This window comes from Lupinus angustifolius, chromosome LG10 (assembly GCF_001865875.1).
Source record: "Lupinus angustifolius cultivar Tanjil chromosome LG10, LupAngTanjil_v1.0, whole genome shotgun sequence".
NCBI lineage: Eukaryota > Viridiplantae > Streptophyta > Magnoliopsida > Fabales > Fabaceae > Lupinus > Lupinus angustifolius.
Genome location: NC_032018.1, coordinates 4,573,746 through 4,645,179, shown reverse-complemented (window position 1 = coordinate 4,645,179; position 71,434 = coordinate 4,573,746). Strand labels below are relative to the sequence as shown.

The window sequence follows — 71,434 nt, the reverse complement described above, 5'->3', positions numbered from 1 at the left end:
TGATGCAACAATTGTGAATCTCGTGATCAGCACAATCTTCATCAGTAGCTAGAACAGAAAAGATACGATCTATATTCAAAATTGAAATACTATCCATTTTCCATGGCAAGGAATAAGGGACAACCTCAATAACATATGATAGTCATCATGTCTTGCGGACAATAAATTATCCAACATAAGTGCCTGACGAAAAGCATCCACTGCTTGGAGTTCCTTAACATCTCGAATGTCCTCGATGGAGACAGAGTTGCTCGCACTCTTTCTCCTGCTGCTTTTCTTAAGAGAATGCCTGAATTTGCTGGATGCATTGATTGCTCTCTTTTTCAGGGTGCCAATACGTGTCTTCCGATCATCCTCTGAATTCTCAAAATCCGATTTCCGCTCTCTTTTCTCTTCATTACCAGATAAGCCTTCCAAGCCTGAGAAAAATAAACAAAGTTCCATTTCAACACACTACCCTTTTCAGATACAAAAACAATTACTCTTAGAGCATTTTGTATCTCAGGAATAGAAGCAAATGCACATTCGATATTAAACTACTATTATTACAACACATCGATACTTCAAAATGATTATCCTTCTGGTATCTAATTTGTATAAGATGCTTCAATACTTTCTAGAAATTTCCACTTATATCTCCTTCAATCATTTTATGATTTTGTTCAGTATCAATGTATCATATCAGAATTGCTTCCATATCCATATCCATGATTCCTAGATTACTACTAATTTGTTGAATCTAAAATACTGTGTATAGTTTTATTCAACTAAATCCAGCTCAATTAGTGATCCAGATTTGGCGCGTAAGACAAATGGATCAATAAAAAGAGAACTTATATATTGAATTATTGAATCAATGTATAAATAAATACAGGTTAAAGAAAATAGTAAAATTGAAGAATTCAAAATTCAAAGCAAAAAGGAAACTAGTAAGTGATACTCACAAGGGCGTTCGAACCGATCAAGCGGTTCAGACATGTGGAAATCGTTAATGGAGGATCAAAATCGAATAATTAGAAAGCATCAAAATCAAAATCAATACCCTAAAATCAGAAGCATAGGAACGGCATTGACGAGTTAAAGCGAGAGAGAAAAGGAAACAATAAAAAAAACGAAAGAATAATTTATAATAAATGTCACTCGTTTCTGTTTTGTTTTGCTTTGAGCCTTTTTTGGCAAAACAATTAAAGGCTTAGTTGGAAAGAAGGTGTCGGCAGAAGAGTGAAGAGAAGATGAAAAGTGAAAGGAATAACGGAACGGAACGGTGAAAGTTGTTACGAAACCGTAACTCTCAAGTTAAAGTGAGGTGGTTGGTTAACTCACCCTCCCACTGCCGCTGCTCTCCGGTGAAAATTATATATTGCTACTTTTCCGTAGTGGTTAACGCTAATCGGAAATCAAATCAAACACTGATTTAATATTTAGATACAATTAATGATATCTTTTTCTAGAAATAGATTGATATATTCCTAAAAGTTGTTGCTCAAGTTTGAAAATTGACCTATATGAGATTTAGCCAGATCTTGTGATATTAAACAAATATTTTTTGTTCTTTTAATATGGCTTAAACTTAACTTAGGATTTATTGGTTATTAATTTTAACCTAATTTCCAAAATTAAGTTTTTATTAGACAAAATATGGTACTAGATGTTTAAAAAACCAATGTGGTAGTAGATATAAGATGTTTACACTTTAGAAGAAAAACAATGTGGTCCTAGCAATTAAATGATTTATTTCCCACTATGTGTGTCATTTTTAGTTATGTGTATTATGGTTTTCTCTTAATTTTATATTTTTTAAGTGGGTGATATTACCATCAAAGAAACCGTTGTATTTTGTAATATATACTATAAAAAAGAATTTAATATTCATATACTACTCTATAGGAATTTTAATAGTCAAAATCTCTTAAATAAAATTACTACATGTGAATAATGAGTGATTTACCTATTGTGTAAGAAAACTTTATTCCAACACTACATGTATTAAAATCTTTAAAATAAAAAACATACAATATAAATATATATATACGACAAAAACTTTTCATGGTGGTTTACTTTTTTTCAAACTCATTACTATTTATTTTGAATGATTCTATTATTATCTGGTCTAATAATAATTTATGAGACTCAATCTCATGGGAGGACACCTCTCACATAGTATGTCTTCTATTAAGAACATGTCTAAAAAAATATATGATTACATGTGTCATTTTATATGACATTTGGAAGAAAAAAAATATTTAAAAAAAATTAATAATTAAATATCTTTTGATTAATCAGAATAATTAATATAAATATTTCGGGTAGTACATGTACCATTGTTGGTCACCTTGTCTTTTTGGGTGGGTCATGGGTCAATTATTATTGTTAGATCATAGGTGGCGGGAATTCGCCGTTTGTGCGGTGGTAGATGTACTACACCCGCACCTTCCTTTTTCTTCTTCATGCAAATTACAATTTTTTAACATATCAATATATAACTTGTCAATAGAAAATTTCTATCTTCAACCTCTTAATTAATGTCTTTATTTATTTCCATATAACTTGAATTTTGAGATGAGTCTAATACTTATGAATAATAGTTTTTATACTTCAACATATTTAAGGATGACAAAAATGTACACATGGCACGCACAAAAAGTATATCTAAAGAAAAAATTGTATGTAAAAATGAATAAATTTTATACATTCTTACTGCAATATGACAATATCAATCATTTATGTTTAATTATTATTCATTCATGGAAAATAAATAGATTAATGATATATACTAAATGTGTTAAACCTTTAAATTAACAATGTCTAATTATTACACTCATACATCTAATGAATACTCATACTTACAATAATAACGTATGATTATATGACCTAGTATTATGATACTCATATTCATAAATTTATATTTTAATTAAATATTAAATATATATATATATATATATATATATTATATTTTAATAATAATATTTTGAGATTATATAATCTATTTTAAATTTTTTATACTAAAATTTTGTGATTGAAGCATGATAATAAATTTATTTATATATAGGTTATTATAAAGTATATAATTTTATAATTAAAACATAAACTTGTTTGATATATGTGAACACTCCTATCTATATGAGTATCCAATAGAAATAAATGTGTATATGGAACGAGTAAACGCTACATGCCCACTCCACCTCATTGCCACCTTTTAATCATCATTTAATATTTGTATACCATTCACCATATATTCTTTAAGTAAAAATAATATGTATGACCGTGAATGTTACATTATCATATAAAAACTTTCCTATTATAATATTAAAATATAAAACTAGTACATTTTAGTTTCTCATATTTTTGCCCTTACCAATTTGAACTTTACAAAATAGTTTTCAAAAATTTCAAATGTGGATCGAAGTAGTCATTTTCAAGATCAAGTTAGTTTTTATCAAATGTTGTAACATATGTTAAAAATAACTAATTTGATTAACATTTAAAAAAATTTGAAACCATTTTAAAATTTTCAATTTCAAATATCCAAATTAGTAAGGTTGAAAAATATGATGAACTTAAATACGTATTTACCCTTTAATATATATGAAGTACGTTTACTATGAATAGCTTGTGGCTTATATGACGTATGTTTCACTTCAACTTATGACGTATGTTTCACTTCAACTTATGACGTATGTTTCATTTCAACAGCTTAGATCATAGGTTGAGTCTTAATCAATGGAATAAAGGAAACACTTGTTAGATAGTTTTAAAAATAAAATAGACCAAAAAACTTGGTTTCTGTAATATGCTATACGTTGTGGGTTAGAAGGGTAAGGTTATGCTCTAGTTGTTAAATATAAGAGAGAGAAACTATTAAAACTTTGGATCAAAAATGATAAAAAAATTGTATCGTTAGATTTTTATTAGTACCACAACTTAAATATAAGAGAGAAATTAACAAAACTTTGGATCTCAAAAATGATAAAAAATTATATCGTTAGATTTTTATTAGTATCACAACTTAAATATAAAAGAGAAACTAACAAAACTTTGGATCTCGAAAACGATAAAAAAAATTGTATCGTTAGATTTTTATTAGTATCACAATTTAAATATAAAAGAGAAAAACTAACAAAACTTTGGATTTAAAACTATTTAAAAAATTGTATTGTTAGATTTTTATTAGTATCACATGTTGAAATTTGAATCCATTTCTCCACTATTCCATATGGAAGAGAATCTTAACTCATTTTAGATATTCAAGTTCAGACGAAGTCAATGATTCTAATTGGTGTTAGGTAATACTGCCTGAAACGGAATGTTTTTTATAATATAAAATAAGAAGCTTTAAATATAAAAAGATATTGCAATTTTCCTTATTGACCATAGGTACATGGTTAAATCTAGACCATCCACTCAGTATCTTTCTATCATGCATTTGAATCTGATGGATTCTAGTTAGCAACTTACCAACATAAAATCCATCATTAATTCTCTGTTCCAAAAAACATTGTTTCTATCCAATGAACTTATATTAAGTAGTATAATTTTGATTTTATGATTTTTCTATTTAATTGAATGATACATTTTAATTAGTACAGGAACACTGAATCTAACATGAGATCTCAATTCTATAAAACCAACCATAAATTTATCAAATTCCAACGATTACAAAATTTTAATGAAAACCTACAAATTCAACTACAAAAATAATAAAAATAACATGTCTAACAAAATAATATTTTATTTAGAATAAATCTATACTATATATAAAGCCAAAATTTGAAATAATTTTTCTCATGGTGTAATTTTCATTTCATATTGCCCTTAACATTATTTAATTTTTACAAAAATACTATATAATCTTAAGAACTACCACCAATACATTAATTAACCACATATTTCACCTTAAATTAAACATTATTGTAAACACAAAAAATATAATATAAAAATTGAATATGTATCACACAACATTCTCCGGCAGACACGAAGTGTCTGTACAGTAGTTATATATAATATCTAAGTTTTAGTAAAATTATACATATTGTTCATTTTTTACACTTACATAAATGTTCATATAATATATATATATATATATATATTATAAAGACAAATCCAAATACTATTTGAATCAATATTTTTTCATTATTTTTCATCATCACAATATAGAACAAATGTGTTTTAAACAATTATCGATGTATTTTTAATGCACCAATAATAAATAGATTTTGACTCTTATATTATTTAAAATTGTCTTCACAACATATTATATTTTATTTAACTTAATCACATTGATCACAATTGTTTGGAAGATCACACTTATTTCTCATAAAACACTAATTAGTATAACTTAATCACATTGATCACATATGAATATAATTTAATCTTTTATTTATTAATAATGGTTTACAAAGCACGTATAAAAGATTTTGATTATAATGTAATATATATACACTCATATTATAAAGATTTATATGCATTCAGTACATATTTATAATTAAATTATATTACTTTTATTTAAGAGTTGATAATAATTGAAAATAAATCATAAATAATACAATAATAATATAAAAAACCTTTAAAATGTAACAAATATATATTTGTTATGTTTTGATTGTATAGGAGGACATACTAAAAGACAAAGTGAAAGAAGAAATTTAATCATGACAGACAAAATCTGCCAACTTTTAATTCACCACATCAAAGCATAGCCTACGTGTAGTGGCGTTGGATGTTTCGTAAGGTTATGATAAAATTGTCAACTGATTCTGGAAAAGGCAAATTCTCATGTTTGGAAACTTCTTTATTATCACTGTTTGTCTTACTTTATCTAATTGTTGACTTTAGTTATGTCAACTCGAGAACTTTCCTATTTACACCACCATATGCTATCTCATATTTTGATGTTTTATAAAATTAAAATAAATCATGTATTTTTTATATTTACCTTTATTTATTTAAACAATTGTTCACAATATTTAACAATAATTCATTTTCCCCCATGTTATTTCTTAGTAATTTTTCAATACATATATGATATATGGAATTGGAATGAAATCACTCTATTTTTATCCACTTATGATTGTAGTATTCTCTCTCCCTAAATAATGTCACTTCAAAAATAATTTCTCTACTTATTGAATTTGGATTGAATTTAGAGTAATTAATCATTTTAATTTCTTATATTTTTTACTTTACCAAATTAGTTCATAATAATTAAGAAACTCATTTCATCTTCACTTATATGTTAAGATTAATAGGTTTGCCTACATGAGATATTAAGTGATGATATGATCAAACGTGGAGATTCTATGTTGAATTTTTTTGCCAACTTATTCAAACAACGTTGTTTTGATTTTTTTAAAAATAAGATACAAATTCCTACCTATTTTAGTCTCTCTAATATAAGTATCATATTAGTTCCTACTAGTAAACACAAAATTTTGAACCCTAAACTAGATTTCTTTGGCCCAAAAATCAAACGCGTTCACAATATATTTAAGAAAAATAAGTTTGAATTTATAATTATTTAGTAATGGCTAATATAGATCATGTGTATACTCATGGAAACAATAGCAAAGAAGAAACCAAACAATTAGAATATATTCCAATTTGTCTTGATATCCAAAGAAAGTAGTTAAATCATTATAAATGAGCAGGTAACATGCTTAACTCATGAATTACTTCCACCATGATTGGTTTTTCATTAGGAAGCATATGAGTGCATATCATAGTTGGTCTTTCATCTGAGTATGAAGCAACAACACTTTCAAAGCTTATAATGATATGCATCCATGTGCTTCCTGATCAAAGACCAATCATGGTGGAAGTAATCCATGAGTTGAACATGTTTTTAGCTCATTTATAATGATTTAACTATTTTCTTTGTGTGTCAAGACACGTTGGAACATCTCCTTATTATTGAGTTTCGTGTCGTTGTTGTTGTTCCATGAGCATACACAATATTTATATTAGCGATTAGTAACAAATTTATAAATTTAAATGCATTTGTTTTCACTTTATTGTGGACAACTTCGATTTTTTGGATGAAGACTTGCTAATAAATTAATGAGTTCATTTGGGTCCCTCTTGTTTTATGTGAGTACAAATTTAATTCCTAATAAATTTAAATTACCAATTCAGTCCCTAGCTTTAAAAAGTGACCCATGTTAGTTTCTCATTTAACCTACAGCTCTTGATGTTAATAGAATCACTGACATTACACGTTAACTGCACATGTGACTACATCACGTTATAAAGTTTTGCCAATTCAACAAAAAGACATAAGTTCAAACTATTTTTTAATTAAGATACAAAACAATGTCATTTTGTGTCATCTTCTTCCCTCCTTATTGGCTCCAAAAAGCAATCCCGTTTTACTCCATTAATATTTTAGTAAATATCATATTAGTCCCTACTTGTAAATGAAATTTTGTTAAGAATCAAGAGCGAAAATAGGTTATGAATTTCATTCATTGAGAAAATATTGAATTTAATGAATGAATGATTACTAACCAAGTAACAAAAGCTTGACTATTTTAAATTTTTTTGAATCATAAACCATCGCCATGACCACTACCAACATCCCTAAATAGACCAAAGATTCCATTATTTTCATCATTTTCCTCGATATCAAATTTGAAAACTTGGGTTGAATAAATTTGATTTAGGGTTCAAAATTTCGTTTACCAATAAAGACTAATATGATACTTCCTAAAGTTTCGAGAAACTAAAATAAGTGTTTTTCGGAACCGGTGAGAAGGGAAGAAGATATCTTAATTTAAAAAATTGAAATGACGTCATTTCATTAAGTTGGTAAACCTTTTCAATGTAGAATTGCAACATGAATAGTTAAGTTAATATGTCACGTCAGTGACTCTGTTAATGTTAGAAATACATATTAATGGAAGAACCAAGGTGAGCCACAATTTTAAAAATTGGAGACCAAAATAATAATTTAAATTTATTAGAGAATACACTATGTTGATGTTCATGGAAAACATGAGAACCAAATGAGTGATGAAAATTTATAAACATATTTTAGTCAATTTATTTTGAAATTTAAATCATTGATTATGTGCATTTATTTGAGTGATGAATCAATTTGTATAAGGGAGTGATCACTCATCAAAACAAAAAGATCAAAGGACTGAAAGGAGTGACTTATGACACTGGATTCTTGCAAACGACAACCTTGTATGTAGCTGATATTATGATTATCTTATTTATTCTGACTCCAGCGTCAATCAACAAACTAAACATTTAAATGTTTTTCCCCTACAAGCTACCAAGGCTACCTTAGGAAGAAAAAAAACTTGCAACTAAGAAACTGAATTGCAGCATTTTATCCAACCATAACAAACCCTTAAATAAAACATATAAACACAACCATCAGCGACAATGCAGAGTCTCATGCATAAACCACATTACATATTAACAGCTACTGAGGATTGAAATTCGAGACCAGTATCAGAAAGGAAGAGTGAAGTTCCACATGATGATGCATTAGTCTTAATGTTTAGAATTATACACAAATATTCACAGATAATTTGAGCACAGTTATATGCTGTACCATATCCCATTGACATTTTAATATTGGATCTTATGTACAAATCGAACCGTTCAGGATCTGCAACAAAATAAAAGTTGTCCACATGGTTCAAAGTTGTGTAGAGAATAAAAAGGATGCTGGAAGAGACAGTTGTATGTTGGAGGAAATTGTCAGAGTATACGGTGTCAAGTGTTCATGTTAAATAAGCTTCATACCTGTTATTCACATTTTTCCACCCCGAAGTCGATTAAGTTTGTCCCTCCACAAAGCTACAGTTGGATCAGAATAAACATGAGATATGAAATTAGTAGCAATAGATAAGGACAATGTACTGTAGCCCATAAGAAAAAACCACTTATCCAGAAAACAGGTTTCCTAGATCATGTTAAGGAAGACACATATATGAAAATAAGAATAAATGGGATCTATAAATCCCCAGTGAGATCATGTTCCGATGACGACACTTTAAGTTACCTCATCTATCACAGATTTCAAACATAATGCCAACAAATTTCGTTTGATTAGAAGTCATGATAATACCAAATGCTTACAGATTAAATAAACTGTGATGAAAGAGGAAAATTAACAAGTTATTTTGACTAACAAGTAATAACAGTAACAGTACCAAACTAGTTCTGTAGTCTGGAGACATATTGACTTGTGATTCACAGCCACTATCATCAATCATATATGATAGTCAAAGCACATTTTCATGCATCATACATTAAACTGCAAAAGCTACAAAACATTACACAATCAACAGATTAAGGAAATACTAAGAAAAAATAACTACCAGCATCTTGATAGCGCTCTTCAACAACAGCTTTCAACATGTTGTGCAAAAGATTGAACTCGACAGTTTCAGTACAGGGCTGATCACTTGGCCTGCAATTATGTCAGTTTTAGTTAATATTGTCTTTTACAGTGAAAAACATACTAACAATGACGCAGATTCAAAGATTTTGTTATTCTATTTTAAATAAAAGAATGCTGAGAACAGAATTAGACATACTAAAGACAAGCCATATTGCCTTATAAGGTATATTCTTCACAAACATACCGGTCCATTTCAGTAAATAATCGTCCATCCAAACTAGGGAGCTGCGTTGAGAGTTTTCCTGTTTCAATTACTCTCATTCCATCACTGTATGCCAAGCACTTGTTGACTTGTATTGGCACCTACAACATTGGTAGCATAGTTGAACTTCAGATAAATAAAATTTACTTTTAACTAATATAACCTTAAGATTTGGCATTTGGCCAAAACATCCCAACAGTGCATCCAAGGATATTAAAACCCAAAAATGAACAACCACCATGCAAAGCAATAGGAGAATGGAGGTGATGATGTAATCATATGCACAACTTCACAAAGGTTACCTTGCATCTTACTGCAATATTGATAGCATCTGATGGTCGAAGGTCAAAGCTCACACATTTTGCTTCATTTCCAACCTAACCAAGTAATTATACGTCAATTGGAAGAAATGCTGTGGTATTGTTGCATATCTTTTAGGGGGAGGGAGGGGACAAGAGAAAGAGTACAAAGTAAATGCCTTAGTCAGATACAACTGAGCAAAATATGCTTCGTGAACTCTTGTAGTAACTCTGACAAGTCTGACCTGCAGGATACATCAGTTGATTATTAATAATAACATCGTAGAAGATCACAATACAACCAGGATTGGGAGTAAGAGCATAAATATAAAAAGAATCATACTTCATAACCCATCTTGTCAACCATATCCTGCACTACTTGATATAATGTAGGTCTAGCCTGATACAACAACCAAATAGTTAGTATTTAGCATATTGCACTAAATCAGAATCTTTTTGGGTCCACTATTTGACTAATTATACATCTTGGAAGAACAATTAAAAGAAGTCTTTAGATACATGTGAGAGTAATATAGTGGAATTCAACCAGCAAAGAAGACATACAATTGGAACATTGTTTAATGCAGCCATTAGCAAGACACTTGGCATCTCCGCTGCAAATAAAGACATTCCATAAATTTACAAAGGTAAGGATATATTATTATCAACATCAATTCTAAAATCCACACATGACACTTATATGATAAACTACATATAAAGAGTGACAGAGACATACAAACAATTATGGGGAGAAGTAGACCAGTCTCATCTTCCATCTTCAATACAATAGCAGGATGTGGTGCATAATCTGGAAGATGCCCTCCCTGAGGATTGTTATGGATGCATCGTAAGTGTCTTCCATCCCTCATATTGATTATGAAACCATCCGCTCCACTTTTCACATCAACTATTCAACAAAATCACAGAACAAGTCTATTTCATAAGAGCCATATGGGGAGGAGACACTGTTTGCCAAAGCTTCTTGCACAAAGCAATATACACAGTCAATTATCCCAAGTCATCCATTTCGTAAACACGTATATATAAGTATCACAAACAGGGTATATAAAAAATGATCTATGTGTGGGTGTGCTATATAAAAACTAGAAACAAAGCACTACATGGTAATATCAATATAGGAAAGTGTTTTAGACAGAATGTTTGTCAGAATGATGTGGTGTGCTTGTTAACTCTTGGATGGGTGAGTGACCCCTACCACTTTATTCCATAAAAAAACACCCTTGTGTTTTATCAAAATTGTAGCTGTTTTTTCGCTAGTTGCGCAGCATTACTCTCTTGGCATATTGATCACACCAACTTATAAACAAGCAGAAAATTCAATAAGCAATTTTTTATAATCAAGTTATAGTAGCAGCCAAACATACCAGCTTCAATCACACTAGAGTTAACATAATCTTCATTATTTTCATTAAAATTCTCTGCCGTGCTTCCATTTCCATTTGAGGGTGAGTTGAAAATGCACTGCACTGTCTTGCACTTTCGCATATTTGCATGGCAAGAAGGCGAACTCGGCTTAGCCTTGCCGCCACAGGGTTCCTTGATTCCCCAAAACTCACTTCTAATAAACCTTACGTTCATTGGTCCAATCATAGAAAGGCTGCAGAAACTTGCCAGTTTAGCATGGACAGAAGGGCACACAGCTAGTCCTTGCAGAGAACCCATACTGAATTCTTAAAACCTATACCAAAACAAAATAAACATTGCCTTCATTTGGATTGAACTGAATAATTTATAATGGAAAATAGCTCTGCAAAATTCATTCATTACAAATAGTAATAGAACTTATTTTTTGTTTTAACTTATGAGCCCTTAGCATACAAAAGCTGCAAGATCGCAGTCGATGCTATCTTACATTTGCATTACCAAATATGACATATACTTTCTCGTTAGTTAACCAGTTTTTTATTTTGTATAACTAATAGTATCCTTCCTCACATAAATTAAATTTTTGATCTTGTACAATACGAGAGACTGAGAGTCTCGGGACTTTATCCAACTAGACCAAAGTATACTTAACCAGTTTTAGTAATGCATAACACGCGATTTTATTTCTTGTATGAAACTCTCAATATCCACTAATCCAAGTTGTATTTAATGGACAAAGGTCTTTTAACACTATTTTTTTCCATTCACATGGCTCTCGAAAGTCGAAATCGAGACCTTACCCCACTTGAATCAACAAATTGTTGGTTTTATAATAAATGATTAAGTGATCCATAAAATTAATCTATTTTTATTATTATAATCTAACTTTTTAAAGTTATACGCATTAGTATGTATATTAAAAATAAATAAAAGATTCAACAAATTAAGATTACCAAAATCCGAAATTGAATTAATTTAAAGATGAAAATCACACCTGGAAGAGATAACACTGAGCTGATCGAGTCACCGATCACCAAAAAAGATATATGAACTCGTTAGTTTCAGGAAGTTGAGTTGTGATTGATATTGAAGGAACTTGGGAATTCAATTCAAAGGAAACAGAATCAGTTGAGAGAATTTAAATTTTCGTGATTTTTGGTAAATAATTAAGACCATGTGAAGAATTGAAAGGAAAGATGAAAAGAGAGGTGGAAGAGAAAAACAGAGAAGAGGATAATAAAGAGAAATGAGAGATGAGAAAGAAGATAAGAGATTGATTGAACATTGAAAAAGAGAGGAAGAGGTATAGTTTATAGTAAACGTGAGTTGCATGACATAGAGTACAAGGTGAATTCACTTTTATGCCCTCAACACTGTTCCTCACTTCGTACGCAATATATGAAAATAAAAGCTGAAAGTTGAATTTCACATCATTATTTAATTGTTTAGTTTTGGTTAGATTGACTTTGTAAATGAATCTTATTAATTTGGAGCACCAAAGAAAATTTCATAAAATTGTGATTAAATAAAAAATACATAAAATATCAATATTCAAGTAGAAGAAATTTGTTCTAGCTTAAAAATGTAGAGTGATTAGTAAATTTTAATTAAAATGAGTTACTACTAAGCTACTCCACCAAAGTTTGGTTCTGTTTGCGTTGTCTTTGGGTGAACCCTGACATTAAACATGCAATCTCACATCTCTTCTGTTATTTATACAGTAATTGTGGTATCTTATATAATAAATGTTAAAATACAATGACCAATTAAGAGTAAGATACTAAGATGTCAACGTCCATATATCATATATGACAAAAACCTTTCCCTTGTAATCACTCTTGAAATCAAAATCATTGGTAATTAACCAATTGGGTTACTTTTTTTTCTATTAACATGATATATTGATGTGTAAAATCTTACTTTGGACATAAGAATAAAAGTTGAGGAGTTTATGAATTACTTATATGTTTCAGTTCAAAATGGGTTGTCTCACTAATGAGTGATTCTTGAATCTTCTCATACCCGCTAACAAGAAATATTAGAGTCGTGGACAAGTTTAACAAGAGATATTAGAGTCGATAGTTTGACTAAGATATAGTGGACTAATGAGGAGTAGACTAGTAAGTGTGTGATACCCACACTTAATGCAAATATTGTTGAGTATATTTCAATTTTCATATTGGATATTAGGAGACGAGTTGAAGAATTTATAAGTGATAAAGCACATGAAACTATTGTCTTAAAATTTTTATTTAAAATATAACATATTGATAATGAGTGGCTCTTCAATCTTTTCATACCTCAATAACAAAAGGATTCTCCAATGACTGGAAGCTCATTCCTCATGAACAATTCTAACATCCGTAAAGTTAAAGGGCTTCTAAAATTTTTATTCCTTCTTTTATCTACGTTTTAAGTCTAGGGGACATTTTGGAATTATTTTAAATTGTGGAATACATCATTTATTATTTGATACATCTGTGGTACTATGATTAACCATTGCAACCACATCATAACTCATTTATATTATCATAACAAATCACAATAATATAGTTACATTAGGCTCATTTAATTTCAAAAAATTCACACTATAACAACTACAATTTGCATTGTAACAATTATAATAACTATAATCATGACCTAGCCACAATTTAAAATACTGATTTCTCATATCCCTTGTCTTCTGTGGTATGCCTTAATAAGGGATATGTTTTGCTTTGAATACATTTTGGACCAGTTGCCAAAGAGGACTTTTACTATAATTAACAATTTAACCATTTATAAAACTAACATAGTAATATCAATATATTATTAATGTAATATATATTTACTATATCATCTATTATTCATTTGAATTATTTTATGAAAGAGTCAATAATTAAATATGAATAATACAATAATAACATATAAAACTTATATTAGTATACATACATTTTTTTTCTTTTAAGCATATCTAAAAACATGAGGACCACGTGGACCCTATTTGATTTTGTTGACACTCGTAGGAAAGTTTGGAAAGACATCATATCCTAAAACCATGTATATATTTATCCTAATTTTTAATGCTCCATGGAAGTCTTCCCTCTTACAACATCAATTTACTCATTTTATTACCATCAATGCGTGCTCCCACATCACATGAATCGAGGGGATTTGTATTCCCCAAACAAACTAGCTCTTAAAACACACAATATAGAAATTTTATAGAAGACGGCAAGCAAACTTCACCCACAAAACTGATTGCAAAGTGCCTATCATCTATTTTGTTGTTCATAGCCTCCCACTGTCACGAAAAGAGTGATATGGTGAATTAATGTATATTACTGAATACTAATAAATAAGTGAAGTCAACAAAAAGAAAAAGTGTTATCATCATGTTAATATTGATAGATTTCATCACTTTAAAGGGAGAATAATGTAACAAGTCTCATATTTGATGGTATAACAAACACAATTCAATATTAAGTCGGGAGCATATCTCATGTCCCATAAATGTGTGTCATTTTGACAAATATATTTAAATTAATTTTATTTTAATAAATATGTTTTTTTTACCACACGAACAGTAACATATTAAGTGATACATTTTTAGGACATAAAATATCTACTCTATTAAATTATGATATTCTCCATCTAATAAATTAGTTTTTTGAGTTTCACTATTATGATATACTTCAAACCTCACATATAATTACACGAATACTTTGCCATGACACTTGGTAATCGTCCCACAACATTATTATTCGTGTTATAAATGAAAATTTTGGTCCCAAAATTCAGTAACTAATTACGACATACACCACCTATTTGCAAACAAAGAATGAAGTAATTTCTCTAGAATTTCGCAACAAAAAATCAATTGCAAAGTCAATCACAGAAAAGAATGCAAATTTAAAAGATAGAGAAACTTAAAGCTGATATAATATAAAAGCAATAAATTAAAGAGAAAAAAATATATGCATTAACTGTGTATGAGTTTTGTGTATGAGTTTTATATATTGTTATTACATTATCTACTATTAATATTTAATTATTGTTGATTTTTTTTTAAAAATAATTTAAATAAATGATCGATAATGAATCGTATGTATATAAATCTTTAACTCAAAAGTAAAAGGAACATGTATTGATAATAACATGAACCTTGCTTCTTATATACGAATGAAAATCTTCTGTACTATTATTCTATATGCACTCCATTCATCACTAATAAAAAATTATAACGTCCCTATAAATTCTGATAGGTATTATTTTTTAGAAATTATATTTTTCTCAACAAATTGACCGTTTTTCATTCGTGGTAATAATAATAATAAATATATAAGATTTTTGTTTCTACTTATGCGCTATAACATGAACAGTGCAATTTCAGCAACTCCAATTCTATTATTCTGGTCTAAGCGGCGAACCTGATATACACCGATAATCCACATCAATGCGGTAACCAACTAATTACATGAGCTTTGAGGTGTTTTCAGAAGTTGGAGATAATTGTGGCATATGTTATTAAACTTTAAAGGGTTTATAATTTGATGTATAAAATTAGAATTGCGATTTAGAAATTAAATTCGCCAAAATTGGAACCTTTTCCGTTTTCTATATATGGATGTGCAAAGAATTGAGAGAGGGGCCTGACGCAAATACTGAAGTAAATATACTTCAAAAAACTGCAGGCAAATAAGAACCTATCACATTGAAAAAAGTTGCACCAAGTTTAGCTACAAGGTTTCATGTATATGGAACAACCCATAACTTATATGTAATGCATTTTACTACTATATAATCTTTTCATTTTGGTTTCAATGTCATCGCTAAACATGTGATGACAAGACACGTCAAAGTTTCTATACACGGCTAAAATGTATAAAAATAACTTGTCTCATGTTATTAAAATTGTATTATATTGACCAATTCGGTCAAAAAAATTGACAAATTAGACGTCATGCATTTGTACCGGTTAAAATCAGTAAAAATTGATCGATTTTGACGGAAATCATGAACTAACCGAAATTGTGCGAAGTGGGTGGGTCATTGAATTTTATTTTTAAATAACTCCACACTGTGATTTCAAGCTCGAGTGGATATCTGATGTCCCACTTGATGTACCATTACTTGTGATTGGTCAGAAAAATAATTAATTATTAAAATTTTAATTTAAATATATTTTTTCAACCAATCACAAGTAGTGGCACATGGAGTGACACTCTTTGTGGGACAGCAGATGTGCTCTCGCTATATTCATGATGGTTAGAACAATGTAGGTGTTGAGAGATCCCATATATTTTGGGACATTATAGATAAGGTTTCCATGGAGGTGCTCTGATCTTCTATTCAAATCAAAGCAACAATGGGATGGTAGCGGGTGACATCGATCTCAGATTGTGGTGATAGCGAATTCAATAATGTTATGAAGGATGGTGGAGAGAGATCAGACTATAATTAGTGGTGACCATACTATTATTGTGAACCTCTTTTGTATTTTCCAGATTTTTCACAATCCTTCTCTATAGATTAAGTGTGGTAACCTACAAACTTCGTTGAAAGAAAAAACTATTCACACTCCATTTCAAGCTACCTCAAAAATTTCTCTCTATGGGAGGTTTATGGATTTTTTTTCCTATATAGAGAAAAATATTGACTAAACTCAATTTAATATAAGAGAGGAAATTCACTTACTATAAGAGTAAATTTTTTAAATTTACTTTTCTTCCTACGCATCAATTTTAGGGAAATGTAATGATTTGAAATAATGAGTAGATTTAAACCATTAGATGTCCCTAGAATTGATGACTAGGATATGAAATAAGTTTAAAAAATTTACTCTTAGAATAAGTGAATCGTCACTCTTAGTGAGAGAGGATTCACTTACTCAAAGAGTAAGTTTTTTAAATTTACTATCAATCCTACCCATCAATTTTAGGGAAATTCAATCATTTGAATTAATGAGTAGATCTAAATCATTAGATGTCCCTAGAATTAATGTCTAAGATGTGGAGTAACTTTAAAAAACTTACTATTGAGTAAGTGGATCCTCATTCTTAATGGGAGGAGATTCACTTACTCCTCATCATACCCATCAATTTTAGAGAAATCCAATCGTTTGAATTAGTGAGCAGATCTAAACTATTAGATGTTTCTAGAATTGATTGTTAGGATGAGAAGTAAGTTTAAATTTTTTACTATTGAAGTAAATGGATACTCACTTTTTATGTGCTTTACTCGATAAGTGAAGATAAAAAATGCATCGAAATTCCCTTTTTCAGAATCCCGAGTGGTTCTTTTTAAATGGATACTCACTTTTTATGTGCTTTACTCGATAAGTGAAGATAAAAAATGCATCGAAATTCCCTTTTTCAGAATCCCGAGTGGTTCTTTTTATCCATGATTCATAATACAAGTTTTGGGTGGAATCCCGTCAGGTTAGAATTACCCAAAACCCGACACGATTAGGATGGTAATATTGTTTTCAACCTTGCCGAGTTTGGGTTCAATTTCTAAATTTTAGGTTTGAATTGGGTAAACACATATTTAGGCCCATATCTCTGTTTTTCATAAATTTTCGGAGTCTTTTTTTAGAGTGACAAAATTGTATGGTATATAACATAAGCTCCATCCTACAGGGATTGTGTTAGCACAGAGGAAAAGACTCGTCCAAACTAACGTGATTTTTTATACGCTGAGTAATTATGCATATGTATTTATCAAACTATAGATGGGGACACCTTAGTAACAATTTTATCTTACAAGAACATTATCCTTGCATTGATGATTGAGCTGAAGTCATGTGGCACATTAACGATCACTTCACCCTATGAAAATACAATAGATTGCCATAACGTATCAAACAACATTAAAAACAGGAGACAAAATAAAATGAAAAGCAAACGTCTTCGTAAAGCAAAAAGATTTTAACAAAGTAAGGAAATTACCACAAGTAGGACCAAAACGTCATATAGATATTACTAGATCAGAGTTATGTCAAATTTATCTAAGGTTGGCAATTTCACTTGCTCAACCCAACCCCCAAAATGAAATGGGCTAAATGGATTGATCCATGAGCCATTATTTTTTGTTTTAAAAAACACCAAATTATGTTTAAATCACACTTACAAATAAGGTGTTGGTTTAAAAATATAGAATTTAATTAGATATCTAAGATAATCAATACGTTTAGAGTTTGATTTGTATGAACAATATTTGTTAAGAGAGATAATTAAATATTCCAAAAGGGATTAGTTCCTTATCCAAAAAGGTAAAAATATACTATTGATAATAGTTTTTACCATTCAAAAATAAAGTAGTTTTAAAGATATCATTATTACCTTGTTAGATAAGGAACTAGAGTTCGTGATTGTTCATCCCAACTAGTTTTATTAGTTTTTACCTTATCCTTAGCCCAAATAAATAGATATAAAAATGCAATTTAAACAATTGAGTAAATTACATTGACACCCCTGAGTTTTAGTGAAGTCACACAAACTACCCTTACTCTTTTACACCTACACAAACCTCCCCTAATTTTTATATGAGTCAATATCTCTTTATTATTTTTGGTTCGTTACACTATATTATAAGAGCGATTTAAAAAATATTTCTTTAGAATTGTTGATGCATTTTGTAATAAAAAATAATAAAGATACATTGATTTGTATACTATTTGAATTTTTCCTCATAATATACAATGTTTTTTTAACTTAATTATATTTATCACATTTTTTATTTAAAAGATTACACTTATTTCTTATGCAGGAGTGGTCAGTGTAATGAAAGTATAAAAACTTACGGAGGTTTGCGTAGGTGTAGAAAAGTGAGGGGTAGTTTGTGTAATTTCACTAAAACTCAGGGGTGTCAGTGTAATTTACTCTAAACAATTTGTTAAAAATGTAAATAAAAAAAAAAGAGCCAGCGTGGCTGTCTGGTAGTATCAATGGGTAGTTTGAGAGAAAAGATAAGAAGGAAGAAGATACTAATAATATTTTAGATTTTAATATGAATTGAAGAAGCAAACAAACTCCAATGATGCGTGTCTTATGATTGTGACCGCATAACCAATCTTAATCGTTCAGAAAACCTATGCAAACACTGACACAAACCCTTCTCTTCTCTTCTTCGCTTTCAAACAGATCCACCACCACCACCATGATACTCTTCACTTCACTTTTCTTCTCTTTCTAAACACAAACACCAATTTCAACAATTTTATGATTCTATTCCATATCAAATCCGGTTCTTTGGATTAAAGGTAGTTTTTTTGGTCACTTTTGGATTTGGATTAAAGTTGCATTTTTTCATAGTTAACAACTAGTCTTGAGTGGTTTTGATTTTAATTCTGTAATTATAATAATGATACATTGTAATTTTTGCAGATTTCTGTACCTTGTAAACTACCCCTTCAAGTAAACAAATGATTTTTGATTCAAGTGTAAAATTGCACCTTCTAATTAAATTTCATTGCTTAATTTTGTGCTTATTCCTTACTTCTGTGTTTGTGTGAAACAACGTGCTACTGTTTTATTTGGGTATGTTAAAATCCTCATGTTCACAATAGGGTACTATTTAATTATTTATGATATGATCAATTTGTTAAATTTGTAAGTGTAGGATATAGCATCAATCATACTAGTCACTGAATTTTAGAAAATACTCTGGAGTCCATGACTGTGCATTTCTTCTTTCGAGTTAGTCCCTGTTGCTCATTTCAGGGGTTAATTGGAACAAGGGAATCCTCATTTAGTGACTTCAAGAGTAATTTTCATTGTTTGGGGACTACAATGATAAGAAGGTCGAGAGTTCGAGTCTCATTCACTACTAACATACTAATGTATGCCCGTCAAAAAGGAAGAAAAAAAACTACTGTGATCAACCCTGTATCTTTGAGGACTAATTTGACTACTTCCTCTTAATGCTGCCATTTTTTTTGCTTTACATATAAGCACCAAAGCATGATGGAGTCATAAAGACTTAGTCTTATTAACAGTGTATGTGTTTCTGATAATTATGCTATATAAGATATGAATGGTTAAATTGTTTCTACTTTGCAGGGAAATGGCAACTCCTATTGAGCCTCCAAATGGAATCCGAAATGAAGGAAAGCATTACTACTCCATGTGGCAAAGCCTGTTTGAGATTGATACAAAGTATGTGCCCATCAAGCCTATAGGTCGAGGGGCATATGGTATTGTTTGTTCTTCTGTGAACAGAGAAACCAATGAAAAGGTTGCAATCAAAAAAATACAAAATGCCTTTCAAAATCGCATTGATGCACTTAGGACTTTGCGTGAACTGAAACTTCTTAGGCACCTTCAGCATGTTAATGTGATTGCTTTAAAAGATATCATGATGCCAGTTCATAGAAAAAGTTTCAAGGATGTATATCTGGTGTATGAACTCATGGACACCGATCTGCATCAGATTATTAAGTCTTCTCAAGCACTATCTAATGACCACTGCCAATATTTCCTCTTTCAGGTATGAATCACTAGTCCATAGTAACTGAACATTCTTATGTTGGCTTCAAATAGGTCTGTTTTTGCAATCAAATGTCAACTTGTGGAACTTATTGGTAAATCATGTGTGATAGTCTATCGAGTTTCTAAGTCCCAACTCGAAATTGCATGATCTTATCCTTACTTAATGGCATACTCTCATCATTTTAAATGAGATTATGTATTGTATTTTGTGAAAATTATAAATAAATTGTAATATTTTTTGTTGATTTGCCGTTCATTGCATTGCATTTACATATTCGAAGTTCTTGGGTGTAGTTACTCCGGGGCTTGAAGTATCTTCACTCAGCTAACATCCTCCATCGTGACCTGAAGCCTGGGAATCTTCTAATTAATGCAAACTGTGACCTAAAAATATGCGATTTTGGGTTGGCACGCACTCATGCCAGCAAGAACCAGTTCATGACTGAGTATGTTGTCACACGGTGGTATAGGGCACCTGAGCTCCTTCTCTGCTGTGATAACTACGGGACATCTATTGATGTATGGTCTGTAGGATGCATCTTTGCGGAACTTCTGGGACGGAAACCTATTTTCCCTGGCTCAGAGTGTCTCAACCAACTAAAACTGATTATCAACATCCTTGGTAGCCAGAGGGAGGAGGATCTCGAATTTATCGATAATCCAAAGGCAAAGAGGTACATCAAATCACTTCCATACTCTCCTGGAATCCCATTTCCCCTACTTTACCCTAATGCACATTCGTTGGCCATTGATCTACTGGTAAAAATGCTAGTATTTGATCCATCAAAGAGGATTAGTGTCACTGAGGCACTTCAACACCCTTACATGGCCCCTCTGTATGATCCTAATTCAGACCCTCCAGCCATCATTCCAATTGATCTTGACATAGACGAGGATCTTGGGGAAGAAACGATACGGGAGATGATGTGGAGGGAAATGCTTCATTACCATCCTGAATCTGCTGTGATCAATGCTGAGCTTTGCTCGTAATATTATTTTCTTTATCTGTGGTTATGTTTTTTTGGCTTTCTCATCAGTGAGCTCAATGTGTGTTCTGTTTACTCTGTTGAGAACAGAGAAAAATAGCAAAATATGATAATCCTGTAAAGTCATTCCATATTAGGAGATTGATTTTGTCTTGAGCTCTTTATCTTGGTAACCTCGTTTTTGTACATAACAGTGTTGTGTGTTTCAGAAACTATTTTGTAAATTAGATATATTGTTTATAAATAATATATTATCTCTTGTAGTGCTAACTTCTTTTGATGTCATGTATGTTGAAGATGTGAATGTTCTGTATCCCTAAATTATATGCTTTTTTAGGTAAGGGGTTATATATCTTCACAGGCATAGTTGTGAGATCCTGAAGCAATGAAGCCATTATTAAAATGGATAACTAAAAAGGAAATTGAATTCATAAAATGAATGAATGAGAAAATAAGATATTTCCTTTCTGTAGATGAGATTAATATTAGTAAAGAAGTTATATTGAATATTTAGCTATTAACTAAATTCATGGATAGAATCCAAGATATATGCTAGTTCGTGGACCAAACAAATCATTCAACTTTTAACTCAAGTTTTGCATGTACATGAAGCTATTAACTAATCAACTCGTACACTGCTAACACAAACTGGTTCAATTCAATGCTAGTTCTACACAATTCCATCAACAAAGATCGTACAATTAACTCAATCAATGTATGACATACCACTTCGAAGATGCCAACAGAGGTGATATGCTTAAGTTTTATATCTAAATTTTCAAGCTAGCTGGTTAGATGTGCAAGTAGTATATATTATTTTCTTATATTTTTGTTTCATGCTTCTATCTTAGAGAAAAGAAACTAATTACCCGTTGGCATAGAGTAAATGTTTTGATTTTATTTCTTCTTAGAAAAAAACTTTAGCTGTTACAGGTGTTGATCACTTTTGAATTATGAGTATAAGAATTATGCTATGGACTAGAGAGGGAGAAGTGTAAACATGTCTTCATTTATGATTATTAAACTCACCTTACATTTTGACCACAAACGTTATATGTATCTCAACTTTCTTAGTCAACTTTGTGTACTTCTCTTCGAAATGTATATTTACCACATGAATACGAGGGAATTAATGAAGACTGCTGACTACATATACGTGTGATATTTACATGATCATATATATATTATTACATAATTGGAGCCCTGAAAATGATGGCAACGTTTTATGCTACTAATCACTAATTAGTCAATAAACAACAAAAGCGGAAGGTGGCTTGACTAGTTGTGTTTCTTTTGTCAGTTTCTTGAATGATCGTTTCTTTTTTAAATAAAAATATATGTATGCTCATGACTTTTTCTATATATCTTTCCCTTTGATTAACATGTTTAGAGGAAGTTATGATTTTGGGAAGCTTGTCCTTGTTTGAGAGTTAGATGAAGGAGATAAGAAGATTTTGGAAAGTTTCTCAAGCTCTCTAAAATCATTATATCTATTTTCATAGTTCTCACATTATCTCACTCTTCTCTTGTATTTTATACGACCAAACAATAGAGATGTTTGTCTTCATTTCTCTCTCCTTCTAGCTATTTGATTCTCTCATTCAATTTTGCTAGTAACTTCCTATAATATCCTAAAACAACTAGATTTGGCAGCCTACCTCTGTTTGATTTAGCTTTATCCAGGGTTCCCAAGGTAATTGATTCGCATATGAAACCTGGAATGAGAAATTGAAATTAAGATGCTATTTCTCCAGTTTTATGGAAGATACATGTGGTTTAAACAATAAAACTAAGAAATTGTGATGCAATCTTTTTAAAATGGTAATGGTTTGCATAGTAAGCAGCATTAAGTCAAGAACATTAGAAAATCTTAGAGTTTGAGGGTTGTATCTTTGAAGGAAAGAAAATAGGAGGCTTGAGACAACTCTTTATATTAAAAAAACTTTAGTAATGGGATTTTTGTTATTAATTTGCCTTCGAGATTAAGGAAACTAAGGGTCTAGACTAGATATAAATAAGTAGGTAAATTAAACAACATGAAATGACAGCACTAGCCATGGTCCGGGTTCCTTGTACGTGTAGTGAGTTTCACACTTTTTCCTACACTCCTCTTTTTCCCTACATATGAGAACGAAGATTTTTATTCACTTTAACTAGTTGGTTGCACTTCAAAGAGGAAAAGAGGAAAAAAGAAAAAAGACTACCATTGCATACAGCAAAGTACACTTCGTTTATTTTCTAGGTTTGAAATATGTGTACATAAAAAAGATGAAAACTAATGAAGGATCACCAATGGAGTGACACAGCAGCACATGGTTATGATGTAAGAAAATAAATTCGGATTTGTGTTTAATATTACACGAAAATAATCGGAAGCATAAAATGAATATTGTGATTTTTTATCATTATTTGATCGAGGCATAACACTTTATTTATAGTACATGAATGTATAACAAACTTATTAATCAAATTAATTAACAAACTAACAAAACACATTTGTTAAATGTGTAAAGTGAGTAAAATACGTAAAATGCGTAAAATGCTTCATGGTAGTAGCTTTGCACTCCCATAAGTATATATATGTATTGTCAGTGTAAAAATTTATACGCATTTACTATATTATTAACCATTCCTTTTAATTATTTTATTTGAAAATATCAATAATGATTAAATATAAATGATTGATAATACAATATACCATAATTAATGATTAAATATAAAGGAGCAGGTCAATTTACCAGAAGAATTAATTGACACATGAACTATATTCATGTTCATTAATTTTTTTAACTAGGTCTTTATTCCTGATAATGTTATTAGTGTTTTAATTCATTTTAGAAAATTTTAATTGGGATGGAAGACTACATATTCTTAGTCCTTTTTATAATAAGATTATTTTCAATTTTCAAACCAAATTGATCGATTGTTTTTTCCTTAAAGTTTACTCAAGAATCGAGCACTTATTTTTAAATATACTAATATAAAAGACTTGAGAACAAAAAATGAAAGCAAAAATGATTTCATCAAACAAGTGTAAGTTAATTAAACTTGGTACCCCTTTTGTGGAAAGTTGATATAAACTTCTTTGGCACACCAAACCGAATACCGAATCCCTTTTTCCATAACATGTCTCCTTTTTCCAAATGTTTTAATTGATTGAAGAGCTTGTAGGTGTTGAAAGAAACATAGAGAATTATAGGCCTGCAAAGGATCTGTTTAGTGATTGAAACCGACATAAAATTGATTTTTAATGAATTCATAGAAAATTCGTCTGACATTTTCTATTGAAATCTCAAGATTGTATGTTTTCGAATATTCATTATAAATTGTTACATTCAAGAAAAACAACTTATTTTTTGAATTCTATTTATACTAGAATGGTTATACACGCGCAGAATTTAATTATTTTACACCCTAATTATGAAAAAAATACTCATTTTATCTTTACTCATTCCCTCCCAATTCCCAAACTTTAAAATGTTGAGGTTGGAGACAAAGAAAGGGCAGAATAAAATTGGAAGTTTGGTACAAAATTTATAAAAATATTGATGGGTTTATAGCCATCTTATGCCTTTTTTTCTTTATTTAATTAAAAATAAAATTGAAAGCAACGTGACCAAAGGTGTTGTAGAGACATGCAATGTATCTATGGACATTTTTTCAAACATAATATCTAGAGCAGTTGAATAGCTAGCAAATGACAAATTAGTCCGCAGTATATAAAATCACAATCAATAAAGGGCCAATAGAAGTAAGAAAATGAATAATGCGGCTAATAAGACCTTCCATTTTCCAGTGATTTGATTAATTTTGTTTACTTAAAATTAAATTGTAATTAGAAGCTTATAGCTTGTAGTTATAGGTATGTAACTCGTAGCATAGCAGTGAATTAACTTATAATAAATGTGACTGAAAACATATAAATTCGTAGGTTTCTGATTAAATATCTTGGTAGAAATAGATGTAAAACTAGTTAAAATTTATTTAATGCCTAGAACATGTTTTATATTGATAATGTGGTTAACAAATTATAATAAATTAATCAATTTATGATTATTATTTATTTTTGAAGATAAAGTTATTATTAATTATTAACTTTTAGTTTACGTGGGAATATATATATAGCATAAGAAAATAATGTTTACTTTTAACTTTAATTAAGTTTAAGGTAATTAATTTGATAAATTTTGCAAGAAAAAGTGGGATATAAATTATTGAAAGCTTTTGTGGTTTTTAAATTTTAAAAACTATAAACTCCTCTACTAAAGCAATAAGCTTCCATCAGATTTTATTTACCTAATATTCTTATTAACTTATTAATTTAACTAAAGTTACCTGTTACCAAATAATATAAACTATATGACACATTAGTGCCTAAGTTGATTGTGAATTTAAGGAGTAACCTCCAATATTCTTTCAGCACCTAACAAGATCCTAGCTAAGCTAGTAACTTTTGCTCATAGCTATATATGGTCAAGGTTTTGTTATCTAGGTCCAAAAACTTCATCACTAAAACTATTTCATCTTCATAGTTATCTGCTATCATCAGTTTTCTTTTGCAGCCATGAAAGCTTTTTTGCCTTTCTCTACATCTCTTCTTCTCTATTCTTCTTTTTAGCTATAAGGGTAGTTTGGGTTTTCTGTTTTGTCTTAATGGCCTTTTTGTCCTTTATTTTCCTTTTGCGGATTCAGGGTAGTTTAATTTGTTTTTTCTGTTTTGACCGTTGGTCATTATTTCTTCTTTTGGAAAGTTTGTATTTAAGTGATTGCCAATAATGCATAATCAATCAATGAGGAAATTAATGGATACAATTTCTCTTCTTTCTTCTCGCTGTATTGCTCTTGTCAATACTAAGATGGTATCAGAGCTTAATTAAGCTCTGATTCATCGTCTTCCATTCTCCTATTTTTCTTCCAAATACACTTCATCTTGATCCTTTCTTGCTTGCTCCTTGCTTTCTCCTCAATCATGGCAGATCAACAATATGTAGATTATAACACAAATCCATCTAATCCTTACTTCCTGCACTCAAGCGAAAGCTCAACTCTAGTGCTCGTTACCCCCTTATTAAACATCAAAAATTATCATTCTTAGGCCAGGGCCATAAGGATAGCTCTAGATTTCAAGAAAAAACTAGGATTTCTTAATGAGAGTTTGCCTCAACCAGATCCAGATGACATTCTTAGCAGACCATGGAAGAGGTGCAACACCATGATCCTCTCATGGATTCAACATGCCATAGAAGAATTCATTGCCAAGTCCATTCTCTGGATTGACAATGCTGCAGAAACTTGGAAGGATTTAAGAGATAGATTCACCCAAGGAGACATCTTCCGCATTGCAGATCTCCAAGAAGAATTCTACCATTTCAGCCATGGTAATCTCACCATCTCAGATTACTTTACACAGTTAAAAACCATATGGGATGAGATTGACAATTTTCGTCCCACTAGAACATGCACAACTCCCTGTAGCTGTGGTGTTCTTAAGGATACAAGAATGTATAAAGACCATGATTACGTAATAAGATTTTTAAAGGGGTTAAACAAGCAATATACCCATGTGCATTCCCAAATTATGTTGATGGAACCCCTCCCTAACATTACTAAAGCCTTTTCCCTGTTGATTCAACAAGAAAGAGACCACATCACTCCTATCTCCACTATAATGGATCTTGAACCCAAGGCCTTATCAGTAAACTCACAAATACCACAAAAGAATACCTCAGCTGTTAGTTACCCTTATTCCAGAGGAAGAGGGATCCAGTCTTATAAGGGCAGAGGTGGTAGATTAACCAATCCAAGTAGACAACAACAACCAAAATTTTGCACTCACTGTGACAGGACTAACCATACAATAGAGACTTGTTTCCTAAAACATGGATACCCTCCTGGATATCAAAACAATAGGTCTACTAGGATGACTAACCATGCTTCAGGCTTTCCCCTAGACAATGACTTCATTGATCCCTCCACTCAATCTATACATACCCTAACTCAGCAAAAAGGTTCTGCAAGATCCTTCACTGAAGAACAATTTCAAGGAATTCTACACCTCTTAAATCACAACACTCAGGACGCTAATCACACAGTCAATTCTACTGTGCATACTACTGTTCCATCCAATGATACATGTATCTTTCAAACACATTGGCTTCTTGACACTAGTGCAACTGATCACATCAATTTCAACCTCAATTTTTTTCTCTAATCATAAGAGTATTTCTCCTATTTTCATCACTTTGCCAAATGGACAAAAAGTTTCTACCTCTATATCCGACACAGTTATTTTATCTTCCACTCTTATACTATATGATGTTCTCTATGTTCCTCAATTTCATGTAAATCTTATCTCTATCAACAAACTCTCAAATGCCACTTAATTTTTTTACAATAAACTTGTGTTATTGTGCAGAATGCTTCAAGGAAGATGATTGGTTTAGCTAAGCTTCACCAAGGCTTATTTCTGATCAATCTTCCACCAAGCAAAACTCATTCTGCTGCCAATATATCTGCACAAACACAAAATTCTACTATGCTATGGCATTTAAGATTTGGACATATCTCTCACAATGTAATGACTTTAATTGCAAAACAATTTCCTACTATTCCTCCTTATAATAACTCTATGTCTGTTTGTGATATTTGTCACTACTCTAAGCAAAAGAAATTACCCTTCAAAAACAGTGACACACATGGCTCTCAACCCTTTGAATTATTGCATGTTGATATTTGGGGACCTTACTCTATTCCCACTACTTTTGGACATAGATTTTTTCTCACCTTAGTTGGTGATTTTAGTAGGTTCACTTGGATAATCATGATGAAGCATAAGAGTGAAACCATACAATATTTAATTAACTTCATATCTTTCATTGAAACTCAATTTGAAACCAAACTCAAAATCCTTCAAAGTGATAATGGTGCAGAATTTAACATGCTCACTTTCCTAGCTTCTACAGGCATTATTCATCAGACAAGTTGTATAAAAACACCACAACAGAATGGTGTGGTTGAAAGGAAACATCAACACCTCCTAATGTAGCCCGTGCCTTATTCTTTCAATCTCACCTACCCCAAAACCTATGGAACTTTTCCATCCAACATGCCACCCATTTGATAAATAGGCTTCCCAACACCCATCCTTCAAAACAAATCCCCCTACCAACTCCTCTATAACCAAAAACCATCCTATGATCACCTAAAAGTTTTTGGATGTCTCACCTTTGCCACTACAATCCTTTCTCATAGAACAAAATTCTGTCCAAGAGCAAGAAAATGTGTCTTTATTGACTATAAGGAAGGCACAAAATGGTATATTCTATATGACATTAACTCCAATAACATATTCATCTCTAGAAATGTTCATTTTTATGAACATATTTTCCCCTTCCTACACCAAACCCAATCCCATTCCTCATCTCAGATACCTTGCAGACCTGCTACTACTCATCACCCTCTCCTAGACCACTCTGCCCAAATTGAAAACCCATCACCACATACCCCTACCCCTCAAATATATACTACTCAACCCATCCCACCTACAAGCATTCCTAGACAGTCCTCTAGAATTAGAGGATCACCATCCCACCTAAAAGATTATCATTGTCACTTAGCTCAAGCATTACCTACACCAACCTCTACCCAATCCAAAACCTTATACCCCCTCTCTTTTGTCTTAAACTATGACCAATGCTCCCCTTCTTATAAGCATTTTTGCCTTGCCATTACCACCACCAAAGACCCATCTATGTATAAACAAGCATCCACTCACTCCCATTGGCAGGCTGCTATGCAAGCAGAATTACAGGCCCTTAAGGCCAATCATACATGGACATTAATGCCTCTCCCTGTTGACAAGATCCCTATTGGGTGTAAATGGGTCTATAAAACAAAGTATAAAGCTGATGGTTCTCTAGAACGTCACAAAGCCCAATTAGTAGCCAAAGGCTATACTCAACTTGAAGGAGTTGACTTCTTCGATACTTTTTTCCCCGGTGGTAAGGATCACTACGGTTCGTCTTGTTCTTGCCTTGGCAGCCACCAAATCGTGGTTTCTCGAGCAACTCGATATTAATAACGCTTTCCTTCACGATGACCTCCATGAAGAGGTATATATGACACCTCCCCCTGGCCTTTTACACCATGACAGTAGCCTCGTTTTCAAATTACACAAGTCCTTATATGGCCTTAAACAGGCCAGCCGTGAATGGCATACTACTCTTTCTTCCAAACTCATCTCCCTAGGCTATGCTCATTCTAATGCTGATCAAGCACTCTTTACCAAGAAAACTACTAACTCCTTTACAGTTATTTTAGTATATGTGGATGATATGGTTCTAGCTGGAAATAGTATGCTTGAAATTAATAATGTCAAAACTGTTTTAGACAAAGTTTTCAAAATCAAAGACTTATGATCATTAAGATACTTTCTTGGCCTAGAAATAGCCAGATCTAAATCTGGCATTCATATGAATCAACAAAAATATGCTTTGTCTCTCTTAGAAGATGCAGGTACGTTGGCTTCCAAACCTGCCTCCACCCCCTTTGATCCAGCTGTGAAATTACAACTACAGAAAGGCCCTCCTATTTCTGATATCTCCTCATATAGAAGATTAGTCGGCACACTATTATACTTAACTATATCAAGACCTGATCTCTCATATGCATTGCAACAATTGAGCCTTTTAATGTGCAATCCGCTTGACTCTCACTACAAAGCTGCACAACGGGTTCTACGTTACCTTGAAGCCTCTCCTGCTCAAGGCCTTTTTTTCTCTTCAACATCACCAATTCATTTTTCTGCTTTTGCATATTCTGATTGGGCTTGCTGCCTTGACTCTAGAAAATCAATCACCATATTTTGCATCTTCATGGGCCCAACTCTGATCTCTTGGAAGACGAAGAAACAGAACACTGTGAGTAGATCCTCTCCGAAGCAGAATATCGAGCTCTTGGCAGTCTGGTTTGTGAGCTTCAATGGCTCAAATACCTCCTTACTGATCTTCATATTTCCCAATCATATCCTATTTCTGTTTATTGTGACAACAAATCCACAATCATCTTCATAGTTATCTAGGTCCAAAAACTCCATCACTAAAACTATTTCATCTTCGTAATTATCTGCTATCATCTATGTGCCAATTGGAATGATTTATAATTTCACTGATTTCATAAAGAAACATGGACAAATGGGAAATCTGAAGGGAAAAAATAGTGATCTGATCTGTGCATACAAATGTATAACGATATCTCTTTTAAGGAACCAATATTCTTATTTCAAAAGTTAGGTCAAGGAGTACTTAATAGAATAATTCATGACTTAACTATTACTCAATTAAAGTTAGTTCATTAGACGAGCCTAGCATGAGCGGGACCAATTAAAAGAGTATTAATTGAAATCTTAGTTTAAGACTTAGTCTTAACTGTATTTGATTATAAAAAAATTGAATATCAACTTGAGTTGTTCGTTTTTAAGACTCTTTCATTGCTGTATTGAGACCTAACAAAATCAATTATTTACCTCCCCGAGACACTTTATTAGTTTATATTTCTCATTTTCTAACTACATAAAATATTTTGTTAATTGTACAAAAGTTTAGATAATGAGATGAAATGTTTTAAAAGCCTTAGTCAAATCTCAATGGATAAATGCATAATTATTAAAAAAATTAGAGGTTTGAGTTTTAGCCACGTAGATATCCTAATAATACACATAAAACAAATTATTTTCAATGGTAGAATAAGTTAGGCATGCATATTGGCCATATATAAAAGCCATCAGTACACCAACAATTGCGCTTTCGTATTTATAGCTAAGCAAATATGGCATTTACCGATAAAGCAGATATGTGACGATGCTTCTTCTTTTGAAGGTCGATTATGTGTATTAAAGTTTGAAGAGTAAAGCAGATTGGAAAAGGGTAGATAGAGTAATGTGTACCTCAAATCTGTCCATTTCGCAAAATTAGAAGAAAAGTAAGGAAAAACAAGGTTAAATTAGATATAATTAAGATTTTATTTTATACTCCTAAAATATTCTAACTTAAAAGTTAAAACAAACTTCCAATATTAAATAAAGCAAATTAATTTTAAGGGAAAAATAAATGAATCAAATGAATGAAAATGAAAGGGTTCAGAATTACCTAACAAATACATTTCATGAGTATAGATATTCTCAAGTACTAGATAGACAAGTAATAGAAAAAACAATAGAAAAACATGGTATAATACTTTTATTGTTTTATATCAATTAAATAATATTTTTATAATTGAAAACAAAATGAAATTTATAGCTTTCAAACTTTCATTTTTCCTTTATTTTTTTCAAAACTTAACTCACAAATAAAACACAAATAAAATATTAATAGAAAATGTTAGGAGAATTTAGAATTATTTTGTTATGTTATATGTATTTGTTTTAACTTTAGATTATATACTGTTGAAGAAAACAAGTAACAATTTATATTTACTGGAATAGCAAGCTATAGCCATAGCATGCATGGGTACTGCTTGACAACGTGATCCACAGTGTAAAACATAGACACTATCTGATTCTACACCACAAGCCTCTCCACTTTGTGCATGTGCTCACTCTTTTCTTTCTTATCTACCACTCAAACCGACAAGGATCCCATGACCCAAAAAGATTATATCCTCATGTCTCTAACCAATAGTATTTTTAAAAATAATATAAATATTAATTATATTTTTTATAAAAAAATTCTTAATTCAGTGATATACTTTGATTAGATTTGTATACCTTTGGGGCACCAATAGATACGGGACATCTGCATCCCAGTAAAACCACCTCTACTTGTCATCAACTTGATTACAACTGGAAACTAGACTTTCAACACCCAATAAAATCTTAGCACTTCTTAGGTGAGGCTCCTATCTTTGGTGGGACCACTACACCTCTCTCTCTACACACTTTATCAACAACAATAATTGAGTTCAACCTTCTTCTTAATATGTATTAGGGCTGAGCTGGACCTGATGCTACTCGCTCATCCAGCACGATCCGATTAAGATTAGGTCTAAATAGAGTCGGGTCTGATTGTGTTTAAGGTTGAGTTCGGGTTCAAAAAATAGATTCAATCAATATTTAGGATCGGGTAGGGACCAAACATGACTCGGTCCATCCCGTCCTAGGGTCGACACTCGCTCATTATGTTTGTATGTGTTTCTACTCAAATGTGTATAGAATAATGATACCTTTTTGCACGAAAGTATCATTTATTCTTTAATTTTTCCTTAATATATACATGATTAATAATATATATACATATATAATTTTATATATCAAACTGCATATTCATAATAATAAATAATATTGATAAGTCTTTATCTAAAATGAATATGCGTTATATTTAATCGGGTCTAGAGTCAGGTTTAAAGGCTGACTTTGTCGCTATTTAGAGTCAGGTTAACTTCGGGTTTAGGGTCGAGTCCGGGTTCAAAAAAGCGACCCAACCAATATTTAGGGTCGGGAAGGACAAGTTTTAACCTGTCCCAACCCAGCCCATGTTCACCCCTAATATGTATAGCTTCCGACCTTGGCTAGGCCCGAGAATATCGGTGCAAGTTATATTGAGTGATCGAAAATGTATTAGCATATGATAAATGAGTAATATGAGTGCAATATCATATAACTAAGGGTGCAAAAAATATTATTTATAAGAATAATATAAACATACTTTTATTTTCAGTATATCAACACCCCCTGGTAAGTATGGCTCCAATACTAGCTTCCCCATCTGTGAAATTAATACGAGTGGCTTTTTTGCCTTTTTGTCATATATATATATATGTATGTCATTAATGCATAAAAATAACAATAACCATAAGCAGAAGAAGATAGGGTTCGAATTAAAAGGTTCTGACTTACGCACAGCCGTAGAAGGGAATTATCTTAATATTTGAAAGGGCATGTGCTGTTTCAGTTTATTTTTAAAGAAAACAATTCTTTTAAAAGATATTTTTATTCATGGCATTATTTGCATAATTAGTGACATTCATTGCAGAGGTATCTACTTTTAATATATATATATTGTATTTTGGATATTATTAATTATTAATACATACTACCCAATAACTAATTAATTATTTAGAAATAGTTAATAATGCACAATAGTAGTGCATGTCTACTACAACTTTCTTCAACTTTTTTATCTTCACTAATCACATCTCCTTGTATTCTTTTTTTTTGTTCTAGTTCTCAGCATGATTTTTCTAATAATTTGTACATCTGGATACATGTTTAATAGAATTGTCTTTTTCCTATAATACACAAGCTCTATTTAATTTTGTGTTTAGAACTAATTATTTATTGGGGTTTCTACCCTTAATTTTGACACAATATATTTATTTTACTAAATTAGTTTGCATCAGTGGTGAATATCACTTGATAAATCATTCTCCCATTTCAAGTTTGGTGTATAAACAGTAAAGAACTCCTCCCAGAACGCAAATTGTAAACTGTGCAAAAGTTATTTAAAAATTAACTTGAAATGAACATGATACTTTTCAATGCATCATCCGAGTAAAATCAGATATTTGCTCAATTATATATAGTTAATTAGTTGCATTCCATTTACTATGATGCAATTGTTAGAAAAAGTTAACAAAAATTTATATACTCATTGATATATTTTTCACCGTTCTTGTTAAGAAATTAAAAAGTTGTTGTCAGAAGTGGGATTTGAACCCACGCTCTCTCACGAGAACCAGAACTTGAGTCTGGCGCCTTAGACCACTCGGCCATCCTGACCCTTTTGATTTTACGTTTTCGTAACAACGATTATGATAGTTCTATATATTCTCTTAAAATACATGACAAAAATATTTATCACCCATTTGTTTATACCAAACTACAAAAAAGGAACATAGGTAAAGCTACCCCAACCTTCCTCATGCAAATCCTTCACTAAAGAGAGAATGAGGGGAATCAAAATAAAAACAATGTAAATGATTTGATCAATGTCAAGACTAAAGATTAAAACCATCAACAACTTCTAAAGTAATCTAACTATCCATCTCCATCAGAAGCTTCTAAATCTTTCCTTCACCGGCTATGAATAACCCCTAGAACTCACCCGTGATTAAGCCTTAACACTTGAGCAAGACTAAATATTACAATGAAAAGCTCACACATAATGTTGGAAAGCAAGTCTCATATTGTTTGTCTTATTCTTCTAAACATGATTTAAATAGTTGTTGAGCTAACTATTCCCTTCATTACTAATTGGTTTTGATAATGAATTTAAACAAATAGAAAAACGTCATCTTTGGGAATAAGCAACTCCTTGCACCAATATTCAACAACAAATTGGGATCATCACCTTAACATTTTCCTATTAAAAGGTTTTGAATAGACAAAATCAGATGTCTCATTTATTTCATGTATATGTCAAAGACTTGGGATCTTTAGAAACTTATTTTTTTTATTACCAATTAACTTTATTAAGTGTTGTCCAACCACAAAACTTTATCACTTGAGTGCAACATGAAATGGACATCAAAATTGACGGGGTTGTGAAAGTTTTCTCATCCCACATGCCACCTTACTATTACTTACTCAACTGAAGATAAGTTATCTTTATTTCTGTTCCGATCTAATAAAAAAATAACACTTAATTTAAAAAATCCAAAAACATAAAAGAATATATTTATATTATTTAGAGAAAATTTATTGGTTAGGAACATAAAAATACACTCATTTTAAAATAGGTGATCCCATTCTACTTACTCTCTCACTAATTTGGACGTTCTCCATCACTGCAGAGTCTATTTTTGCAATTATGACATATGCAAAAATAAAAATTGAATAATCTAATTTTAACTTATATTTTAATAAAATAAATTGTAATTCTTATTGCTTGTAGTACTCTCACACACCAAACATTGAAGCAGATTCCTATGCATTTTATTCTTCCCCAATTTTCTATTGATGTTTTCTTTTCTTTCCCATTTTTTTTAATTCTTTCACTATCCATCTACCTTTATGTTCTATAAATTGGCTCTTCAATTGCCTTAATTTCTTCCCCCTTCTCTTCCTCTCCCACTCTATTACATACACCTCCTTTATTCTTCTATTCCCATCTTAGCCTTTGTTTTTCTGTTTCAACGTAGTCCATTTCTTGCCTTCAAATATTTGGTGGTTTTGCTTTAAAACCTCTCTTAATTTTTTCTTCATTTCAGAAATATCCAAGGCACATATTAATATTGCATGCTGAAAAATCTAAATATTCATGTCTGAATTTCATGTCTCCAGTTCTTAGTGAAATCCTTCGTTCCGGGTTTATGATAAATTCCTCCCTAAGACGCAGGACCCACTTAGTTCAATCTTTCTCTGTTGTGTTCCTCTATTGGTTCTATGTTTTTTCATAAATATCTTTCAATCACTGCCCTTATATATTATATGATCATATAACCTAGAAATAGTTATATCTAAAGTGTATTAGCTTATTCTACACAAAATAAAATAAAATCATTAGTGATCATGGGTCTTGCGTCTTAGCTATAGTTTCCAAGCCATTTTTATCTTTTTTTGGAAGTTAGATAATTTCTAGAATCTATTATATTTACACTTGTATCTTTGGTGTAAATATTTCATATTTTCATGGGTACATCTAGTGGAAACTCTTCTATGACCACAAAATTTCAGAGCTATGGCTCTGAGGAGGATTTGCAGCTTCTGATGGATCAAAGAAAAAGGAAAAGAAAGCAATCAAACTGTGAATCAGCAAAGAGATGTAGGTTGAAAAAGCAGAAGCACTTAGATGATCTTATTGCACAAGTGGACAAGCTAAGAAAAGAAAACACTGAAATCCTCACACGTGTGAACATCATCACACATCACTATCATAAAGTTGAGGCAGAAAATTTCATTTTGAGTGCCCAAATTGGTGAACTTAGCCAAAGGCTACAATCATTGAATGATATACTTGAACTCATGAGCACAACCAATGGGGTCTATGAAATGGATAATTGCTATGTCACAGGTGCAACAGATTATAATTTCATGAACCCCATGAACATGTTCTATCTTAATCAACCAATTATGGCCTCTGCAGACATGTTTCATTCGTGAAACATTAAAAAGTTCATGTCCATGGCTGGTTGTATAATAAATTCTAGAATGGTGTTGGAGTATAATAAATACATATTTTAAAAACATCTCTATCGTTAATTTTTTTAATGGGTTAAATAAAATTTATAAGAATTTAACTAAACTTGATGATAGAGATTTTTTTAGAATATGGGTTTATAGTGCTTATATAAGCATGCAATAATTTATTGTTTGTACTAGTGTTATGTTGGAGTTGCTTCATGGTGGAATTATTGAGTGGGAGAAAGAGAAAGTTTTAGTAGCTAATAGGGTGAGGCAATATCTATTAAGAAATTAAATTAAAAGCACTCACAAGGTGCTGAAATGGAAATGGTACATGTTGGCATGGTTCTTTTTTAGGTCACCACCACTCACCATTGTTGAATGTTCTTGGATAAACGGATTTAGGTGTAACCCATTCTCTGTTGTTATATTGTATGAATAGATATATGTTATGGTGTGCTTTTTGCAAATGTAAAAATTGTACTTGATTATTGATTTTGCTTAAACGGGGTACTTTATATATTTTGTGAACTCTTCATAATTCTTAATAGCCTTTTAATAATAAATAAATTATTATCCTATAAATTCAGTTTATAAATTATCCTATAATTTATTATCCTAACAACGCCCAAGAAATTAATCTTTCGCTCTGATAATAAGATAGTTGATAAAATCCAAAAAAAAGAAGATTAATAGCAAATGAAATGTTTAATTCATTAGTGGAACGATTCGTATATCCTTTGAGGATATGATAAACTTAAGCATTAGAATAGTGCTCCTTTTCATCCAACTATATCTTCTAAGTGTTGTTGGGAATTTCGACTACTAAGAAGAAGAATGAAAGTTGGGAGAAGAAGGAAAATGAAAGAGTGAAAGAATGCAGTGTTCTTATTCATCAATGACTTAAAGCATACACAACCTATTTATAGTAAGGTTGGTTCAACTAACTAACTGAAATTCAAACTAATTTCTATAAATGGCAAGTTACATTTTCTTCTCTAACTGCACAATACTATATACTAAGACTTGGATTACAATATACATTCAACACCCCCTTAAGACAAGTCCTTAAGAGATACACCACTCATCTTCTTCAATAAATTTTCAAACCGATCCACCCTTAATCCTTTTGTGAATAAGTCGGCCAATTGCAACTCAGTTTTGTAATATTCAACTTGTAACCTCTCTTGGTTAACCAAGTTTCTAATGAAGTGGAACCTCACTTCTATGTGCTTGCTTCTACCCTGACTCACTGGATTCTTTGACAAATTGATAGTTGAAATGTTGTCAATTCTTAGTTGCAATGGTGTCTTCAAACTCATCCTCATCTCTTTTAACAATTCTTCTAGCCAAACAGCTTGACAAGCTGCATAACATGCTAAAATATACTCTGCTTCACAGCTTGAGAGAGCAATGACTTGTTGCTTTGTTGAAGACCAAGAGATGTGAGCATTGTTGAGTAGGAATAAGTATCCCGATGTGCTCTTCCTCTCAACTAAATCTACACCATAATCAGAATCTGCATAAACCACCAATACCATTTCTGATTTCTTTCTTCCTGTTGGAAACAATATGCCTCTGTCTATTGTACCCTTTATATACCTTAATACTCTTTTGTTTCTAGGAGACGAGTCTTCTTTGGCTTATACATAAATCTACTCACCAGGCCAACACAATATGCGAGACCAGGTCTGTTGTTGCATAAGAATCTTTATGATCCAACAATTTGCTTGAACATTGTTTCATCAACTGATTCTCCTTCCTCATCCTTGGTTAGCTTCAAGTTTATTTCAACTAGACTTCCTACTGAATTACAGGAATCCATATTGAACTTCTTAAATACTTCACTTGCATATTTCTTCTGATGTAGCATGATTCTTGCTTTAGTATAAGCAAATTCCAATCCTATGAAGTACTTCAATCTTCCTAAGCCAGTCATTTCGAATTATGCATTCATGAATCTTTTGAATTCATCCATGCTTTCTTGGCTTGATCCTGTTAGAAACAAGTCATCAACATATAAACAAATAATGAGCAATTCTCCTTCTACACCTTTGATGTAGACTCCATGCTCAACCTGACATTTTTGGAAATCAAGCTTAAACATAAAAGTATATATCCTTTTATTCCAGGCCCTTGGAGCTTGTTTCAAACCATACAAAGCTTTCTTTAACTTGTACGCATGTTGTTCTTTGCCTTTTGTCACAAAGCCTAGTGGTTGTTGCACATAGACTTCTTCTGCTAGTGGTCCATGGAAAAATGTTGATTTCACATCAAGTTGAAACAGTCCCCAATTCCTAGCACTTGCTATTGCAACTACTACTCTTATGGTCTCAATTCTGGCTACAAGTGCAAATACCTATTTGTAGTCTAGGCCTTGTCTTTGTAGGAATCCTTTAGCAACAAGTCTTGCTTTGCACTTTGAGATTGATCCATCAGGATTTAGTTTCTGTTTGAAGATCCACTTAACTCCTATTTGATGTTTGCCAATTGGAAGTTCAACCAAATCCCAAGTTTCATTCCTTTCGATAGACTTTATTTCTTCATACATTGTTATCTTCCATTCTATCTGATTCAGAGCCTCTGTTTCATTTATTGGAGTTGCTTCAGCCATTAATGCTAAGTGAATCAAATCACCTTCTTCATTGATCTGATCATCAACATTTAACTCATAGTCTTTGAATCTATTTGGAAATGTTCTTGTTCTTTGTGATCTCTGAACTCTAGGTGTCTCATTAGTTCTTTCAGGTTGCCTCTCTGGTTCAGGTTCATCATCTATGCTTACAGGAATCACCCTTCTGAGGGAGGTTTGCATTTGCTTCCAATCCCATTTTTCTTGTTCTATAATCAACACATCCCTGCTGATATGAACCCTTTCCTTAATTGGATCATAGTCTATAAGCTCCAGTAGAGTGATATCCTATGAGCACCATTGCTTCACTCTTATCCTGAAGCCTGGTTCTTTTCTAGTCAGGTACATGGCTGAAAGCTAGTGATACAGAGATCTTCAAGTGACTGACCCCTGGTTTCTGACCTAACCATTCTTCAAGAGGTACTTTCCCTTCAAGCTTCTTGGTTGGACATCTATTCAAAATGTAGACTGATGTTGATAATGCTTCAGCCCACGATTTTTTAGGCAACTCCTTCTCCTTTATTAAGCTTCTTGTCATATTCATGATGGTTCTATTTCTCCTTTCAGCTAGACCATTGTGTTAGGGAGTGTATCGTGCAATCACCTCATGTTTTATTCCATTATTTCTGCAAAATGATTCAAACTCACTCTCCTCATCCATCTGTTTTGAGTAACTTGATATGTTTTCCATTCTCCTTTTCTACAGCAACCTTAAAATTCAAGAAGGCTTCATAGGCATCACTTTTAGCTTTTATCACATCTAACTATATCATTCTACTATACTCATCCACAAATATTATGAAGTATTTGTTACCTACCAATGATGGTGTTTCAAACGGGCCACAAACATCAGAATGAACAACTTCTAAAAGTGACTTGGATCTCATTTCTGATTTAAAAGAGTTTCTTGTTTGTTTCCCTATCAAGCAAAGTTCACATACTTTCTCACGCAATGATATGGTAGGAATTCCACTTACCAACTGTCTTGACCCTAGTTGATGCAAGTTCTTGAAGTTTAGGTGACCATATCTAGAATGCCATAACTAGCTTTCATCACTAGTTCTCATGGTAGCCAGGCATTATACTTCAACTGCCTTGATGTTTACTTGGAATGTTCTGTTTTTAGTTAGTTTGCTCCTGAGTATGAGTTTGTGCTTAGCATCAAATAGTTCAAGTTGTCCATTCCTCATTACCACACTGAAGCCCTTTTCCAGCAACTGACATATGCTTAATATATTGCACTTCATTTTTGGCACTAGCAACACATCTGTGATTATTGCTTTTGAGCCATTTTGCCTTGTAATCACCACATTCCCAACTCACTCTACTTCTAATGAGCTGTCATCTGCAAACTCTACTTTGTTTTTCTTTGATGGATCAAATTTTGTTAGCCACTCTTTGTGTCTTTTCATATGATTGGAGCATCCTGAGTCCAAGTACCATAACTCAGTTTGTGAGCTTCCTGCAGATGTGGTTACCATTAGGTTCAATGGTTCTGAATCTGAATCTCCTTGGACAACATAGGCTTCTTCTTGATTCGTTGTTTGTTTTTCCTTTTCATTAGGACATTCATAGGAGTAATGGCCTAATTTGTGGCAATTGAAACACTCAACCTTCATTTTGTCAATTCTTTTTTTATTTTGATGAGTTGTTCTTGATCTTCCTCTTCTATAAGATGATTCTGCCCAACCTTGACTCATTTTTCCTCTTTCAGCATTTTGAACCCATATCTTGTTATGGTCATTTATGCCTCTCCACTTCTTGTCTTTCCTTTTGTCCTCATCTTTGAAGTAAGTTGCTTTTAAGGCTTGTTCTATCTTTTTGCTTGCACTTATGTCAAAAAGCCTCATCTCATGAGCTTCAAGTGAGCTTTGAAGCTCTTCTATCTTCATCATTGTGATGTCTTTTGATTCCTCTATTGCAACCACTATGAAATCAAACTTTTGAGGCAGGGACCTCATGATCTTCTCAATCACCATGAGGTTTGTGATAGATTCTCCATATCCCTTCATCTAATTAGTTATGGTTAGTATCCTGGTGAAGTATTCACTAATTTTATCACACTCTTCTATAGTAGTAGCTCATATTGCCTCCTAAGAGTTTGTAGTTTCACTTTTTTTTTAATCTTGTCTCCACCCTCATGGATTTTCTCAAAGTGGACATCATCCACATATTGATGGATTAGAAATAGAGCCTTGTTATCCTTCCTTTTGGCTTCTTTGTGCAATGGTCTTTGGCTTTCTGTTGCATCAAGGCCCAGTGCAGGATATCCATCTTCAACAACCTCACTGACTTCAAAGCAGAACAAGACTCTCATTTGAGTCCTCCATCGATCCTAGTTCTTCTCTGTGAGAATTGGGTGTCCATTGATTGGAGGTTTGTGTTGTTTCCCACCATTTCTTGATCTTCTTAACGCAATCTGTAACCCCTTCTTGTTCTTGATTCACTCTCAGTGAATCTGAATGTCCCTTTGCTCAACTTTTGCTTCAACAAACTCACTTTGTTGATCCTTCACACACGTACCTGCAGGTCCTTGGATTTCAAGCTCTGATACCAGATTTGTTGGGAATTTTGACTAAGAAGAAGAAGAATGAAAGTTCTGAGAAGAAGGAAAATGAAAGAGTGAAAGAATGTAGTGTTCTTATTCATCAATGGCTTAAAACATACACAACCTATTTATAGTAAGGTTGGTTCAACTAACTAACTGAAATTGAAACTAATTTCTATAAATGACAAGTCACATTTTCTTCTCTAATTACACAATACTTCACACTAAGACTTGGATTACAATTGGTTATTTCTATTTCATATAAGTTTTATTCACTAAATTATTAGCTAACATATCATGGAATGATAATGTATTTTTTTCATATAGAAAATGCTTTAGGGTGTAAAAAAATCTATTGGAAAGTGGTGTCTTTACTATATTCAACGAGTGACGTATTTAAAGGTATTCAATTATTAACAATTAAGTATTGTTTTTGGTTGAACTCTTGGACCATAGCTGATAGGTATCTTCTTACTTTCCGACCAAACATGGCTGCATTCTCAGACTTTGTATTCGAGACATTTGATTAAGTTATATAGTGTTAACTCTCAATTAGTTGACATATACTCTAGTAAGTAACTATAGCCACTAAGTAAAACCTTGTTGGTAAAAAAATGTATAATTCTTTTCTTATCAGTTTATATAAGTTTTTCACGTACATTTTTTAATAAATTTTAACCAGAAATTAATTTCTCACATTTTCGTCTAAACTTGATCAGGGAAGTGTAGTATAAACCTAAGGAAAACATTGAGGCCCAATTTTACAGTAGTAATTTAGTCTCAGACCAATACAAACTTGTAAAAGAGTTTGGTTAGAACTACCGGGCTTAGCCCATTGTATCTATTGCTTTTCAAGTTTTTTTTAATATTATCAAAAATATACATTACCTTTTTTTTGTTAAAGAATTAATTACTTTTGGGATTCATGATTGTCCCCTCCCAACAAGTATAGCTCACAGGAATCGAATTATCGATCTTGAAGATCTAATGAAACCTTACACCACTAAACCAACGTTTTGTTGGTTATTGCCTTTTGTGTTTGGGATAATAACATTTACTATCACACCTAAAATTATTATTTTTAAGAACAAAAAACTAAAACCTTGATGAAACTAAGTTTCAATGATAGTAAATCTTCTTACCCACTTTTGTTTCCAATAAATGTCTTTCTCAAAGAAATTAAGGAAAATGAGTTAGTTCAATTCCAAGAGATTAAGACTAGTGTAACATTCCCAGCAATATTCACCATCCAAAATCATTTACTCAATGTAATTCTGATTACCAATCTTATGCCTCCTTCAACTCATGAAATAAATGTGGGAGTATGAAAAACAGTTTTTTAATGTTAACCAATATTTTTAGCACACGGTTTAAGGATGTAAAATAAATAATATTTTTGAATTAAAATTATGTGTTAAATATATTAAAAAGTATCAGACTTGATGATTTAATGTTAGTGAGAACTTACACTTTTTATAATTCATTAAACAATAATCTAAGAGTACCCATTAACAATATGTATGTTGCAACTTGCAAGTAACACTAGGATAATATTCCCACCAATAAAACATCACTATCCAAAATTATTTACTCAATGAAATTCCATTTACCAACTTTATTGACTTCATTTACTCATGAAGTAAATGTGACAGTAACCCAAGTCAGACTTTTAAAACTTATTAAAGGTCAAGTCACTTACTAAGACAAATCATTTAACGTGTGGTCCTTAATGAATTTGTATGTTTTTAAAATTGAAAATTTTGCAATTGCATTAATAGTCAAACAAACAATATTTTTTTAGTCATATACTTATTTTTTAGTCACAATCTTTTATCTACTTAATTTCAAAATTTCCTATAAAAATATATATTTGGAGGTTTCTTCAACCTCAACCATAAAGATCGAAAATAACAAAAATATAATATTCAAATTCTTGGTGAGAGCATAGTACCTGGCCAAAAAAATATAGACCGTAAATTGATCACTGTTGTTATCTTATAAGCATTTGAGAGTCAATGGTTTCCCACCGTCAATGAGGACGAATTCTTTAGTAATTTATATGTAGTTTTTGATTATGAGAGAGGAGAATTGTGTATATATTTTAGCTTTTGAAATTAGATAATAACAGTTTATATATCACATTTCTACTATCTCAGCTATGTTTTGGGATGGTGAATGAGGATAAATGAATTTGATAAAAAATATTTACCAATAACCTTTTTTAGTATTTAAAAGTTTATTTTTACTTACACATTGAAAAAATCAATTTAAGGAAAAACTCCATCAACACTTACTTGTTTTTCCCATAACAATCTGTACGTTATTATTAAGGTAGAACTAGTTATTCGAACATAGTTAAACTCCGAGTCTGGCACCACTATTTACGAATGGAATATAAAACTATAATATACATCTCGCATTCACCAAAAACCTTAAGTATATAAAATATTTGTCTATAATTTATTATATAAAGGGTGACAAAATATTTAAATTCATCTGGATCTAAGAAAAATAAATCTATCCATTAAATCTAATGACTAAATTTAATATTTGATAAATTCAAACCCTATAATATCCAATAAATATTTATATATATATCTACTAGAATGTATATTCAATTCATCTAAAAAAAATAAAGACTCACAAATTGTATCTCTTGCTTTCAATTTTTTTCATTACCTCAACTTTTACTTTCTTTGACATGCTTCTCATTCTAACTATCACATCATAATGATTTTTATTAAATTAATGTGAACATGATTAATAACAACATATATAAATATCTATTAAAAATATATAATATATCTGTTAAAAAAGTACACGTAGAATTTTAAATGTTGTATACTCATACAATTCTGCAGAAAATATTTTTTTAACAGTTCAAAAATCACATTTGTAAGGTTTTTCTTGAAAAAATAAAAAGCACTTTTCAAAAGAGTGATTTTAAAGATGCTTTATTAAAATAATAATTTTTAAAAAAATAATTATTTTAAATGTGTTTTTAGTTCCAAACATTTGAAATAGATTAGATGCATTAAAATTTATCCATTAAATTTAGATATAAACAAATTAAAATATAATTTAATGGACTTATATGAATTGATAAATGATTTTTTTATCTAATCCATTTATTTTCAACCTTATTCAATATAATCAAAACAATTGAAAAATGTTTCTTAAAGAATGTCATACAACATAAATTCAGAAAATATTTAAAAAATTGCAAATGAATTATACATTTGTGCATGTATTTCCTATAATCACATGTATTATTTTAGAGAATTAAAAGGAAAAATGATAATAACAATTATAAAACATAATTAAAATACAAGTAAAAAAATTTAAATTGTAACTCAATGTAAGTTTTTTACTAAAAAATATTATTTAATATAAGAGAATAAAACATATTAAACATCTAAGATTAGGTCAACATAATATTTTACCCTAATTATTATGAAGTAAATAACATAATAACACTGCATAGCAACATTACATCACAACTATGATGAAAAATATATTTAGTTACATTATTCTATATATATATATAGATTTAGGAATTGCAGGTCTAGATATATCATTATTTAGACCCAAACCCGTTCAACAATAAATTTAAAAATCTTTGATCTTAATTACTCATAGGTTCAAAAATATATACCCAAATCAAAGTATTAATGACGAGTGCGCACATATATCATATTCATTACCATTCTTATATGGAGATCATCTAAATTCTAAACCAACCTTTTGCAAGCATTTAAAAAATGTGTTTTATATATAATATATTTGGAACTCATATATCATATTTAAAAAATTCCTTTGTTTAAATTTGTTGATATCAATTTATTACTTTTTATTTGTTTATTTACTAGGACATACTATTAAAGCTCTTGCCTGAGCGAGAGTTTCTTCATGTGAGCTTATAATGCAGTCCACGTGGTGGAAAATAAAGCAACAAGGTCTAATTTGTCTCCTGTTGCACTTTCTTGATTTCTTTCCTTAAAACTAAAAAGTAAATAAAAAAGAAAAAGAAAAAGAAAAAAGAAAAAGAAAAAGAAAAAAGAAAAAAGAAAAAAAGAAAACGTTTATTAAAGAGCAAGTAACTCAGACAAGAAAAGAAAAAACCAACAGACACAGAAGAAAGGAAAAGGATAGAGAGAAAAGGGTATAAACGACGTCGTTTCATAAAGCGTCTTTCTCTTTCGTAAGCTTTCGAAGAGTATGAACACTTTCAAATTACTTTCCCTTTTTTCTCTCAATTATAATATGTAAGTAAGATTCTCACATGCTTCGTTTATTACATTTTTCATCTGTTAAATCAATTAATTATTTATAACTTCAGAATGTTTTGAAACCCTAAAAACTCTTTTACACTTTCTTATTTTGAGTTTCGTGTCAGAGGAGAGAAAAAAGAGAACTCTGCAATCCTTTCGGTTTTGTTTTAATTTTAATGTATTGATTTTCATTTTTGATGCAGTTTAATAGATTTTGTATGGGTAATTAAAATGGTAATATAATTAGCATTTCACAGTAGTGGTTTTCGATTTATGATGCTTTGAAGCTGGTGATTATGAACATTTATGGTGTTTTTAATTTAAAGCTAGTTAGTGCTAAATCATGTTGTATTCAGTGGAGAAAATACCATAAATGGTTCATAATTAATGCATCATGTCATCTATATGGAAATTTCTATTCAAACTAGTTTTAATTAAAATTATGAGAAGACTGAATATTTTGTTAGACTTTTATTGATAAATGGAGGTTATGGAAAATTAGAGTTTTCTTCATATTTTCCTTATATTTTTATAAGCCTTGTGTTGACTGTTCAATTTGAGTAGACTCTTTTAGGAAGTTCTCCATATTTCATTTATAATTGCGGTTGCTTGTTAGGACATTCAAAATGTTGTTTTGATAAACTAATATTGTCAAGCCATGCTCATTGAATAAATTTTGTTTGACCATCGAAGTCAGAAGATTAGAGTGTGGTTCTTGATTTAGCACTTTTGCGTCTTGATGGTTTTCAATGCATGTCAGCATGAAATCTCAGCATAATCTTATTTCCCTTTTGTTTTTTTTTCAGGAGGAATTAGGATTACAGTAGCTCACCTAAAATTTCCGTGGCTTTTGAATTCTCTGTATTTTTCTGGTACACTTGTTGGATATATAACCTATACAGCACTGTGTAATTAGTCTTTGTGATTACAAGTTAGTGTCTGCAGTTATCATGGGAGCAGCTTGTTGTGTTCCTGCAAAGGACACTAGTCTCCCTCACAGACCTGGAGGTGAAAGCTTATGTAGAGATGTTGTGTGTTCACCATCATGGAGCTTTCGATGGGATAATCATGGGCGTGTTGCTGGTGAAATGGAGAATACTCCCTTTCAAGTATCCCGTGTAGTCAGCAGAAATATCAGCATGGAGTTAAAAGGTTCCATAAGTTCTGAAAGAGGTAATTTATCCGATGAAGGAAGCACCCTGGAGAATTCTGTAACTCCTATTTCTCTCAAGTCCCCGGCTGATGAGGCAGTGGTTGCATATCTGATGACTCCATCTTCAGGTAAATGTTAAAACCTAAACACCGATATTCCTGTGCCCTTTACCATAAACATAATGTTTGATGGCTCTTCATTGCAAAACATCAACAACAAACAACAACAAACCAAGCTTTTATCCCAAGAAATACTGTGTTGGTTCCCATCATTCTCTTAGTCATTGAAACCCTTTGAGTATACCTATCTAAATATAAAAGTCTGGCAACATTTACTTGAAAGAGATAGAGCTGAATATTAATAGGTGAACAACACCACACACACACACATACACACTGAATTATACAAATAAGTCTTCTTTATACCATGTATTGCCTAGTTCTTTGCCTTCTTTTTTGCTGTTTCCCATCTAGTGTTATAAGATTTTCAAAATTGGCATATTATGTTGAATGGGCCCAGATATTGTTTGTTGACATTCATTTCCTTATCCTCTTTCTGTCATGCACTTTGGTTCGTTTGGTTCCTGTTTTTGTATTTGGGCATTGATTTTTCTTTCTTCTCCCTCTATGTGCTTGCTGCAGATCTGTCCATATCAAGCAATTTTTCTACAGTGGTTAGTTTTAAACAACTGAATTGGAACCATGAGCTTTATTTGTGTATAATCTGATTTATAGGCATTTTATTGTAGTACTGAGCTGACTTGATCTATAATTTTTCTTTAGGTGAAGAATCCATCAGAATCTTCAATACCAAATATTTCATTTTCAATACCTTCAGTTCTCTCAACACCGGCATCAGATTCTTTGCCTAATCGTAGTTATCATCATCTTCCCAACTCTATGCCATCAAGATGGGCACATCGTTCTCCAGGGCACCCACTTTTGAGACAGGTTTCTGATAGTCGGATATTGGGCCTCAAATCACCAGAGAACTCAATCTCTGAAGGAAGGCCATCGTCTGTACTCTCCGTTTGCAGCAATGAAATGGCAGCTGGATCCCAATGTGGATCATCTGATGGCTGGTCCATGCTCACCTTTTCTGAGCTGGTGGCCTCATCTCAAAGGGAAAGGTGGTCTTTCGACAGTGAGCATTTCGACTCAGGACGTCGTAAGATTAGTGGATCCAGTAGCAGGTTCTCATATTCTCCTTCAATGGATCTACAATCTTGTGGTACTTGCTTGAAGCTTTTGACAGAGAGGTCAACATGGAACACCCAGAAGCTTATTGCCAACAATGACCTTTCGGTTGTTGCTGTGCTGATATGTGGTCATGCATATCATGCAGAATGCTTAGAGACTATGACACTAGAGGCAGATAAGTATGATCCACCTTGTCCACTTTGTTTGGTTGGAGATAAGCACTTGTCAAAGTTATCCAGAAAAGCTCTTCGGGCTGAGTCAGAGATAAAGGCCAAGAACCACCGGATATCCAGAAACCGTGTAGTTGATAGTTACATCGATGGTGACTTTGATGTTTTTGATCACCGAAAAGAAATTGAAAGGGGAGGAAAAGTTTCAAAGATGGAACCTAGCTCAAGTACTAGGAGTTCTTCCAGAAAGCCCTTCCTGAAGAGGCACTTTTCACTTGGGTCTAAATGGAACCGATCTCTGTCTGATAATGCTTCTGCTAGGAAGAAAGGCTTTTGGGCAAGATATCAAAAATATTGAGTTCGCTTTGCTGCAAGCGTCAGCCACTCCCTAATTATAATAGCAAAAACACCAGCAAGTTAGAATTCAATATTTTCTATGTAGTTTTTACTGACAACTTCATATTGTTTTTAAATTAATTAATTTTGACCTTTAAGTCGAAATTCCAGCTTTGTTGGCATGACTCTGATTCACATGAATTCTCTTAATAGTTACATAATGTATGGAAAATATGCTGGCCGAAGCAATGACTAACACGACACAAGCAGGTAGAGGAAACAAATACACGTTTTTTAAGATGTTACATTTGTTTTAGGGAATAGAGGCACGCTACAGATTTCTACAATTGGAAAAGTCTGAAAAACAGATCACGTGCTAACATTTGTTTATTAGAAAAAGATCATATGTTTTTCACATATTCTCCTTCCTGAGATAATTTTTGCGGTCGATGTAAATGGATCAAGGTATTACAATTCATTCTGATTTTCATTAATTATTCAGAATCAGGGATATACATACACTTATACAACCAATAGAATAGATTGCTTAATAGCAAGCAAAAACATGTTAGTTAATTAACTAACTTAACTCCTTATCTAATTGCTATATTTGCTATATTGTAACTATATTATGAGGAAAAAAAACCTAAAAAACCTCTCGAAAGAAACCAAAGAAAACTAAAGAAATCAAAGAAATACAGTAAAACTGAAAGGAATGATATCTGGGTAACCCACAGAGCCTGTGTCAGGAGGCACACCCTAGTCGTGGGCAGCTGGACTAAGACACACGGCCTATGCCACGAGGCATGGCCTAGCCCTGAGTAGTTGGAGTGATACACACAGCCCGTGCCTTGGGGTATGGCCTAGCCGTGGAAGCTTCTGTTGTAGGACGCAAAAGATGAATTAAAATGACACGGCCATGTGTCCTGAGATATGACCGTGTGGCCTGGAATTCTTCCAATACAAGGTTTAAGTGACTGAGTGACCTTCCATGTGAAGGTAGTCCCAAATTTATAAGTTAAACTCCTGATGATTCTTATCTCATATGGGACTTATTGAATGATATATGATCTGAATGTCTGGCTTCATTTAATTTTCATGGCATACAGCTCTTGAACAAAAAAAATTAGGCTTTGACCAATCCCACAAAGAAACAGATAATAGAAACTTTACTTGGATAGATAAATGACAATATAAAGGTGAGTTACCTTCTACCAGGGCCATAGATACCTCCTAGTTGAAATAATAGTGGTGCTTTCCCAAGATATAGAGCCAAATTTGACCAGCCTTCTTCAGAAGCTAACCTTAATTTAGGTAACTCACTTTCTGGGTTTGTTGGATAACTGGCATAGCATGATGCATACCCTCAGCCAACTAAGAGAGAAGTTTCAGAAATTTAGAAGACAAGAGTGATTTATTTAGTTATACTGTCATAGGAAAGAGATCACCTGTCCTAATTCTTGTCCTACTTTCCTGTCCCATGGACGCCTTATCCACTAATTCACCACCACAGTTTCCATAGACGCCGGCTATACAGAAGGTACATGAAATGTAGTTGGGAAAAAATTACTTCTAGAAAGTCTGAAGTATATCAGCTGACAACCAAAGTGGCAACTCAATGTCTGAATTTAATCCTATCTTAGTCAATACCTTCATGCACATGCTAAACCATGCTACTTTACATTGTTTTTTAATGAAATACCTCTTGCTAGCTTAAAGGGAATTAACAAATCCGAGCTCATTCCTAGATTTGTAGAACTTAACAGTCAAATTATTTACCAATTTTGGAACTAAAAGTTAAGCTTATTGTGTTAGAGGGTGAGTTTGGCGCAATAGTAAGCTTGCTTAATGACAATAAAGTCATTGGTTCAGAATCTAGAAAAGTCTCTCCGCTTGTGGGGGTAAAGTTGTGTAAATCTACCCTCCCCAGACCTCACTATGTAGGAGTCTCGTGTATTGTGTCGCGCTTCTTTCGTTAAGCTTATGACCTTATGATAGATGAAACTGAGGCTTCTTAACCAAGTGAGCAAACCATGCAAATTTCTTGTAAGATCAGCTTAACAGAAAATACGTACATGATATTTATATATTTATATCTTGTTCTTTATCAAGATCAGCTTAACAGAAAATATGTACATGATATTTATTTATTTATCTGCAAATGTCTGATGTATCTTCTAAGTGTATGTCCTTTAGAAATGTTATATGAATGTAAAGTTTTCAATCATCAACCAACGGTAGGTGGAACTGCAATTTAATGCCTGTGGGAAGGGTCGTTCAAATAATCAAGGAGAAAAGGGCATCTTCTGATTATCATATAAACAACCAAAGTATTGTATGAAGATTTATAAAATATACTTAAGTCTACCATGTACCAGCCGAACCATCGGCTCTGATACCACTTGTTGGACCAGACTGCGACCAGGGAGCCTCCAATCATGGGAATTCCATTGTTATTGTTATATGGGTATGGGAAGAGTGAAGAGTCACAAGTGAGACACCACGTCTTGAACCAAAACCTTAAGGCATTAGTTCCATGAGCCTTTCCTTCCTATAAACTCTTTCACTCTTCCTTACCTATCCAATGTGAAACTTCACACTTGAATAAACCCAACAATGTTGAAAGAGATTAACCCAGAGTACAAATGTTTTTACTATAGTGATATAAAATACATGAAACAACAAAATCATACCGGGTTACCACAACCAGGTAAGTGTAATTTTTCATTAGACCTAGGATACTCAGCTTGCAAAAGCAACTCTGTGTTTTAGTCTAACATGTAAAAATAAAAACAAAAAAGAAAGAAAGATGAAAAACAATAAAGTAGAGTACATGAGGGAGGTATTATATACACAAAAAATCAGGACTATCCATACATTACTAATCATTCACAAGTGTTTTCGTAACATTAATCATGTATGAGCCATCTGCTATCCATACATTACTAATCAGCAACACTCAATAACATCCATGGATCGACAAACAAATGTAATATCCCAGTCTTGACATACCGACTCAAACCCATAATGACTTATAGTCATCTATTCCATTCAGCCTTGAGGTAACTATACTAGTGCGAGTTGTCAAACATTCACTGAACATTAATTTTACAATGAATGTTTAAAAGTAACCGACAGCGAATTAAATATTTGACACCTAATCGTGTGCAAAATCACAGACACAGTTATAGTGACTATACATTCACACCTGCATTGTTAATACTAAGGTTACTAATTAATGGACTCACTCAGGGTGGTTTGCATCAAAAAGGTTCACATGAAATCCCTTGTTCGAAGCTGCTGCTTCTTCAGATGCCTGGTTATTTCTTAGTTATATTTTTGAAACTAACGAACTTTTAATTATACCATTATGTATGAACTATTCCTTCATTCAAAAGAAAGTTAAAGCTGCTAAATTCACTAGAGAGAGGATCAGAGGAAAGACCATCCAATTCACATGACATTGGCATTCAAAGCTGCTAAATTGACGTGTTTAGTATAAGTGGTTGATAAAAAGACCAGAAATGATAAAATCATATAAAAGGGCTTTTATAAGTTAGAGGATTATGAGATATAAGTCACTTTAACCCTCTTATTAAATTGGAATTTATTTAATCTCAAGCTTTTTTGAAATCCACTCTAACTAGATAGTTACATGTTTATTTTTTTGGTAATAACTTAAAATCACTTTGAAAGCATTGCCAAACATGCTCAAGTCACTTATAGCTTATCAAATTAGGGCTTTTCTAAAACTAACCTCTAACCAAACAGAGCTACAAGCTTATTTTTATCAAATGGATTCATTGACCAACTTATAATCCCTTCAAAGTCTTGCCAAACATCATAAATGCAATTGTAACTTAATATGAAAATTCAAATAGAAAACTTCTTCAATTGTAATAAATGTGGCAGTTGCAGTATAATTTTGTGACCAGCCTATGCCAATCTGTGCAATAATTCATGATATTAACTTGGTCCTTTCCAGTTTTATGGTGCCAAGTGTTCTATTAAGTGATTGTTATTTACTATTGAGCTTGAGTTTTGGAAAGTTCATTTGATTGACAAAAGTTGTTCCTTTCTGCATAAAGTATAGTATATGCACTTTCTTTTTTCTTTTTCAACCAAGACATTATATTCATTTGTTAGTGTATGCCAGTGCATTTACTGAAACTTCATTTGAAACACAGATTTTGCAGCACCTATGGAAGACTACGTTACAAAGACAATTATTGTTGGAATTATTTCATGGACTACTGCTTTTCTGTTAGCTAGGAGAATATTTTCAAAGTGCTCTTTTGATTTCTGCAACCGTATTGTGTCTACAATCCATGCAACTTTAGCAGTAACATTGGCTTCACTCTCTGTTGAAGATTGGCGGTGTCCAATTTGTCCCATGACTTCAAAGTCTTCCCATAAACAGGTGTAGGATTACTTCAAATTCATGCACTTTTTATAACGTGTTCTCACTTTGCCTACTTCCCTATCTCCTATCTTCGTTAATGGTTTAAATACTCGTTGGGCTACTCTTATTACCAATTGGTTTTGAGCGGAAAACTTTACACGCCGCAACATATATTGCTGTGAAATAGGGTGTTTTAATTGTTCATATTTGGCATTAAAAGTGGAATCTTTGAATAATTTATGCAGATGCAAGTTATGGCAGTGTCTCTTTCTTATCTCATATATGATTTAGTGTGTTGTCTCTTTGGTGAAAGAATAAATATGGATAACACCATCCACCATTTGGTAAGCATTATTGGACTTGGAGCAGGTCTTTTCTATCAAAAGGTAACTATTCACTCAAATTAAATTATTTTTCACTAGTCTATTAATGTGAGATATGCTATAAAAAGAAAATTTGGAACAAGTAGAAGTACAAATTAATAATACACATAAAAAATCCATTCAACTACTATCAAATCAAGGAAATATTATATTTACTCAAATAACTTTGCTGACAAATTAACTATCAGTTTAATATGTATGTAGAGGGTAAATCTGTTCAATCATATATAACTTTCTGGTGACATTTTTCCTCCAAATGATACAACTGTAGTTTGTTGAGGAAACTTGGTTGTTTTGAAGGAGAATTTTTTTAAATGTTTTGTAATTTGCATGGGTTATTGAGAAAATAAACATAGATAAAAAAATTGTTATCTCTTTGTTACACACGACTATGGTAATGAGTAGTTCATGTTTATGAATAAACTAACGCACCACTTACATTTGAAAATATAGTGAGTAGTTTATGCTTATCTCCGTATCAATAGATTTGGCTCCAACTTGATTTGTCATTATAGACCAACATTAATAGTTTAATACCCTTAATTTTTTTCCTTCATAAATGTATAAAAGTATATATTAAGAGAGACACTAACACAAGATTTGTGGGAGTGAGTATTTCACGTTTGTTGTCAGCATGAATAGACGTTATAATTGATCATGATAGTGAGTAGTTCACATTTATCTAGGTGTGAATAAATTAATGCACTAGCTACGATGTAATGTTTATTTCATGGTTGTCTTAAAATGAAAGACTTACATTTGATCATGATAGTGAGTAGTTCACATTTCCCTTGATATGTTTAGAGGTTACATTTCATCACTATACAAAGTATTTTATATTTACTATCGCTTGACTTGTTGAGAAAGTAGTAAGTAAAATTTCTGGTTTTGAATTGGATAACAATTTTAGAATTTATCACCTAGTTTATACAAACTTTTGTGCAGTGTATCACTGAGCTGGTGGCGGCCTTATGGGTCTCAGAGATGTCAAGCCCATTCTTGCATTTAAGGGAGCATCTAAAGGAACTTGGCTATAGAGATTCCCCCCTTAATTTAGTTGTTGATGTAAGTACAACTCGAGACCCTACTGATTTAAACAAATGTTTCATTTCTACTATAGTTGATTGTGGGAACTTTATAATGAAAATGAAGCAATTAGAAGACTATTTCTAGTAATTAGTAATGTAATTGATTGATATCTTAACCCAAGATGTCATGCAAAAAAAGGTCATTTGTATATAACAATTCGATCGAATATTCATTGATTATGGACTAATAACTAAAATGAAATGTGTTACGGTTTTCTAATTACACATGCATCATATAAATGAACCAACTACTTACTGTTTAATTTGGTGCAGTTTCTGTTTGCTGCCATATTTACAATTGCAAGGATGCTGGCTGGACCGTATGTCACTTATGTAACTTTATCAGCTAGCAACCCACTTCTCATTAAGGTATAATTAAGACAAAGCATTTTTTTTCTTAAACATAATTTTCATTAATCTTTGCTCTCACAAAAGTTTAATTTCTTTCACTATTAACAGGCTATGGCATTAGGTTTGCAACTGGTAAGCGCATTCTGGTTTTTCAAAATAGTAAGAATGGTGAAATATAAAGTAACCAAGATATCAACATATGAAAAGGACATCAAGCACAACATTCGGAGGAAGACAACTTAACTCAAAATTTTAACATTGCTGGTGATCTATTTTTAAGTAATTGGCATTCTGTCCCATATGAACAAGTGTGTTATTTTGCAGTTGTTTTTGGCTTGTGCACCTAGGAAACATCAATTTCATACATTAATTTTACACTAGATATTAATTTCTAGTGTAAAAGATTGATCCAGAGGAATTATTTGGAATTTGGTAATTCTCACATCCATGAGTTAAGGCAAGTTAAAGGAAATATAAAGTTGTCATGACTCCAAATGTCATCACATTGGAGACAGACAAACAAATAAGGTAAAATACCAATAATGAAATATATCACATATCCCAACTTGATGTTCTCATTCCTGTCTCACTCCACTTATATTTATACATGTGAATTTAATATATTATTTTAATAAAATAAAGTTAAGATAAACTATTATTTTTGACTTGTTGACAAATACTAATTGATTTGGGACGGGGACATGAGAAAGAAACTATATAGAGACACAGGATCCCGTTCCACTGTAAACACATTCACCTCCAAAGCATTAATTGAACCCACTTCCAAATTTCCAATAAATGATATGGACACACCTTTTCCTATATCATCCGTACCTTGAATTTACATTTACTTTGGCTAGGCTGAAGTTCCCTTTATCAAAGCTCTGATTCAAATTCTGAAGGTATAGCAGTGGTTTGATGGTGTAAGACTATACTGCCTTCTTAAAAAGATCAAAATATCATACTATTGGTAGTACCAAAAAACTCTAACAATATATGTAGATTGAACATGTAACATATATAAGTTCATGTTAATTCATGAGAGCAACTCTTTTTTGGGAAGATACTTGGTATGTTGAACAATCTTTTAAACATTTATTCCCTAGACTATATAATCTGGCTAATAATAAACAAGTTTTGGTAGCTGATTCTGATTTTTGGAGCAACCGTAAGAAAGCCTTGCTGACAGATTTATATAGCCTAATCCATAATCATTCTTGCAGGCTAAATAGGGTTGATTCGTGGAGATGGAGCCTGGATAAGATTATTTGGTTAAATCAACCTATCTTTACCTGATCTCTTCAATTTGCGTGGATGAGGGGAACATGCTTAGAAGATGTTGGATTTCTAGTGTTCCTTTATCTGAACACTTTTTAGGGTAGATTGGCAACAAAGAATACCTTAGTTAAAAGAATGTGAGCATTAGGCTAGATAATTTGAATTGTCTTCTGATTGAATCATTGAGTCTCTAGAATATCTATTTTTTTCTTGAAATTTTGCCAGAGGTGTGGCTGGGGTTTTATGACTGGCTTAGTATCCCCATTCATTTACCTCAAAACAGTGGCACTTTCTTATCTCTGAATGATACCCAATAGAAAGGAATATGCTGAGGATGTTGTGCTTCTCAGTGATTTAGTCTATATGGCTTAGGCATAATGAAGCCATTATCTGATCTTGATTTTTTTCTTTTATTGGGTTATCACCACTTGTGTTTCTTTAATATATTTTCATTTATGGAAAAAAAAATCTATGAGCAACACTTATTGTGAGGTATAATCATATTTTCCAAAAGTAATTAGTTCCTTACCTATAAGGTGACGAGGTACCATTGGTTATACCAAATAAAAAACCTTGAAACAAACTTGTCATTGCTTGGATTGAATATCCAATCAATTTATCAATAAATATGCAGATGATTCAAACACAGACGTACACACAAGTTAAGAACCAATTTAAAGATCGGTAATACAAATGTAATTTGGAAGGCAATCCAAATTCCAAAAGAAAATAAGAACCAATGCAATTGAGTTTATGAAAACAACTCAACTGAATATACCTTCTCCTTCCCGAAGTTTGGTTGTTACATTCTCTATCCAACTTCAGAATTCACATAATACAAGACATCCCAAAAGACCAGTTCATAATTCGTTCTCAGTTCATGAAGTATTTGTTTGGACCAAACGATGATCTGCCTAGAAACCCATGGCTCTGAAAGAGTTTTAACTAGCTTTTATTCTTTCCCAAAATCAGCACTGTAGTGGGCACTGGATTCGAGTTTCTTTGCCTCGTTCAGTTTTCGAACAGCCTAGAACCAAAAGAAGTGAAATCATCATCACTGTAAGGTCTCAAATACAGTTTATCCACTGAGCATACCATAGAAATAACTCACCTTCATAAAATCTTCTTGGATCACGTAATCACGTTCTGCACGAATTGCTGCCATTCCAGCTTCCGTGCAGATATTTCGAAGATCAGCTCCATTAAAGCCCTGGAAATTTGCAACAGAAAACACATCGAACATGCACCAATCAGCCAATAAAACCACACAAACTGTTTTAACTTACCTCTGCAAGCTTAATGACAGCTTCATAGTCTATTTCACCATGCTTAGCAATCCCAGCAGCATGAATCTTAAGAATTTCTGTCCTTGATTGTTCATTTGGCAATGGAATTTCAATTTTTCTATCCAATCTTCCTGGACGCAAGAGAGCTGGGTCCAGCACGTCAGGTCTGTTTGTTGCCATTATCATTTTAACCTACATCAATACCGAAAGCAATATTTTTATCAACCCACCATCAAAATATTCCATACCAGTCATTTCTAGAGAGAATTAATCATTGTATCCACAAGAAAGCTGGATAAGAAAATGTTGATATGACATGCCCATTTGAATTATTTGCATGTTTGGTTTTGATTACTTAGGGGTATAATCAACTTTTTTGTTCAAGGGGGATACCCATATGAGGCCTCATAGGGGAGGCAGAGAAGAGGGAAAGGAACCCGAAAAGGGGTTGAGCACATTGTGGGATTAGAAGTTGATTTTAACACAAAAAAAGCTAATCCAAACACACACATAAGCCTCACATAAATGCTTTCACTAATGTATGCAAAAAGTTGATAAGAAGAAATTCAAACAAAGTTCATCTCAACTTTAAGACTTCATTATTGTCCATGGAAAATGCAGCAGAATAGCAGCTCATTCTTTTGTTTGATAAATGGTCAGCACTCAGAAATATTTGTTTGTTAACATTAACATTCATGTTTATAATAGCATCTTGGATGTTTAATACACCATTAAAAATTATAAAGACAAAATCTTCTACAGGCCAAGGGTGAAGCAATATGTACCTTCCCAAGTTGATCAAACCCATCAAGTTGATTAAGCAACTCCATGAGTGTTCTCTGAATCTCACGATCGGCACTTGTTCCCTCGCTGAAACGGCGACCACCAATGGCATCAATCTCATCCATAAAAATGATGCAGGGCTAAACAAACAAAGAGGAAATTCAAAACTGTTTTCCATTTGTATACATAAACCTTATAGGAAGAAATTTCACCCAAGAACCTCACCTGGTGATCACGTGCATACCCAAACATTTCTCGTATCAACCTGGCACTTTCTCCAATATACTTATCAATTATGGCACTCGAAACAATCTACATCAAATGCAGGGTTGGGTAATTTTTTTTAATACGTGATAAGTAGAATATATTTTATGTTAAAGGAAACTTCAAAACAAAATGAAATTCAGAAACGAAACGAATCTGACCTTCAAGAAGTTAGCATCTATATTACTTGCAATTGCTCTAGCCAACAATGTCTTACCAGTACCAGGAGGCCCATAAAGGAGAACACCCTGAAAGAAGAGGATTGAGAAGATGCCTATCAAATGCAGAATTGGAAAAGCATGGGTGCTTGAAATACACGTCCACCAAAAGATAATGTAGATGGATGACAATTTTTCCAAACAGATATTAACTAGAGGTACTAAACAGTGCAGTGAAAAGGTAAAATGACCTTAGGAGGTTTAATCCCAACTCTAAGAAAGAGTTCAGGATTCATCAAAGGTAATTCAATCGATTCCCTCAATTCCCTGATCTGATCAGATAAACCACCAACAGCAGAGTAACTGACATTACCGGGATCCTCATGAAGCATATTGTAAACCACTGGATCAACCTGTCAACTCAGGATAGATAATAGTGATCATGAGCATGACAAACCAGCAGATAACTTTCAGAAAGAAAGAAATCAGATAGCCCAGCGCGAACATGAAAACATTCATCAAATAAATAATCTGACAAAATGAACTGAGATAGCGTACTTCACGTGGAAGAGCTCGCATTATGGTGAGCGTTGTCATATCAAGAACCACCCTTGTACCGGATGTCAGTTTTTCCTTATCCACTTTACTGCGGCAGCCAACTACATACCTGGGTCCGCTGCTTGCTTTAACAATCACTGAGATAAAAGATAAACATAATATAATCATTGATCTAATCTTAAGTTCACATCAACAAAGAAAACAGAGCCGATAGTTTATTACATTATTGGATAGCTAGCATAAACAATTAAGGGGCAAATGTAAGAGTTTATTTTATCATATAAGCATGGAGTGCTTCAGGTTCACATGTGACAAATGGTACCACTCAAGCTTAAGGGGAAGTTTTACTGCATGACTATTAGACCTGCAATGTTATATAGGACTAAGTGTTGGATAGTAAAATATCAATAATAGAATAAACTTCATATATCAGAGATGAGAATGTTATGTTAGATGAGTGGACATACTAGACAAGATAGGATTAGAAATGAATGCATTAGGGAGAAAGTTGGAGTAGCTACAATTGTAGAAAATTTGGTAATATCACGCCTTAGGTGCTTAGAAAAATTATGAATGATTTACAAATCAATATTTTGTCAATGAAAATAATTGATGATAAAACATAATAGTGTTCTTCAATCCATGTACCTCACTTAATGGGACTAAGGCTTGGCTATTGTTGTTTATCATATAAGCACTTGGGAAAATGTGAGAGCTTATCAAAATTGCTTATGACCTTCCCACAAGCTCTTTTTAGGTTATTAAAATAAACTAAATAGAAGTAGATTGAATTTAAGCGATTATGAGCAAGTTGGTAACACAAGCTTATAGGTTATTCGGGAAATTATAGCTTATCAACTCAATAGAGCTGTTTGGCAAACTGCCAATGAAGAGAGAATGTAGCTTTTGTCCACAGGATGGGAGGTGTCAAAAATTCTTGGGCAATACAACTCTTAAACTCTTAGTCAAATGACAAGTTATGTCATCAGTATAATATTAGGACTTTTGAAGTCAATTAACAAATTTAAGCTAGTTGCAAAGTTACTTTGCCAAACACTTCTGATTTAATCAGCTAGACACACAACTATAAACTTTCAACTACAATCTCACAGCTTTCAACTATTCACAACTATAAGCTACAATCCCATATGTTACAGGTATAAGCTAGTTATGCTAAACAAAGCTTATGACATAAGTCATCATATGTTATAAGTGCTTACTGAATAAGCATGTATTTAATCTATTTTTCTAAACGCACCTTATGTCATAATAATAAAGTATTCAAGAATCAGCTAGGCACAACCATTTCACATTAAAAAAACAAATACAATTTTTTCTGTGACAAAGTCAGCCAAAGTAAATGTAAATAAAAAAAGAGATATCATCCAAAATTAGCCGAGAAGAGGATAGAATCATTACAGCGTTCATTGTCAAGAGGCCTGAGAACTTCGCCAATGATCTGGCCAACACTTTGAAGCGATTTCAAGTCATCTTCAGTCTTATTGAACTCTTTCTTTGAAGCTCGCAAATTCTCTCTCACTGCAATTCATGTTCTAAATCCAAAGTCACTATTTTCATCCCATAAGGGTTCAATTACAGAATTGAAAAATATAAATAAATAAAACAATTCAATGAAACTTATCACAATCATAGAAACCCTAAGCTAAAGGATGTAATTTTTTTTTTATCAAAACTGTTATCAATATGGAAAATCAAAGATGAATGATTAAGAGACGAACCGGATCGAACTCTGGATTCGAATTCTTTGTGCTGAAGAAGTTTCTTGCGATACTCCGTCACTGCACTGCGGCGTCGTGTGGCATCTTCAGCGTCTGTCATAGTTTTTTGTTGCACTTTCACTCAAATCAGAATACAAAATGGTGAATCTGTGTGGACTTATGTTTTTATCAAAACCTTAACTTTATGAATACGAAATCTCTTATTTTCTCGGCTACAATATTTACCGAACTATCCTTTTATGAAATTTAAAATGGAAAGTAAATAAAAAGATTTTGTTATCTGGATTGAGTTTAAGGAGTCTTATGTTGTATGTGAAAATATTGTGTTTAGTACTATGATAAACAATAGTTTTACTCATTTTTAACTTTTTATCCCCATCCCTAAGTTTATAAAACAATTGTTTTTCATGAAATTGGACTTAAAATTTATGATTGAATTGTGGCATGTCTTAGGATTAATTTAAAATAAAAATATTGGAAAAGTGTTTTTAGAAAGAAAAAACTAAAATATCATCAGCAAAAGTCATCCCTCGATTTTTTTTATTGTTTTGGTAATCAATATATTAAAATAAGATATTCATTTTAGTTACTCTCTCAAGATCTTTATCCAAAAATTATTACAGTGGTTATGCTAGCTATTAGCTATGTCGGCTATTAGTTATGTTGGCATAATGGCACCAAAATCACTTAAAAGCAATATTGTGATATCGAGTTGGACCTCAAACTATAAGAGTTCTCGTATTAGGTTTAATCGATTTAAAATGTTAAATCATCCGGCCTGACAACGTGATTTTGTATCTAATTAATATTTTTATCTATAAATATATAATTATATGTAAATATAAAGTTTTATATAATTAATAATTATGTATAATTATATTGAAGTAAAACAAAATACAATGGTGTTTCATTTTCTTTAATTTTTTAATTGAACTGTCTGGTTTACTTCTAGAGTTAATGCTGTTGAATTGTGTTTAATATAGTCGAACCATAATTTTCCTGGTTTAAAACAGTTCAACCCTAACTCGGTTAAGATTGGAAACCAAAGCCGTTTTCAAGTATAGGAAAAATTAAACCGTTTGGATAGTCTCTTTTGCTTCTCATAACACTGCTTAAAAGTCCAACCTGGTTGAGTATACATTTGAAGACGCAGACGAAAGTTTTATATCCAACCACATTACTCATTATGCTATTTTGTTTATTTTTTTAATTTAATAACCCTAAATTTTTTAAATTATATATTAGCCAAATCATATATCAATCATATTCTAATTAAAATAATATAAAAAGAAATTGTTATTCTCAACAAAAACAAATATGTATAATTTAATTATTTAACTTACTATAGTGTAAATTATTTAACTATTATATTCGGCGGATAGTTGCAATCCCTGAGCTTCACCCTGTCTTTGCAGAGAATTTGGGTTTGGAATTTCCCCCACAAAGGATATGATGTATTTGGTTACAACCCTATAGGACAAAAATGCTTGAAATGAATTGCATGAGTGTAATATGAAGAATGCATGAGAATATGTTAATGAATATATGATTGCTTTTCTAATTCCGTCATTTCATTCATACTTAATTGTTGAAAAGGTGGAAAGTGTCCTTTTTGGTTTAAAATAAAAGGGTGAACAATTGAAGAGTTGCATTTCTATTTCAATCCTAAGAATTCCTTTAAAGAGTGTAGTATAATTGTTATTTTGTTTCTTCCTTTGATTAAACATGAGGCGCACTTATCTGACTGGGTAGAGGAAAATGTGAAAAGAGGAGGATTGAACCATCAAAACATCAGTGCTAATTGAAGTATTGAACTACAAGCTTTATAGACCATATCAAATCATAAGGCCGGGTATGGAACAAACCTAAACCTATCACAACTTGTCATATGAGAACTCATGCAAACTCCCACAATATACATGATAGTGGGTACAAAAAGGGCATGAGAGGCATACAATTCATTCTCCAAAACCATTCTCTTTCTTCCCTGTAGAATAATTTACAGTTTAACAGTGAAGTACCTAACCTGGTTAATTTAATTGTGGCTACCCTTCTGTAACACTTCCTTCAGGACCAATGCAATTCTATGTGCCATATGGTGCTCCAGAAACATCTCCTTTACTCTCTCATATCCTTTCTTTCCCATACTCAGCCTCCTCTCAACATGAGTTGCTAAATTCACAATGTTATTTGCAAGAGGTGTCACGCCTTCTTTTCCGACCAGATGCAGTAAACCAGTTGTCTTATTTACCACAATCTCCATGGTGCCCCCAGCTGCAGTTCCCTGGGGTTATTTTTAATCGTTAAAAATATTACGACGTGATAATGGTAATAGACATGTATAAATAGTTCAGACTAAAAGATAAAATGGTCTTCTACAGTTATTGAAATTACCAGGACTTGATTAAATAGACAGGAAGTGCTGAATTATTAAATTAATTTAGCAACCAACATAAGAATGGAAGCTGTATCATTTAAATACATTCTGTGTTTCATTTTGGTTAACAAAGCATTAGTTTAATATTTCATGTTCTGGTGACAAAATGATATTCTTGAGAACAAATGAAGCTGCAAAAGAAAAAGCAAAAAAGTACTTCTCTGCTCAAATCTCAATAATCTTGGAACTCTACAGAATATCTCCATGAAAGAAAAATGACTAGAGATGAGAAAGTTTGAAGCAATAATTGGTATTAACCAAAAAGCCAACTTGTTGCTAGAATAAGACCATATACAGAGGCCATGAAAATTGAAGAAGCTCCTTTTTTATTTTGTTGGGGAGGGAGGAGGGGGTGGTTGCACGTTTTTTCAGATGAATACAAAATAAAAAAACAACAATGCAGATATTTAAAGGAATTTTTTTAAAGTGTCACACAGAAAATTTGACCTAAAATGATGTGCAAATTGGACAATACAAGAAGAAATTAAACCCCGCCAAAAAATATAAAATAAAAGGCTTAATGACAACAGAATTTATACTAAGCAATAAAGAAGATACCAGTACAGGCAAGCGAAATGCCATTGCTTCAATGGTTATCCTCCCAAAACATTCTCCCCGTGCCTGATATGAGAGAAGCACGTTTAGAAATAGCTTGATATAAGATTTCACGAAGTTCGTGAAGAGAAAAAAATCCAAATGCCACAATTACAATGTAAAACATATTATCAGCTTATAGAAGGCTATGAGGACTTTATGCAATCTATCTTCAGGTCCTCGCTGAACTTTACATTAATACCGTAATGGAAGTTAGAAAACAATCAATTACAACTAAGACTTGCTGTGAGCAGAGAGCTCGAAAATTCAGGCAGCAACTCCCATTTTGCAAATCATTAGAATATAAAACATTTTTCATGCTTGGCAGGGTACATTATCAGAAGTTACCTGAGAATTCTGAACAAGAACATCAATAGAAGCCAGGTAAGGAGCCACTGCCAGGGTTTTGTTAACAAAGTGAACACGATCCTGGATTTTTTTCTCCATGACGAATTTACGCAATTCCATTTCAAACTTTGTCTGAGCATTGATATCACTCCCAACAACTACAGCATGCAAAGAAGGCATCTGCAGTTTCTTCTCCTGGATGAGTTGCAGACTTTCATGAAAGGAACGAAGAAATAGATCCTGTCCTTTACCACGCGAAACACCTGCAATTATATCATGATTATCATTCCAAATATAGACTGGTATAAGGACTATCAAAATGAATATGAATATATCTAGAGTGGAGGGTAAAATTGGCTACAACCAGTTATATTTTTGTTTTGTAATGTTACTACTTAAAAAAAACGGTTTCCTTTATCAAAGAATTTGTGGCTTTATAGACTTACTCCAAACACCCACCCTGCTTTCTCATGAGTCTTTCCTCAGGGGCTTAACTCAATCTCTAATACCACTTTGACGAAGAAAGAGGAAATCTATAGAAGAAGATGGTTTCATTTCTTGGCACATGAAATATGATACAAGGCTAGAGTCTCTTATTTATAATAGAGCTAGGGAGGCCCTTAAGCCATAATTCACAATTGCTCTATTATAGTACCAAATGCACTGTCACGTTTTTAGGAATTGGATGCATAGTGCCTAGATAAATGCGTGACTTTTTCATGAAGCAGTGAAGTGAAATAATTTTACGATTATGATAAGATGTCTTCAATTCTTAATCCATATACCTAATTTGACATATGGAATAATGAATCAAGTTATTCACAACAAGCACTGCTGAAGGTAAATCATAAATGTTAGAACCTTAATTCTAGAACTGATGCGAATTACTAATTTTTGAGCTCTTCCTTTTTTGACAATCAGTTATTGAGCTTGTGAGCAGATCATTCATTAAATGGGATAAAACGAGTCCAATGAACTACATTGGCATATTAAATGAGCATGAGTAGTAAGCATCAAGGAGTAGATCATACTATTTATAATGGCAAAAAGGATATCATCATTTCTCACTCCAAGAGATTGTCGAACATGCTCACGATGAGCCCTCCTTACCACACTATTTTCTGCAATTTGCATAAGTTCTTTGCTATTTCCAAGATGCACAACATAAGTTTCCGGCATTTTAATCCTGCAAGGTTGGATAAAAACATACATTTAATAATTAATAACATAAGAGAAAGTTGCATGACACAGTGTAGTCATAGATAGCAAAGAGAAAGCAGTGGCACATTAAATGATAACTAAAACATACCCTAAACGCTCCCTAGTCCTATTCTTCCAGTATTCTGCAGTTACATGTGAATCAATCATGGCACCAGCAACAAAAGGGAGGTGCTTAACATACTCCACTTTGAAATAATGCCCTCGCATTTCATGAATCCACCACAAAATCTTTGGAAGAACCACCGTAACTTTTTCCTTGAGAACAGCATCAAGCCACTTCCCAGCCACAGCAGTATTTAATATGACCAAATCAGCCTTCAGAGCCGTATCTACAGCCTTTTCACCTTTGGCAGGTAGCACCTATCATCAGTCAAGCACAGACACGGCCCAAATAAGATATAAAATGCATACAAGTAGTTGAGAAACATAGCAACATTCAGAGGGGGAGAGAGTTAAGAGAAAATGAAAAATGGAATATGAACAACTTGTATGCATTTTATATCAACTCTCACTTATACAAGTTTGCAGAGTCAACAAGTTGATTATTACATAGTTCCTTCTCCGTGTGCAGGACAAGCCAATCATGTGGTTTATGATAGGCAAGAAAGGTAACTAAACAATAACCAACTTGATGACTAATCAAATTAATCTGACATAAATAATATAACCAATCTAATTGGACCACAATTAAACAAGTAGTGGATGCCCGGTGAGCAAAGAGGGAAGTGAGAGCGCTGACAGCTAGTGGGAAAGCATTTACAGGCCATAGAGTGGAAGTGGAGAACCAACAAGGCATTGGTCTAGTGGTGTAAGGCTCCACTGAATCCTCAGGTAGACTAAAAGATCAAAGGTTAGATTCCTGGGAACAACGACACTTGCTAGGAGGGATAGCCACACACTCCAAAAGGAATTAGTTTCTTACCTATAGGGTGAGAGGATATCTTTGGTTAAACAAAAAAAAGAGTGGAAGTGGAGAGAAGAAGGCAACAATTTGCACTTACCTAATGTAGTTATGGAAAACGAACAGGCAAGTAGTGGACAGCATAAAAAGGGAAGCAGGTGGGGTGATTCATATTATTCGGCAGACAGCACATAGTTTCTCTGGTAGCTTCTACCATTATTACTTTAGTATCTACATTTTCTGTTTCCTTCCATTGTAACTAGAGCTTGGCTCCTTTCCCCCCACTGTTTTCTACAGTTCCTATCACAATCTTTAACTATATTCTAGCTATGGCAACACAGAAAAATAGCAACTTAGTCAGTTTACTTATTCTCCATTTGCAGTTTCCCTGAGATGAATTATTCATACAAGTTATCACCAAATTTACTAAACTCAAATCAACTGATTCCTTCCTAGGGACTATAATGATAAACAAAAAGGGATGAGTTGACACGAAATTTATAAACTCAAGGACTAATTCATATGCACGGTTAGTTTAGGGGCTAAACTAGGAGATAAGAATAAGGATCTGAGTTTCTAATTTCCTCAAAAATCATAAGAGAAATGCTAGCAGAACACTCTTTTCAACTAAGCCATTATTATCATATGATTTACACACTGGACCACTAAATCACAAGGGTCCACTCCCTATTTAGGGCACATATGGTTAAAGCGTCTAATCAAGTACTTATTCAATAAGCTTATTTAAAATAAACTGAAAAGAGCTTAGTTTCATAAGCTTTTGTGATAAGCTCATTAATATCAGCTGAAAACAGCTTGCAAAGAGATCATAAGCTATTTTCATAAGCTGAAACAAGTTGTTCTCACAAGTACAAATTAGTTTTCCATAAACTCATCCAAATGCCCTTTAGTGGGTCCCACATGAACCCATCAATAACTAAATAGAGTATATTGTTAGAGTTGCTCAAATCATAATACAAGATTTAATGTGCAATCTAAAATGCATACAATAACAAAAGTATAATATTTATACACCATCAATATAAATATTTATACAAATCTTTATACACAATCCGTACATCAACTAGCATTCATCTGTATTACTGTTTTGAAGAGTCAACAATGATTAAATATGAATGGTCGATTATGCGGTGATAGAAAGTGTATGATACTCATACACCTCATATATATTTTTCTCATAAATCAAACTTCACAGATGAATGTGGAATGTGAAATGAATCTGAAACTTTTTGAGATTAAACAAGAATTGTAACTAACTACCTGAACTCCCTTGTCCAACATCTTCTTCTCCAAAGCCAAAACGACGTCGTCGTGTTGAACGGGTTTCTGATTAGTGATCCAAACGACGTCGCTTCCAACAGCTCTTAACAGAAACGCTAACTCCATCAACAACAGAGGACCTCCCGAAAGAGATAACTCGTGCGACACCATAAGAACCAGCTTCGACTTCATGAACTCTAAAGGGTTCGATCCAGACGACGTCGTTTTAATCTGAGGGTCTAGTATGACACTTTTGTTGTTGGAAGAGTACGTAGTGGTTTGGATGAAGAGAAGCGCGATCACTGAGAGCGATAAGAGTGCGAGTATTAACATTTTAAGACCTCGATGCTTATTCGGTGGCATTGATGAAATCCAATGTTTCACCATTGTCGTAACTTTTCTTCCAAGTGATGTTTCTTCAGTGTCTGGAGTTAATAATCACGTTCAGATCTGCATTGTGATGAGGTTTTGGTTCTGCATTCTGATGAGGTTTTGATTCTGCATCTTCCGGAGGTAATAATATTATTTGTGTTTTAATTTGTTGATTTAATAAGCAATTTAGTCATTAATATTGCTGACAGTTGTTTTTATTGCGCAACAATGGTGTATCTAAGTTCATAATATTGAAGAAAATGATATAAATAAATATCACTGAAACAATGGTTTTACATTTAACTTGGTAAGGTTATCCCATAAGTTATGGATATAGTTGAAATTCAAGTTTTAATAGTCACAATGTCACTTTTTGTTGAAGTTATAAAACAAAGTTTAACATCTATACACTGTTTCAGCTTTCAAATTAAGCATATGTGCTAAAAAAACAAAATATATTCTATAGCATGCAAGCACATATAACTTTTATATCCTTTCCCTACTTTTTTTTACCTCATTTATGTATAGATTTGTGGTTTGGTTATTAAGTTTTATTAATAGGTAAACTCATGGTTAATGGTTAATTCATTAACTATCCAGTATGATCAATCATTAATCATGTATATGTATTATTTTGTGAAACAAATAGTGTGAAATGATAATTAAAGTATAAATTACCTTTTTCAATCCACAATTTGTATAATTCCATGGACTATCAATTGTGATTGATTGAAAAATATATTTAAACTATAAATTTAATTGTTAAATATTTTTCTGACCAACCACGTTTGATAATACATGAAATGACATAAATTATGGGAAGAAGATGCACTTCAATTAGATATGGCACGTACTTGGCATCGTACCTGTGCATGACAATCATATTTAAGTAGATGATTGCAGAGATTGATCCAAAATTAACATACTATAATATGTTTTCATTTTTTTATACAATAATATTATAATATGTTTTGATTGTCAAATGCCAAGGCTCCGTTATAGCAAAAACTATTTAACGATATAAATTACTGGTAAGTTATTTAATTGAAATTTATTTTGTACTATCAACTGATCATATCTGATTGTATATATAACTTCTAAATTCTAATAGAATTATTATTGTAACGAGAGAAAAAATCTAATAGAAGTATTATAACAAGAAAAAAAATGTATATATTAATAGTATATGAGTTTTATATACTATTACTGAATTATCCATTATTCATATTTAATCATTATAAATCCGATAGTACATAAATATTGCATTCTTCTAATAATAATTAATTCGAATGATAGATGTTTCATTCCACTCCAGAAGTGATTCAACTTTCATTGCATGACTTTTCGAGGACCTGGACCAGTATAAAGCTAAAATGAAATTCATTATTTGCGGAAATAAATTGGAAGTGGAATCAGTTGAGGTAGTTGGTTCAATTAATTATTCGCATGTAGTTATTCTTACCTATACAGAGAATATTACTTTTGTTAGATTAATTTAATAATCAATGTGGTCTATGTGCATGAAAGTCACTAATCTGAATGAAAGTGTCTAATGTGATGATGGTTGACAATTAAATAATCAGATTAGTGGGGGTTTTGTCAACTCCCTCTCTCTCACTTCATGAGAAGTTTCCTATATGTTAACTTCCCCAAACTGATGCATTAAATTGGACACTGTGTGGCAATTCCATGAAACACATAAGGAATACATCTCTATTCTGAAAGAGAGAAACAAAAGGCAAGAATAAGAGAAAGGTTTTGGTTTTGCATAAAAGAAAATCCAGTGCATTGTTATAGCGAGGAAGGAAGAAAACTGAGTTTCTAATCATCAAGAAACTCATAAAGGGAAGGAGGAGAGGTGAAAACAAAAGGCAATCAGAGAAAGCATTAGGGAAGAACAGTAGAAAGAAATAGCAATGGAACCAGGTATTCTCTAACCTTATATTGTAACATGTAAATGTCATAAATGTCAAGATCCTAAATAAAGGGTTCTTATGAACCATTAAAGGCTCAATGTAAAGTTTCTCTAAAAGTTTTAAAAGCACTAACAATTGGTATCAGAGCGCAAGGTTAGGGACATTATGACATTTCATGTATTTCTGGAATTAATTGATGAATGCATGTCTGTATATGTAAACAAAAATTTTGATGAATGATTTTGTGCGAAGAATCATATGTCTATTGTTTATTGAATTTTCCGGCTTTCAATCTACCAGTGCAATAATTCCAAACTACGTTACTGTTGATTTTGGTTAAAAGAGTTGCACTGAACAGAGACTCTAATTTTGTGCTAAAACCATAACCGCATGATTTTCTAAACTCTATAAATCTGCCACTTTTAATGCCTATAAACAAGAAGAAAAAAAAATCTTAATGAAAATATGATTTAATTGTTTATAATGGTATTTTACATTTAAAATTATGATGCATATTATGATCACCCAAAGGTGGATCATTGCTTGTAATTAAGATTATGATGCTATAAGTATAATAAATTGAGTTTGTTCATTAATTATAATGCAAATCTTGATCACCCAAATGTGGATTATTGCATGTATTTGGTGACATTAAAGTTTAAAAAAAAAAAACTTGTTTGTGTTTGTTCATCCAAAGATAACATGCATGTTTAAGGAGTATGTTTAATTACCCAATAAAAAATAATATTAGGCATCATTAATGAAAGTTTAATGCATTTAAATTTTATCCAAAGATAAATTAAGTGTATGAATAAAAGTATAGTTTGAATCCATAAAGGTTTATTCAAAGCATTAAAGAGTGAACATGTCTTTTTTCAGCTTCATTCAATGCTTT

General features: G+C 32.1%; 9 protein-coding genes and 1 non-coding gene across 20 annotated transcripts in view; 4 read left to right on the top strand and 6 right to left on the bottom strand.

Moving 5' to 3' along the window:
• LOC109358759 (phosphatidylinositol/phosphatidylcholine transfer protein SFH8-like) overlaps nt 1-1,351 on the bottom strand; it is a 5,232-nt gene extending 3,881 nt beyond the window's left edge. The window contains exons 1-2 of one of the 2 annotated variants that reach the window (XM_019603189.1): nt 945-1,351; nt 125-419 (exon numbers count right to left, since the gene is read on the bottom strand). In XM_019603189.1, coding sequence (XP_019458734.1) covers nt 125-419; nt 945-978 — 329 coding nt within the window. In that variant the 5' untranslated portion in view covers nt 979-1,351. The remainder of the gene's footprint in view (nt 1-124; nt 420-944) is intronic. The other variant, XM_019603190.1, reaches the window with a different exon arrangement.
• LOC109358827 (bifunctional nuclease 1-like) lies at nt 8,308-12,535 on the bottom strand. Of its 4 annotated transcripts, XM_019603287.1 has the most exons (12): nt 12,343-12,534; nt 12,294-12,304; nt 11,299-11,612; nt 10,650-10,820; nt 10,478-10,527; nt 10,257-10,313; nt 10,093-10,158; nt 9,917-9,991; nt 9,597-9,715; nt 9,330-9,427; nt 8,752-8,805; nt 8,308-8,614 (listed from the first exon to the last, which is right to left on the bottom strand). In XM_019603287.1, exons 3-11 carry the CDS (start codon nt 11,594-11,596, stop codon nt 8,759-8,761), a joined length of 981 nt encoding a protein of 326 aa, XP_019458832.1. In that variant the 5' UTR covers nt 11,597-11,612; nt 12,294-12,304; nt 12,343-12,534; the 3' UTR covers nt 8,308-8,614; nt 8,752-8,758. The 4 variants fall into 4 exon arrangements, with proteins under 4 accessions (XP_019458832.1, XP_019458833.1, XP_019458831.1 ...); XM_019603288.1 differs by having other exon boundaries at nt 8,308-8,659; nt 8,723-8,805; nt 12,294-12,535; XM_019603286.1 differs by having other exon boundaries at nt 12,294-12,534.
• Nucleotides 19,272-22,035, top strand: LOC109358956 (mitogen-activated protein kinase homolog NTF3-like). Of its 2 annotated transcripts, XM_019603468.1 has the most exons (4): nt 19,272-19,541; nt 19,666-19,695; nt 20,341-20,767; nt 21,064-22,035. In XM_019603468.1, exons 3-4 carry the CDS (start codon nt 20,345-20,347, stop codon nt 21,757-21,759), a joined length of 1,119 nt encoding a protein of 372 aa, XP_019459013.1. In that variant the 5' UTR covers nt 19,272-19,541; nt 19,666-19,695; nt 20,341-20,344; the 3' UTR covers nt 21,760-22,035. The 2 variants fall into 2 exon arrangements, with proteins under 2 accessions (XP_019459013.1, XP_019459012.1); XM_019603467.1 differs by lacking the exon at nt 19,666-19,695.
• Nucleotides 34,444-34,527, bottom strand: TRNAL-CAA. Its single transcript has one exon. It is a non-coding gene; the product is annotated as a tRNA-Leu (tRNA).
• LOC109357726 (bZIP transcription factor 11-like) lies at nt 36,156-37,335 on the top strand. Its single transcript, XM_019601748.1, has one exon. It carries the CDS (start codon nt 36,379-36,381, stop codon nt 36,847-36,849), a length of 471 nt encoding a protein of 156 aa, XP_019457293.1. The 5' UTR covers nt 36,156-36,378; the 3' UTR covers nt 36,850-37,335.
• LOC109357945 lies at nt 40,822-41,514 on the bottom strand. Its single transcript, XM_019602000.1, has one exon. The coding sequence runs from the start codon at nt 41,512-41,514 to the stop codon at nt 40,822-40,824; it is 693 nt and encodes a 230-aa protein (XP_019457545.1).
• On the top strand, nt 46,154-49,374 carry LOC109358801. Of its 6 annotated transcripts, none has more exons than XM_019603250.1 (5): nt 46,159-46,315; nt 47,128-47,182; nt 47,267-47,602; nt 48,116-48,147; nt 48,257-49,374. In XM_019603250.1, exons 3-5 carry the CDS (start codon nt 47,272-47,274, stop codon nt 49,199-49,201), a joined length of 1,308 nt encoding a protein of 435 aa, XP_019458795.1. In that variant the 5' UTR covers nt 46,159-46,315; nt 47,128-47,182; nt 47,267-47,271; the 3' UTR covers nt 49,202-49,374. The 6 variants fall into 6 exon arrangements, with proteins under 6 accessions (XP_019458790.1, XP_019458795.1, XP_019458792.1 ...); XM_019603247.1 differs by having other exon boundaries at nt 47,128-47,193; XM_019603251.1 differs by having other exon boundaries at nt 46,159-46,319; nt 47,128-47,193.
• On the top strand, nt 53,153-55,893 carry LOC109357851 (transmembrane protein 136-like). The gene is made up of 7 exons (XM_019601904.1): nt 53,153-53,266; nt 53,367-53,599; nt 53,827-53,967; nt 54,910-55,029; nt 55,326-55,421; nt 55,512-55,685; nt 55,733-55,893. Exons 2-6 carry the CDS (start codon nt 53,381-53,383, stop codon nt 55,644-55,646), a joined length of 711 nt encoding a protein of 236 aa, XP_019457449.1. The 5' UTR covers nt 53,153-53,266; nt 53,367-53,380; the 3' UTR covers nt 55,647-55,685; nt 55,733-55,893.
• Nucleotides 57,353-61,646, bottom strand: LOC109358768 (26S protease regulatory subunit S10B homolog B-like). Its single transcript, XM_019603202.1, has 10 exons — nt 61,470-61,646; nt 61,150-61,269; nt 59,731-59,867; nt 59,424-59,585; nt 59,176-59,262; nt 58,976-59,062; nt 58,753-58,890; nt 57,968-58,159; nt 57,793-57,891; nt 57,353-57,708 (listed from the first exon to the last, which is right to left on the bottom strand). The coding sequence occupies exons 1-10, from the start codon at nt 61,567-61,569 to the stop codon at nt 57,634-57,636; spliced, it is 1,197 nt and encodes a 398-aa protein (XP_019458747.1). The 5' UTR covers nt 61,570-61,646; the 3' UTR covers nt 57,353-57,633.
• On the bottom strand, nt 63,245-68,797 carry LOC109358874. The gene is made up of 6 exons (XM_019603354.1): nt 68,252-68,797; nt 66,158-66,429; nt 65,880-66,034; nt 64,849-65,111; nt 64,465-64,527; nt 63,245-63,753 (listed from the first exon to the last, which is right to left on the bottom strand). Exons 1-6 carry the CDS (start codon nt 68,636-68,638, stop codon nt 63,505-63,507), a joined length of 1,389 nt encoding a protein of 462 aa, XP_019458899.1. The 5' UTR covers nt 68,639-68,797; the 3' UTR covers nt 63,245-63,504.

Bases quoted from the DNA above. Each gene is read 5' to 3' on its own strand.
- LOC109358801 (XM_019603245.1), top strand. From the start codon at position 47,272: ATGGGAGCAGCTTGTTGTGTTCCTGCAAAGGACACTAGTCTCCCTCAC. The intron at 47,603-48,115 runs GTAAATGTTAAA...TGCTTGCTGCAG, and splicing joins TCTGATGACTCCATCTTCAG to ATCTGTCCATATCAAGCAAT. The intron at 48,148-48,256 runs GTTAGTTTTAAA...ATTTTTCTTTAG, and splicing joins CAAGCAATTTTTCTACAGTG to GTGAAGAATCCATCAGAATC.
- LOC109358768 (XM_019603202.1), bottom strand. From the start codon at position 61,569: ATGACAGACGCTGAAGATGCCACACGACGCCGCAGTGCAGTGACGGAG. The intron at 61,270-61,469 runs GTTCGTCTCTTA...CATGAATTGCAG, and splicing joins CGAATCCAGAGTTCGATCCG to TGAGAGAGAATTTGCGAGCT. The intron at 59,263-59,423 runs GTCATTTTACCT...CTCTTCTTTCAG, and splicing joins TTGGGATTAAACCTCCTAAG to GGTGTTCTCCTTTATGGGCC.
- LOC109357851 (XM_019601904.1), top strand. From the start codon at position 53,381: ATGGAAGACTACGTTACAAAGACAATTATTGTTGGAATTATTTCATGG. The intron at 53,600-53,826 runs GTGTAGGATTAC...TAATTTATGCAG, and splicing joins CAAAGTCTTCCCATAAACAG to ATGCAAGTTATGGCAGTGTC. The intron at 55,422-55,511 runs GTATAATTAAGA...CACTATTAACAG, and splicing joins GCAACCCACTTCTCATTAAG to GCTATGGCATTAGGTTTGCA.
- LOC109358956 (XM_019603467.1), top strand. From the start codon at position 20,345: ATGGCAACTCCTATTGAGCCTCCAAATGGAATCCGAAATGAAGGAAAG. The intron at 20,768-21,063 runs GTATGAATCACT...TCTTGGGTGTAG, and splicing joins GCCAATATTTCCTCTTTCAG to TTACTCCGGGGCTTGAAGTA.
- LOC109358827 (XM_019603288.1), bottom strand. From the start codon at position 11,596: ATGGGTTCTCTGCAAGGACTAGCTGTGTGCCCTTCTGTCCATGCTAAA. The intron at 10,821-11,298 runs GTATGTTTGGCT...TTTGTTGAATAG, and splicing joins CTCTAGTGTGATTGAAGCTG to TTGATGTGAAAAGTGGAGCG. The intron at 8,806-9,329 runs GTAGTTATTTTT...ATCCAACTGTAG, and splicing joins AGAGCGCTATCAAGATGCTG to CTTTGTGGAGGGACAAACTT.
- LOC109357726 (XM_019601748.1), top strand. From the start codon at position 36,379: ATGGGTACATCTAGTGGAAACTCTTCTATGACCACAAAATTTCAGAGC.
- LOC109358874 (XM_019603354.1), bottom strand. From the start codon at position 68,638: ATGGTGAAACATTGGATTTCATCAATGCCACCGAATAAGCATCGAGGT. The intron at 66,430-68,251 runs GTAGTTAGTTAC...GACTGATGATAG, and splicing joins TGTTGGACAAGGGAGTTCAG to GTGCTACCTGCCAAAGGTGA. The intron at 66,035-66,157 runs GTATGTTTTAGT...CCAACCTTGCAG, and splicing joins AGGACTAGGGAGCGTTTAGG to GATTAAAATGCCGGAAACTT.
- LOC109357945 (XM_019602000.1), bottom strand. From the start codon at position 41,514: ATGAAGGGATATGGAGAATCTATCACAAACCTCATGGTGATTGAGAAG.